At 41.5% G+C, this 72,089-nt stretch overlaps 2 protein-coding genes across 4 annotated transcripts; one reads left to right on the top strand and one right to left on the bottom strand.

The window, feature by feature from the left end:
- The first annotated feature begins 37,730 nt into the window (after positions 1–37,730).
- On the top strand, positions 37,731–44,513 carry COMTD1 (catechol-O-methyltransferase domain containing 1). The gene is made up of 7 exons (XM_030487916.1): positions 37,731–38,011; positions 39,267–39,397; positions 40,462–40,567; positions 41,361–41,479; positions 41,746–41,800; positions 43,247–43,380; positions 44,116–44,513. The coding sequence occupies exons 1-7, from the start codon at positions 37,930–37,932 to the stop codon at positions 44,266–44,268; spliced, it is 780 nt and encodes a 259-aa protein (XP_030343776.1). The 5' UTR covers positions 37,731–37,929; the 3' UTR covers positions 44,269–44,513.
- An 11,858-nt stretch (positions 44,514–56,371) lies between these two features.
- On the bottom strand, positions 56,372–71,378 carry VDAC2 (voltage dependent anion channel 2). 3 transcript variants are annotated; one of them, XM_030486622.1, is made up of 9 exons: positions 71,030–71,378; positions 67,066–67,137; positions 65,977–66,026; positions 63,582–63,734; positions 63,446–63,498; positions 62,763–62,990; positions 61,424–61,574; positions 60,410–60,467; positions 56,372–59,691 (listed from the first exon to the last, which is right to left on the bottom strand). In XM_030486622.1, the coding sequence occupies exons 2-9, from the start codon at positions 67,130–67,132 to the stop codon at positions 59,600–59,602; spliced, it is 852 nt and encodes a 283-aa protein (XP_030342482.1). In that variant the 5' UTR covers positions 67,133–67,137; positions 71,030–71,378; the 3' UTR covers positions 56,372–59,599. The 3 variants fall into 3 exon arrangements, with proteins under 3 accessions (XP_030342482.1, XP_030342483.1, XP_030342484.1); XM_030486623.1 differs by lacking the exon at positions 71,030–71,378 and adding an exon at positions 70,305–70,511; XM_030486624.1 differs by lacking the exon at positions 71,030–71,378 and adding an exon at positions 69,597–69,615.
- Between the last annotated feature and the right edge of the window lie 711 nt (positions 71,379–72,089).

Here is a 72,089-nt window from a genome sequence, read left to right as displayed (position 1 = left end):
AAGTAGCGCTGAAACCATACGTGGCCAGCTGAAATATCTGTAGCCTGTAGGTTTGCCTCAGGCTAACCCATGTCCTGTACTAGTAGTCAAAGCAAGTATCCTCTCATTTATTAAAGATGTGTTGCATTCACATGTCTCCAGCAGCTGCTGTGGCTAACTGCAGAAAAGATAAACTACAATCTACCAGTCTGAATGAGGTTCACATCAGGCTTTTAGCTCCCATCTCAAAAAAAAGGTCAGAGAGAAACCTAAGTTCAGAATTTTTTGATCTGACCATCTGGAATTATTTAGAAATATCAGCTAGAAATCTGGACCTTGAAAAAGCAGAGATTCAAAAATACAAAATAACCCAAAGTTCACACATCTTTGGGACAGACATCTCAGTCCAGTTCTGTATCTAAAAACCAGATGATAACCAGAACAAATACAGTAGGGTCATGATTAAGGCTTAGCCTTTAGGTGAGTATCTTTAATTTAGCTATTTGGATTTAAATATTACTGCAGATATAGCAAGGTCCGTTCCATGACTATAGGGGTAGCATGTAAGCAGACATTGTGTTGTATTTCAGCTGTCCAGGAATTGCTGTTCGGCACATCAGTATCCCTCAAAAATCCTGTTACAATATGGAAACAACATACCAGATTTGTAAGCAAATGACTGGAACATTAGCCTTATTCAGGAGAGGACAACACTGGCCATACAGAAATCCACAGGATGACACTGTAGTAAAGCAAGAAACATACACACAGGCTGAAAGTCAGGCAGACATAGGCCTGAACCTGAGAAGGTTCCACAAATCTCTTTCTGGAGGTGGTGTGCTAGAAGCTAGCATTGACTGAAGACTTTGCTAGGTTTTCCCCATTCGGTCCTTTTCAAATTCAGTGGTTTCTAGCTTACACAGAGCCAGTATTCTAAGATTCCCCCTGCTATGACTGGAAGGTAGAAATATATTTAACTTCCTCCTCAGAATTCATTCCTAAGGTCCCCACTTCTGCTATGGTGCCTCTCATGCTAATTCTTTAGGAACAGTTAAAGTTTTCTCCTTCTTGCCACAAGGCTACTTTCTCTAAGAATACATATTCTGACAATAAAGCCCTCAATTGCTTTTAGAACTGCCATGCAAACCCATCAACTTCATAACATATGCAAGGGCAGAAACCAATCAACCCTAAATCTCATAAGTTTGAAAAGACAATCACTACATTACTACATTAACAGTCTGCACAGGCTCAGGCAAAAGCATTAGGAATGACCTCAGGTTGCTCCCAGAGCAAAGCATTTATCCGTACATCCCTTCTTGACACAGCATCTTGGTTTTGTGCAAGAAATTTGTGGCAGAGTTTCTACAGCCTTCCTGGGTAATCCATTTCAGCATTCAGCTATCCTCAGCTGAGAAGTTCTCTTGGCATCTCAGCTAATTTTTAAAAGACCACCATTATTTGATTTACCCGATTGGGAAGCATGGTAACATGATGCTGGAAAAAGCCTCAAATTTAAAATTTCAGCTCAAAATTTCTAAAAGAAGTAGCTTTGTGAAGATGCTGAAGTACACATTTTACAAAACAGATGCCCAGAGATCCTATGGGAGCAAGACCTTCTTGCAGGAGCCAAGGATCTGGTTCCTTAGTTCTGGAGTGGGTAGTGAGGGGGGTGTGGGGGCGGGGATGTAACTTGATGTTAGTTCAAGTGTAGTTTGTCATGAATAAGATACAGAGGGACCAATGATATCCCTGCAAGACAAAACTAATGGCACAGATAAAGCTTAGGGGAAAAATCTGTTTAATTTCAAAACAAAAAAATATTTCTCTTCTGATAGCTCTGCAATAGTAACTTTTCCCTTCTTGTCCACGATGACTAATATACTACAGATACTATATTTTATCTGATAGATACAGATTCAGTATAGCGAAAGCTACTCATCATAGTATTATTCAAGAGGTGCATGCTGGTAAGCCTTGAGATGGTCTTGTTCTAAAGCCCGGGCAAATCAGAAATCAGCTTGATCATAAAGAAAGCAGCTCAAACAATTGCATACAGAAATCTTATGCATAAGCTGATTTGTGATAAGCTGAAATTTTACCAATATACTTGGTGACACAATCCAGTTTCATGTCATGCAAAGTCAGAGTCAGAATTAGAGCAATGACTCTGATATATCAAGAAACTATAGTTTCATTACATCATTTTCTTTAGCTGTGCCTGTAATCAAAATTTTTGATCTGAAGGACAGTATTCAGAAGTGGGTTTCTGCAGTTCTTGTATCTTCTTCAGCCTATGTAATTTTACTTCAAATGAGCATTTTGATGGCCAAGATCCTAGGCTAGAACGTAGGTTCATTTCTCAGCTCTGTATTAGAATTCCTGGGAAGCCTTTGCCAGTCATTTAACCTTTCTTAAGCCAGGGTCTCAATTACTTCTGTATCTACCAACTCAATTTCTCTATCTCTGAAGAGCAGTGATAGTAACTATCATATCTTTTTTTGCTTGCCCTCACCAGACAGCAAATTTTTTGAGCAAGAACTGATTTTCAACATGTCACACCGGCACGCTGAAAACCTGGGTAGGTGGCTAAAATCAACAAAACACACTAACCTCCTTCTCCCACAGCTAAAATCAACCCTCAAATGTTACTTGATTGTGTACTATGATTTTTTTCAGCCACATTTTTTTCCTCTAATATCTTCCAGGTTCATTTTCTGTGAAAGAAGGCAGTAAATCCTACAGCAAAAAAGTGGGAAGGCTTCATGCATCAACCACCAAACTCCAGTCCACCTTTCTGCAGGATCTGTGAGGCAGGTTGTGTGGATCCAGCGGAGGAAACCCTGCTCAGTGGAGCAAAGTCAACATCCATGTTCCAGAAGAATCTAGTGCAGAAATAGCTTTTGAACCAAAGCAAGCTCAGGACCATCAACTTTGACAGATTTTAAAAGACGACCCACCTGGCTCTTCAGCATGAAAGCAGAATATATTTTCTAACCATGAAACAGCAGATATGACAACTCAGAAGGTGATGAAGGTATGCCAGAGGTAGAAGATCCTCTACTTATTCATACCCTTCCCTCACTACTGGCCGCCATGGCAGAACTGTACATTACACATCAGTCGGCAAAAGTTACTCAGTTCTGTACCATAACAGCCTAGGATGCACAAGAGGTAAGACAAGATGACCTAAGTGTCCCTTTTGGTCTTCCTCCACAGCTCAGATCACAAGAAAATAGGCTAATATTATTTAGCCTAATATCAGAATCTGCCTGCTGAAAGGCAGAGGGCTTTCTATGGACACTGCTACTCTCCACGGCACAGCAGTGGCTGATGCCATAGCTCTGGCTTGTTGCAGACTGTTCCTGACAAAGCAGCTTGATTTGAGGGCTCAGGCATACCCGAGATATCTCACTAAGCACCTACTTAACCAACAGTTTCTGAAGACAGCTACGCATCTGCTCTACTCAAATCTTCCTAGAAGGGTCTACACTTTTCATCTCCAGTTGTTACTATTCCTTGGACCCACAGAGTCATTCAGGAAAACGAGCCCTTGCCTTTCAGCCCTATGATTATATCATCTGACTACAAAAAGGCTAAAACAAAAGTATATAACAGTGTGACCTCTTTTCAAAGTGAGACACTTTATTCCTGAAAACATCCCTAATTTTCATTCGAATGCTAGCTTTCAAACAAGTACTGCACTGTATCTGCACTAGAAATCAAAGTTAACATCCACTTCTAAAGGATATTCCCACTGTTAAGACATTAAATTCTTACTGAGCAAAAGTCTTGCTAGAAGCACAAATATTTTTCCCAAAGATTCCACCAAGACATGCCAGGAATCAGAGACAAAAGCCTTAGGCAGGCATACAAATCCTAAGAATAAGCTAAAATACCAAACCGCACAATCTAATATTGCAAGGATTCGTAAAGATGTTAGCAGTTACCATGCATTTCTGTGACGATCATAGTCTGTGAACTGCTGTTTCCTCATGCAAGAATGTCTGCAGCTATTTTTCTAATATTTCTTTATCAGAAATTAATATAGCTCATCAGAGCAGCTTTGGTGTGATGGTTCTGTGCTAAGATAATACCCCATGTATAATAATTTATATTAAATCTTTTTGCTAAACACATATTGTTCCCATCAGTGAACAAACAGCCTATCCAAACGTCCAGATAATTTGCTTTAACAACATGTTACTGTTCTTGGGTAATGCAACAAAGCAGGCAATCACAGATGAGTGAGCAATATGCCAATAAAATTGAAAGAAATAAATTAGTATCATGGTAACACATGTGTCTTCACAATTAATAAATTCCACTCCATCAGCCTGTGATTTAATTATGCATTATGTATAGGGCTACCATGAATCATTCATGTATTCTGTTAACTAAATGGCTGGATACGAAGCTTATGATGAGAATATTTACATGAAAACAAGTGTTCATAAGGAGTAGGACACAAAACGATCCTAAATTTTTTTAGTTCCAGCGAGGGGGAAGTTGGAGAGACGAGGGGTTTGGTTGATTGGTTTTCTAAAAAAGTGCTGGATTTGGGGGGTCGGTATGGGTGGGTTGGTTGGTTGTTTTTTTTTAATAAAAAGGATGAACATTTTGGCCAGATGAAGAAGCTTTCTGTAGACTTCAGCTGTAATGAAGAGAGTTTTTACTGCAACAGTCCACAGCGAAGGGCACTAAGGAATTCCTTAACATGCTCCTTTTCAGGAAATTCAGCTCTGTTCATTGTCTGCCAGCCAGCAGAGCCCAAAATGAGGTTGCTCAAAGTAAGACCTGTCCCTGTGGCCTCCTCATTCTCCTCACACTCTATTGCTCATTCTGTCAAGAACCATCACCATCAGGACTTCCCATCTCTTGACAGACTGACAAGGCTACAGATGAAGACATAATGGTTCCTACAGAGGAGAAAAACACATATAGCAGGAGCAGAACACCAGATAGTAAGTTAGGACTATACAACTTGTATCTATTGCAGTGTAAAAGAATAATACTTGATCATTCTCTGTTTAGAGGAATTATTCACTCCCTTACTCTCAGGCCTAATGAAAAGGAGATCTCCTTTCATGGTGTCCGCTTAAAAAAAAAAAAAAAAAAAAAAAAATATAGAAGAAGAAGAAAAATCACTGACACCAAGAGTATTTTGATTAACTTTGAGTTACAGATGAAACTCAGCAACAAACACTGAGACAGGGAGACATGACTAGGGTTTGCTACCTGCCACTAAAACAAAAGTTATCTGAAATCACAGCAAAATTCAACAGGATCGGGCATTATGAGAAGCAAGAAATCCTTACAAAGGCAAAATAGGAGCGGGGAGTCCCCTTCCATACATCCCTTATGGCAGATTTTGACCTAGTCGTATTAAGCTAAAACTTCAGAACAATTGTATGAAGACCTAAGGCAGTCTTGTTCCATAAGCTACCTAACACAATTCTAGTATTGCCCTTTAACAAATATTTTATTAATATGGCATGTACAACAGGTTCTGAGACTTCAGACATATGATAAAGAATTGGATATTTCTAGATGCTTTTTGAAAGTTTACCCAGATTCATTCTCTCACTTCTAGTGAGTTTTCCTGGATCTTACAAGAAAGTGCTCTACCTCCATCACTTCTTGGCTGAGGTTGATAGAATAAGAAGCTTTAGAGCACCTTATGTTAAACTCAGCACTATAATACCCAGAGCGACCATCACTTCTGTTTTTAAGAAGAGAATTTGGCTGCAGCTAAATTCGGATTTGTTGACCTCTATTTGTCCAGAAATACTAAAAACATATTACCAAATGCACCCTGCCCAGAGTTGGAAAGTGAAAATATATAGTCTGCTCTGACTCTCCACTCAAGCAGTTTTATCTGAAACATCTTGTTTTAAAAGAACACGCTGGATCTTTATACAGTACATTGCATCTGGCATAAGAAATCTGCTGCATGTCTTAATACAGAACTCTGCCATCTTCAACGCTGCAATCCTGCTTGCAAGGTAGACTCTTTCCCACAAGTGTCCAAGGATGTTGTAGTGGGTGAACCATTTCCCCTCCCACCACAAAAGCAGCTTTCCTTTCCTGATACTCCTGAAGCTCTCCACCTTCCCACACAGACCTTTGCAGCTGCAGGAGGCAGAGGAACTCAACATCACTTGCTCTTCCACTGCTGGCTTCCTCACTAAGCATACTGCCAGCAAGAGCTTGGTGGACTTGCCCCAGTTACAGACAGCCAACCAATAAAGGATAGCTCCTGAGCCTGCGGATGTTATTTTATTACACAAAATAAAGCAGAAGACCATTCACCAGTTACTGTTCCTGTGTTTTCTCTCCTGGAACTAGTTAAAATTGTGTGGGGATTCCTCCAGCTGAAGGGAGTTTTAGGCAACCATCCTCCATTGTCACCTACATCATGTTAACAGCAGACACTGCTGCGGCCACTTTGCAAAGCTTTCTGCATAACACAGTAAACTGAACATATCAAAAGGGCATACATGTTTCTATTTAGAGTATAGACTGGCTCATTGCTAGTTTAAAGGGGCAGGGGAGGAGTGATAACTGCATCTTTTTTCTTTTTAAAGTTGCAGAGCTAGTTTCAAATGATAGCAATAATGCCAACTGTGTAACTGTTGCAAAGAGCCTGGGTGATCAGGAGCAATTTTTATACTCCTAGAAAGAAGCAATTACTTTGGGAGAGAAAGTGAGTGAAGAATGTAGCTGTTATCAATAGGATACATATTTGGGGATTTTGGGATTATCTAGTGTGTGGTTCTAGGAAACTCCAAGGTTAAATCCAGTTTGAGCTCATCAGAGCTTGAGGAATGCAGGCAGCACCTTTCCTTCAACAGCCTGGTCATTGAAAGAACAAAGCCTGAGCTCACCACAAGAAGGTTCCTGCTGGTACATCTGGAAACATAAGAGCTATCAGACCTAATGTAGGATTGAGAGTCAAAAGAACTTTGGACTATTTGGACATTATTTAAAAATCAGACTATATGCTATTACCTAGAAGGGGGTAAGTGCTGGAGTGATAGCAAACGCAGGGCTCAGCTTGTGCCAACAGTTAGCAATGCTGAAGATGCTCGAGTTAAGATCTTGTTAAGCTGACAAGGAAATCCAAAGGTGAGGTCAGTTCATAGGCATATAAGGTTTTGTTATTTTCAGTCTAGTTCTGCTTGTAGTTTTTATCTGGGATAAATAAGTCCATGTGTTTTCCACAAACTATTCCTGCCATTGCCTTTTGGCAGCCTGGATCATGGAATCCTTTCCAGAACTATAGAAGGGGTCAAATCTATCTGGGCCTGCAGGAGGCAGCATCTCCCTACCAGAAATGCTGAGCACTCAAACGTTAAATCATAAAAACACAGTGAAAACTGCAGCCTAATAGCTGTAAGGGTATGTATGGAATTGTAAAAGACAAAGTTTTCTCCCAGAAGAAAGATAGCATCTAGACCACATGCACATCCAAACCAGTAAGACGGGCTGAAACTGGGGAGCATTCAACTCCTTTCAACCAGTTCCTGTTGTGCTGTTAAAAAGGCAAAGAACATAGCAACATTTTTTACAGAAAACCTTGTTTGGTTCTGCAGGCAATCAATGAAAAATCCTGATGAAGCAGAAGAAACAGAATGAACTGCCCCTTTCTAAGTCAACCACTTATCTTCACATCTTCAGCTCCATGTACCATACTGATTGCTGGATAAAGGCAGGGAATGAGCAGGGCGGGGGCAGCTTAAGAACATTTTATGCATATGTCTTCCTTGTTTTAATTTTGCTCTTTTTCTCCTTCACCACTCCTGTTTAACAAATCTTTTCAGGTTGTTTTAATAGTGTTGCAATCATCATTTATGACTACTCCTACCCACAGTGGAAAGCTGCAGTCAGAGTTTCTTGCTGGAGGGGATGTTGTAGTTTGTGCAGCGTAAGAAAAAATTGTAATACATGCTGACATGCAATACAAGTGTCAGGGGAGTGTATCAAAAATAAGGTATCTGGACTCTTCGGGGCAACAGAGTAAAGTACAGATGGACAGACCAACTGATTCAAGCTTTCCACTTCATCTGAACCCATGGAGCTCTGTCTGGGTTTTTTTGACCTTTGCCATTCTGTAACCCATACATGAGAGGATCAGATTTTCATCACTCATTTTAAGGTGTTGACATGTTTGGCTTTATTATGGTGAATAAAGACTGAAACAAAAACTTTTCAGATGAAGTATAATCTCAGCATTCCCTAGATTCAAGCATGAGAAAACCAGCAACAGCTGGATTACAGGGAAGCTGAAAAGCCAGTGAAGGTGTTAAAGAAAAAGTGCACACAAATCAAAACTCTTACCATGCACCTAAAAAATTTCTCCCTCATTACTGAGAAAGAATAAATGTAGTTTGTGCCCAGCAGCTACAGGAACTTAGGAAAATTTTCTTAAAAGGAAGATATAAACAGACATATTCCACAGAGAATGGTTTGTGTTACCTAGTGTGGGGGCTAAAAATTGCCTGCAGCGTGGTCATGCTCCATACAAGATCATTGTGCAATTTCAGTCTTATCCAAATATTTAAATTGAATGTTTTAATACATAGATATTTCTAAACAGCTTTGGACAATTTCCCTTCTGTGCACTGAAGCACAGGAAATTTTTTTCTAGACCAGTTGAAAGACTCAGCAGATAAATCCTAGGGAAAATGTCTGTACTTGTACCATTTCAGAAGCATGGGATCTCCAGCTTCCTGGGATGCCTTGAAGCATAAGAGCAATGTGTCTGAGCTTATTAAAGAAGTGAAAATTGAGTAAGAAGCTTGACAGTTTTCTGGCTGGACCTAGGCTATGTGTATTATGCCAAGTCTGTTCTAGAAAGTCACTTTAGTAAAAGGTTTCTTAATGTTTCTGAACTAGTTTGGTTTCATGAAATATTAAAAGACCAGCCGTCAAAAGGGAGCATGTCAGTATGAACATTCCTCTCCCATACAGAAACATCCCTCAGATAAGTGACATGGCATTCATGTCACATTCTCACGCTGTTCCTTTCCCATGACTGCCGGTTGCCTGGGCCTTTGGAGAAGTCACAGCCTGATTGAGGGTCCATTGTTTCCTGGACCATTGTGTAACACAGAAAAGAGGTGTGCGTGGAGTAGGCCAAGTTTTCTAGCAAGAGCAAATTGTTTCAGCTGATGAGAGCTATGAAATCCGAGACACTCTCATTGTCCTGAAACATGCTGTGGGACCAAGAAACACACTGGCAGATGAAATTTAACTTGCATGAATTTAAACTAACGTACACTGGCAAAACAGTCTTTATTTCTCATGTACACTGCTGAGTTGCAAATATGGAGGCATCTCAGAGGAATAAAAGCAGAAGAGTCTATCTGAAAATCACAGTAAAGTTGCCTGCTCTCTTCCCACCCGAAAGAGATACTAAAGAAGACAGCTTCACTCCTTCTTGTCTCTGTTTAGCAAAGCTGAGAAATTATCCACAAACAGATAGGAGACTTGTAATTCAAACTGTCATCTGAAATATCTAGCTGAATCTTCCCTCTGAGAACATAAGGAAGAAACCAAGACAACTGGAAGCAGATCTGTGAAGACGAGTGGAATCAAGAAGAGGTTGCACAGGAACTAGAAACAGTTTTGGTCTGTTATAGGGCAGAATGTGCTCTTTGCCACCATACAAGGGCACAAGCAATACCCTTTACTTCCAGTGCATTTTTTCATGTAACGATTCAAAAAGTCACCTCCTTGACACAGACCGTTAGCATAAGCACTGATCTCTTTTAGCACCACAGCCATTCTTGTTACTATAGGCAGGGCTAAAAAGCAATGAGAAGACTATCCTCCTGTCGTGCTTGCTGAAGTAGCAGGCAGCAAAATATTTCTTGAAGAATAGAGGAAGAAAAAAAAAAAAGCTCCACAAGCAACGAATATAGCTTACTGCTATAACACTTAGCTTAGTGTTTCCCAAACCAAAGCACGAGAAGATTGGAAAGAAATAAAGACGATGTACTAGAGGTACACCATACCGTGAAGCAGGGGAACAAGAGTTCCCAGCAGCAGATCCTATGTGGGAAAATCAGGAAGCAAAGATTATGCAGAGCACTGATCAAGGGACAGTCAGAAAGTATGTTTGCTACTCAGACATACGGTCCACGCAGCAGGACCTCGCTTTGCTTCTGCCTCCCCGCTTTCTATTTCTCTGTACACATTCTCTCCTCTCAAGTTAGAAACTGTTATTGTGTGTTTACATAGCATCTTGTACAAGAGAGCCTAATCATCCACAAACTTTGTCCAGCAATTGCTGAAGGGAAGTACATATCAAACATTTTACTCAGCCAACTATTTAACATTTCCACAGGTGTTTTATCCGTGACAGATGTTCAGTGAGAATAGGAGGAAGGCCCATTTCCCTTCATTGTAACGAGCTACAGCCTGGATAGTTTGAGTTACCCTCTGCAAAGCTCTATCTAAGCTGAGTAACTTACAGCAGAAAAAGTTCACTAATGAAGTTAATGACAGATAATGCAATAATAATTACACTGACACATTCTTTTGATGTTAAGCAAAATACAGGACTAGAAGCAAATTTCGGAGGTGTAAATCAACTTGGCATTACATCCAGTGTATTAAGAAACTAATATTTATTAAAAATTATTCAGATACGGTACATGGGGTATTTGTCATTTAAAAAGAACAGTTTCCATAAAGCAGCATTTGTACAAACCATGTTATCACACACACAAAGTGGAAGCCAGCATCTTCCTCTCATGATTAGAGGTCACCAGCACCCACTATGTCTTGAAGTGGCTGTCAGTTTTATAATTAATCTGTGCTGACGGATCCATTAATTGGAGCAGATCACAGTGTTCAAGCAATGTAGGTCATAATGCTTTAACGATATCAATACAAAGCAGTCAATGTTTCAAATGACCTCCTGCCACAGCCATTTCTTTTGGAAAGAAGGCCTTCATAAAGTGAAATCCTTGCATTTCTCTCCCTTTCCTTTCATTGCAGTCTCCTATCATAAGAAAAGATTAAGCTGAGGGCAGATGTGGGAAAAAGTCATTTGCTATGCTGGTAAATGTTAGAGGCAAATGCTGTACTGTCAGTTGCAATTTAATCTTACAAACTGTTTCAATGGAACTTTTATGTATAGGAATAAGATTCCCCACTGCACCAAAAATAAATCTGTCCATCCAATTACCAGCAAATTATCAACCGTTAACTTCATTAGTGAACAGTAATTTTTTCCTATCCCACAGAGAGAAAGGAAGCTAGAAAAATCTGACACCTGCCTGACTTCAGTGCAGTTACAGAGCAGTTGTTTTCATTTCATAACACTTACTGTGCCCAGGATGAGTTCCCTGGTCTCCATACTGGAGGGGCTTTGGAAGTAACACAAAGTCATGGAAACCTGTGATGGCAAAACAAGCTTTGCAAGGTGTACTTGAGTCACATATACATACAGTCTCTCTTCTGGCTGCACTGATGCAGATTCTTTACATTACCCTGCAGAGACATCGTTTCTGCATCAAACATAACTGGCCTGAGAACACAGCTCCCCTGCAATGCAAGGGGATGCTCCAACTCCCAATATACACTTGGGCTGCTCTCAACAGCTCAAAAAATGGACAGGTTAGCTGAAGCAAGCTTGTAGCTTTAATTCCAAGTGTATTCAAGGGCTTTATGAACAGCTAACCTCTATCTGTTCCTTGAGGAAAGCAGATATTATTAACTACAGACTAAGCAGAGAGACTGAAGCCAACCTTTGCACAAGTTTCTATTAATTCCAGGCACTCCAGTTTCACATGCCTGTTAAGAACTGATATTTTTGTCATACACATGAAGCGTTTTGGTCCTACAAAACGTAAAGGCACCAGCCTGTGTATTCTTGATTGCCACCTACTGGTATTCTACATATTAGAGCAAGGCTTACAAATCTGCACATAACAGAAACTAGACAGCTTCAGGTAATCAACGGTTAAGTGCCCAAGGTAGGTAATTTTCTAAGTTTAAGTTTCTCTTAAGTGCTGTGCAACAACAACAACAACAAAGAAAATAAAGCCAGCCTCACAAAGTTACTACTTGATGACTGATCTAGAAGATTACAAGATTAGAAACTTGGTTTTAAAAAGGATATTAAGATGCCTCTATAAGTTTTTTCTAGTAATGGTTACCTCATTGACAAAAAGTCTACAAATTCTCTTTGGCAAAAGCCCTGACTATGAGACAATAGTTTCCCGAACACTGCATCAAGACCAAAACCAGAAATACTACACCATTAGACACACCCCTTTACAAGCTACCTCATTCAAATGGACACACCAGCATTTCATTCTGCCAAAGTGAGAAACAAAATATTCTCTCTGTATTTTTCTCCAAACTTCTCCTTTCTACCTGAAGGATTTTTTATTTTTTTTTCCCCGAGGGTGAACAACAAGAAAGAACAAAATTTCTGCGGCAGCGCAGTGCTTTTGTTCATTAAGTTGTGATCAAACCATATCTAGAATGAGAGCAGCCTCCAACAGAAAGGCCCTTCAAAGCAAGAGGCCAAATTACAAAATTCTAGAAGCTACCCTGGCTATCTGATGCTTACTGATGACATTCACATTGCCTATAAGAGAGAACAGGGATGAGCACTTTTATCAAGTCACTGGGCTGAAAGCGAGATTATCATAGATAGGAGTCAGACAAACATCACATTCAGATCCAGACTTCCCAAAGTCAACAGCAATTTCATCCAGGCTTTGCAATCAATTCACGTCTACTTTTGAAAAAAATAAATCATTACTTATTTTCTCCACTTTTATTATTTTCCTGCCGACTTCTCTGTAATCTGATAAGACTCCTTACATTATGCAACTGTCCAAGCCATTCTTTCTCATCTTTCTTCCCCTAGCAAATCAGATAAACTGATGGATCAAACTTCAGAGGTCAAATTTATCTTTGGTACTCGACATTAGCCAACTTATTTTCAAAGACTGAAGGTTGCAGCATATGCTTACACACATTCTATATCAAAAAACTAGCAGTTAGGCTGTTCATATAGACGTCAGGAGGACAGGATCCATTGAATGCTCTCCTAAGTAAGACTAGGGATGTCAATGTTACACTCGCTCCTCACAACACTCCTTTAAATACAGTTAAATAACAATTCAGGGGGGTTAGCCTCTGTATTGAGCCATACACATTTAGGCTAAAATCAGGAGTTAGTCAAGCAAGAAAAACAATTCAACTTCTTATTCAACTATTCTGGAGAGAGAAGCACGGGAGCCTCCTGTGAGCCACAGGAGACAGTATTTACATGCAACTGTCTTAACTGCAACATTTTTGAAGTCTTGCTAACAGAAGAAATCATGAAGCCAGACACAGTCATGGATTCAAAGCTATGACTTGCTTTTACCTGATTAGCTTCCCAAAATAGAGTTTAAGACACAACAGAAAATAACCACTTTTATTACATATTATACAAGCAGATGAATGACACTGCAGTGCACAATTAACAATAGATTCTCCACCTACCTCCCTATTTCATGTTCAAATGGGGGTCCCCACTTTACAGAGACAGAATTGATAATGGCAAAAGACAGAACCAAACAGAGCATAAGGAATGTACTCCCAAGTGACAGTGGGGAAAATGAGCAGTAAAGAAATTAAATGGCCTCTATTTCTTCCTGCTGCTCAGGCACATACGTCACTCCAAACTGGAGGCATGCAGCTATCATCAAGACAAATGTCATAAAGCCAGACTTAGAAGTTAAAGGTGTTAGAATCAGACCATGTCATGGCCACACTGACTTTAGTGTGGTCACATCAAAGGTAGGTATGGCCCAGTTTAACACCTGGCTATTTCAGAATAAGGCTTCATGAAAACCAAGCAGTGAGATACAGCTCCACATGCACACGTGCTGGTTGTATTCCTCTAATACTAATCTGCAGCTACTCATAGGAGCCTCCTCCTCCACAAATACTTCCCTTGGTCTAGGCTACCACTCAGTTATTCCAGAAACACAGATCCTATCTAGTATCTGAGCAGAAAGTCATAATGAAGACACAGACAGCTGGAAAAGTGTTGTAAACAACTATATTTTACTGTGTATCCACAGCATCCACCAATCTAATGCCAGCCATCCTGTTACCTGACCACAGTGCAGGAAAAGCCAGAACTGTGCTGCTAGAGCAGCAACGAATTTCACAAAGGGCCCAAGCTCCATAAAGCTCCTCTGAGGTACCTATATAGACACCTATGTTACACAAACACTCTCACTCAGCCTGGCCTCCAGGCAGCTCTAAAAGTACCCAGACCCTAAATGTGTTCATTAGCCAATTGCAGGATGCTCTGTAAACTGGGAAGCGGAGAGGACAAGTTTCTAGAGTCTTGCTGTGTTATACAGGCCCTCAGATAAAGTCAAGAAAACATTCCTTGCCCCGAAGTCCTTAAATGTATCAAGGCAAGACAAATAAAAGGTTAGGGGGAAACCAGTAATACTATTCACATTCCCAACTACAGGAAGATGAGACATACAAAAAAAAAAGTCTACCTTCACACCAGAGTCCTTTGGCAGTCTGAGCAGATGATGTCAAGTCTCTCAAGCCCTAGAGCAGCACTTCTCTTCCAAGAGATAAAGTCAGCCAAGCAACTGAACCCTGCTAATCTCCAAACTACAGATCTAATATCATTATCAGAAAAACAACAAAATCTGAACTTGGAGACAAGCATTTTCCTCCCTCTGCGTTACTATTAAATGAAACAGGGAGGACTTTCATGGACATATATATCTGTCTGTGTTGCACACCCAAATGGGATGTGGATCCCTTTCCAATGATTGCATGTGGGTTTGGGTTTTTTTCTTCTGGAAGGAAGGGAATATTAAGAGTCAAACTTCCAGAAGGAAGATTCTCATGCTGTAGGATGCTAGTCTGGAGAAGCAGAAGAGCTTCTGACAGGCCAGCTTCTTAATATAAGTGATTCCAAATTGGCAACTGACAGTTCTTTCGATGAAGAAGCACCTGAGTACTTAATAACAGAATTAACAATCTGACAATAGGCGAGGTACTTGCTCAGGCATTAGTAAGGAAACAGAGTGACACCTTACATGAAAAGCTATTTGAATGCCATTTAAACTTGTCAAATTGTAGAAAATAGAGCTGCAAATTGATAAAATCAAGGTTATTCATTATATGAACTAATGTCTAATTTTCTTAAATTGCATCCATTTTACACAAGTTAAAACAAGAGAGATGGTCTGCCTCCTGTTTGCTGGGGCAAACTACCCAATACCACCAAGAACTGCTGTAATGCATTCAGAGATCTAGAAGACACCAAACCAATTGCCCTCTCTGACCTCCTATAAAACACAGATCATACCATTCACTAGATGAATTCCCTGCATCAACTGGAGCACACTGTCAAGAGAGGGTGAAATTACCAGTGAAGAAGCAGCCATGACAACCCTTGGTAAAACACTCCAGTAGTTAATTATCCTGATTCTTTTCAAACGCAGCTCTTTCTTCTAGCCTAAATTTGTTCAGCTGCAACTTCCAGCCAGCAGCAATCACAATACACTTGTCGGCTAGATGGAAGAACCTTTCTGGTCCTTATATAGATACTTACAGACTGGTCAAGCCACCTTTAAACCTCTGCTTAATAAGCTAAAACAGATTGTGCTCAGAGCATGTCACTGAAAGACATTTTTTTCAGACCCTTTAATCATTCTGACAGATTGCCTTTGATCCTCCTCCATTTATCAATTCCTTCTAGCACTGCTGAAACAAGACCTGGGCATACTATCACAAAAGCAATTGCACCAGTGACAAAGGCATTACCTCCTGACTCTCATTTAACAGTCCAAAGACCTCATTAATCCTTGTGGTAACTTGGGAATAGATTATTCAACAGGTGCCCCAAGTCCTTCTCAGAGCCTTCCCCTTCCCTAGAGGGTTTCCCACTCTGCAAGTGCAACCTCTTTAGCCCCTAGATGCCAAATTCAACTTTGGGCCCTAGTAGGAGGCTCTGCATTTTCTTGCTTATATTCTCCTATATGGTACTACTGTCTTGGAAAACTAGCATCACAGAACACCATCTCCCTTGTTGACAAAAGGCTGGGGGGAGTATGTACAGACTTTTATCACCAATGACCCAGGCTTTTCTTCCACACTCACCTATTAAAAAAAACCCACCAAACAAACAACTTTGAGCTAGAAACAAAATGCTGCAGGGCCTTAATAGAAACACACCTGCTCAGCAATGATTCCTTGTTAACCACATTTAAAGACCTGCCACTGCTGTAGCTGACCCGTTGGTAATGTTATAAGTGCATGTCATGCTAATTATTTATGTCCTGTGGTAACAAGTCAACTGCTTTAGAGTATTTCCTTTAACTTGACATCTCTTTTTGAAAAATTTAGTTGGTTAGTTTGACAGGATCTATTTTCCATATACCCATCTTAACTGACGTTAGTTATAGTACTCTCTAATTCTTTGCTACTCAAATCCCTTTATGAGCCATTTCATTATTTTGGTCAGGATAAATATCAAGTTGACAGGGCTATAACTATAGGTTTTGTCTTGTTTACCCTCTTTATACATTGGCACAACTTTAGGTTTCTTCCAGGCTTCTGGAATCTTCCCATAGATCCAGGAATGAACATTATTAGCATCCCAGAGAGATGGACATGCCATCATTTTAAAAACTGCTTGTGGATGCATGGGGCAAATTGGCTCCAGTACCTACTTACCTGGCACAGGATGTGCATCAAGCATCTGACTAAAGCACAACTAAGCTAGGAACAAAACTGAGAACGGACAAGTAAAACTGCTATGTGGTAGGTGCCTCAATCCAGCACACTTTCAGTGACTTAAGTTACCATAATAGCATTTCAAGACTCCTTTGAGAGGGAAGCTCTGTGCAGCTGCCCCCCGACCTGTCTGTCCAACAGAAGCAGAGATAGGATGCCTGAATGCTGCCCTGTTTTACATGGTTTGATCAGAGACTGCAAATGAAAGCAACTGTAAGAGCTGAGCCCAAGTGAGCACATTTGGTAGAGTGGTTACAACAACTCATCTCCATGAGAGGAGACACCTGTTTGCTCAAGCCTTCCAGGTATGGGCATTAATTGAAATCAATGGTGAGCTCTCAAAGTCAGGAGACAGGGAAGCTTAGAGATGTCAGCAAAATCTAACTCTGAATGAAAAAAGTGGAAAAGCAGGCTAAGAAGAGGCTAGAGGGCCTACGTGGAAGTGATAGTTGATGTAAGAGATGGGGACATACCAAAAAGTAACAGAGGCATTGCAGAAGGGCAATAAGGCAGCAGAGGAGAAATAAGTAGTTAACATGGAGAAGATGGTGGAGAAAGAAATTAAATTGATGGTACCACTGTGGTGCCAGATGTAATTGCATGAAATCACATTTCAGCAATCTCCTATCAGCCTGCTTCCACCAGCTTTCACAGTCTTTGCTCAGTGCTGTTAAGCTCCATACCACCGCACAGAGGGGAACAAACATTACATGCAGAGAGAAGATGAAACAGAGAGCTTTCAGGACTTAACCCTCGATCAGCTTCCTACTCACTGCAGTCATGCAATGGTGGCTGCTTTGCTCTCCAGGGCTGTAATACAACCTGCATTAACATTGGGCAGAGCCGGAACATTTGGTTCTGGCAAAAATGGTAGATAACAAGAGTCTTGTTGGCAGAGGTGCTGCAGTTTGTTACTTGCCTCCTGACACCAGCGGCATGGTATTGTGTTGTTCTGAAGAGGTGAGGTCACAGAAGAAAAAACCCAAGAAAATTTGTAATTTCAAAGAACTACTCGCATGCTTAAAAGCAACCTTGGGCTTTGAGGGTATAGAAGATACATTGGGGACTGTGTGTTTCCAATCTCACCTCACTACACTGCCTAAATTAATTTTGGTAGGAAGAGGAGAAAGGAATGAATGAGATTTCAGACTCAGGAAAGAAGAGCAGGATCCCAAGTAGCAAGGCAGTATGGAGAACAGAACAATGGTGTATTTTGAACGTACAAAGATAACTTCTTATATGCCAGTAACCTGACACAGCACAAGGACTTCAGTTTCAAGGGTGACAATACTGGCAAGGGAAAGCTGATCGTGCTTTGCTTGCATGGTAATAGACCCAGGAGAAGGTTAAAGAAACAAACAAACAAACAAAAATGGCAACACACACACACACACAAAAAAACCAAAATACCATCAGTTTACTAGGTTTAGTAAAAACTTTATTACACTATGTTCAAAGCATATTTGCCTGTATGTAAAACAATATCAAACCCATTTCAAAGCTGGCCAAATTGGCTGGCAGCTCAGAAGAGATGGCATAGCTGACAGTAACCAAGCTAAAATGTTGGGACAGATTCAAACTGACAATGTCCCTTGAAGGGAATGAACATAACCAAACAGGTCTATTTTTATACCACTTTTGCAGAAGGCTGCTGCCATTTCTGATGCTGTTACCAGCAGCCAAGACAGCATCTGCGGCAGTAATTTCATGGAAACAGTATAGCAGGAGAATGCTCCTTTACCTCCCTCCCCAGCCTTGTCTCAGGAAAAGAGCAGTGAAAAGATTTTAATGAATTTTGTTCCCAAAAACACTCAAAGCAAAGCAATCGGCATATGGTGCATTCATCAAGTGCAACAACAACAGCCATGGCTGTGCACAATCAGTGCTCTGATCTTTCAGGCCATGTTGCTATTGTTGTTAGTCTTGTGCCTCTAGAATATCAAAGAGGGTGAAATGCAGCAATTCATCAATATTTGTGCGAAATAGGTATGATAAAATCTACTGCCAGAGCCACAAGGTAGCAGACTTCTACTCCCAGTAGAGATCAATCTCCGAAGGACCTCTCCACCTCTTCTCCACCCAAAAAAAATTATTCTTTTTTCAGAAAATCTGTTGGGGGAACCTTTTGATTATCCTGTGAAGTAACAACACTGTTCCTTGCAAAGTGGTTTTAAAGGCATCACGATTTTTATATTTAACAATTTGCTTAGGACTCCTGTGGTCATTCATATACAGTATTAGGAAACAAGACCAAAGAGAAGATGCAGAACACCTAGGCAAAAGACTCATTTTAAAATACTTAAACCAATATTAGACTTAGAGGAAAAACACCTACATATCATGTAGTAGGAAGTATTTTTGATCTCCCACTCCTACCAATTCACTAAAGCCACATTGTGGTGAAGTGTCAATTGACCTAGTTGATTCATCCAGAAGTAAATTCCAAGAGATGCTTCATGCATCAGGAAGACTGTGGGTTTAGATTAGTAAATTCATGTTGACACAGCTCTTAAAACATGACTTGCGTGTTTGCAATCTATATTCTCACAAAACAGAGAAACAGCTGTTAATTAAAAGTCACGCTTCTGAGAGCAGAGTAGCTGCACCCAGTGTTGGCAACATTTTTGGTTTTCACGCTAGGGCATACAGCATTAACTGGGGTCAACTTATCTCTGCAATTCTCTAGACTTCCTTCCCATTGCAGACCACAATTTAATAGAGACATAACCTCCCCAACAACTTCCCCTTCTCCCATTAACAAACCTTTAACATCCCTGTGGCACTTTGAGCAATTGCTTACACCACAAATCATGAGCAGAGAGGCATTTGAACTGTTTCAGCTGTCTTTCATGCAGTTTTCAACTCCATGTGATCAGCAAACACTCTATAGACCGCAGCAATCCAAACTGTAACTTCATTATCTACAGAAAAACTGGAAGTTTACATGGATTGCAATAGTGTAGGAGACTTCATAAAGCATCCTCTTCTAACCTTAAAAAGCATCATTTCCAGAGCATAAAGTGCTCACTTCTTCATTAGCATCAAAATGTCACTAATGGTGCCACTAGATATCAAGCAGCATCCTTTTGAGAATCTGGCATATTCTTCACTCTCCCAGCTTTCAGATGAGTACAGCATTCAGCTGAATAGCTTTTTCGACAAATGACATGTCACAGCCTTGACACAAAAATACTTGCACCTTGTCAATCATTCACTCGCCATCAAGTTCAAATGCTCATCTTCAGAGATGAATTTGATCTGCACTGCAGTTAATGTTAAATATGGTCTCTCAGAGGAGAAGATGAGTGTAAGCACAAAGCAAATGCAGCAAATCAGAGAAAATACAATGTCATTTTTACACTAAATAGGCAACACTTCTGCAGTATGTGGAATTTCAGGAACACAGAACAACAAAGCTGAGTGGTAGATGACAAGGATGGAAATGTAGGCCAATATGGATGGTCTCCAGTTTTAAACTGGTGACCTAAATGTCTCAGCCCAAAGGTTAGCTACTGTTTTATCTATCAAGGATGTTATACGGCAACCATCACTATAATACAACACAGCCAGTCAGGTCCTTTATTGCCAGAGAGAAAACCATGTGTCATTTCCAACACCCCCGTTATTTGATAGATGTGTAAAACAAAGCACTATTGTGCACAGCAAGTTGCCAGTACTAGCCAAGGCATCATCTGTCACTCTGTTCAAACCAATTCAGTCTGAACTGAAACTATGGTAAAAATTAAACATAGTCACTTTGGAATTATTCAGGCAAAATAATAGTAATTACTAACTTTTGTACTTAACCTGTCTTGGTCCATGTCACAAGCATAATGAAAATCTTAAAGATGCCGTTAAGAGCAGAAGCCAACTAAAGGCCTAGTCTGGGATTTCTGAAAGGCCCAAAAGAATTAAATTCAAAAGGGCTGGATGCTTAATACCTGCAGTTCACTGCAGAAACAACAATCTAAGATGCCTGGAATGACAAAGAAAGTGGTCTCTACAGAATCCAGTTGCTAACAGAACTGATAACAATGCAAGATACAAGCTATAGGAAAGGTCTTGTTTAGTATTACTCTCTTACTGCTTTTCAGAGTCATTTTAGAGTGTCATTTCACCCTTATTCTTCCCTCTTCCCCTTTCCCTTCCTCCCCCAGAGGGCTTTCCACTGAATGGCATGGTATTTCACAATTACATTTTTAATTGAAAACTACATTTAATCAAGAAGCCCATTTTCTAGCATAGCACTGCTTTGACATGACGTTTTTAACCGGCCTGTTCCCAAACTTTTCCCAGTCCTTCCAAATCACCCAGAGGAGCCACTTTAACCATCTGTGCATGCTATTTCTATGGAGACCCTGCTGGGCCATCTCATATAGCTGGGACACAACTGAGTTTCTGCCAGGTATGTCTCACTTCACGGTTAAGTACTTGGATATATTATTCCTCTCATTTAACATTCAGTTTACTTCCTTTTATCTTGGTGCCAACCATCTTAGACAATGAGAGATTACACAAACCTGTCAGTCAGCATACATCATCTAAGCTGATTCACTACAGTTCTGAGGTTATTGATTCTTGTAGATTTTAATATCCCCTCGAACAGCCCAAACTGATTAACTCAATTTAATTCAACGCCACTCATTCACTACTTTGAGCTCTTAACTTCCACATGCTAGGTTAGCTGGGTTTCTGTCTCTTCAGTTTTCTTTTCAACCCTTTCTTATGGATCAGGTACCTCTATACTGCATTTGCAGTCAAAGGCCTCAGGGAATCAACTCAAGAGCATCAATCTTCAATAAAACTGAGATTCTCCATTAAAGCAGGCTCCACTTAACCACTCTTAGAATCAAGGTGCTGCAGTTTCAATGAGAACAGCTCCAATGCAAGGCATTCCCAAGGCTCTAGGCAGTGGATAACTGGCACAGCACGACACAAAAGCTTGCTTAAGTGACACATTGGGAGATTGTCTCTATGTTCAGTGACAGCAGATACAGATGATGCAGCCTGCTCTTGTTCTTCTCTCTTCTGGTGTTCTGATTCTTTTTCAAGCTACTTTCAGAAGCCTGGAGGCACTATGCATTCTCTTTCCACAGTGGTCTATCTGCACAGGGCTTCTTCCCACTTTACTGTGCCAATGCAAAACAACCATATTTTCTGTTCTAAGCCATTTTACCTAAGGAGGTGTCTTGGAAATGAACACTGGCACGGAGGGCAAGAAATGTAATAGAAAGTCATGAAGCTCTTAAAGCAATGTATTTTTCTCCTGGTCCTAAATGATTTTATTATATCTCAGATTTTCATCACATTACCTCTAACAGCAGGAACTGGCCCACCAGTCACTTTCATAGAATTACCATCACTGCAAAGCAGCATCTTTTTTAATGGTGCCAGGGTTAGTGGTTCCAGAGATCTAAAAGGGATTATGGGAGGGTGCCCATTTACCCACTGCTACCTCATTTCATCAGCCATTTATCAACACATTCTTCATTTGGAGAAATAAAATCAATGGTAGGTGGAGCTCTTTCAGTGCATTTGACTTCCCTGGCATGATACAGGTGGCAACACAGCTGAGATCAGACACTTTCATCTTTCCTCCAGAGCCAGCTTGGCTGCAGTCTAGCTGCTTCTCAATTAGAGATTGCAATATTTCTGGCAAGGGTTGACCATGCTTTCTACAGCTGGGATTTGCGTGGTTTTTGCTTTCTTACTTAAAGAAGATTCACTGTCTTCTAATAGCTCATTCACTTTTACGCAAGGTTCATAAGAGAAAGGCCTGGCTCAAGTTAGGTATGAGACAGACATAAATCTATGGAAAGCTTTAAGCAGATAAGGAGACCAGAACACTGATATTGCATTACAGTTTATAAACCCTGTCACACACTGCAATAAGCGTTTCTCTGGTAGTTTGCTATGAGAAAAGGGTCATAACTGCATTGTGAACAAATCCCAAGGAAGCTTCCTGGTAGCATTGTGAACAAATCCCAAGGAAACCTCCTGGCTTGTTGCTAAGTCATTTCTGCTCCCTGAATATCTTTATTCCAAGTTGGGGTAGCAACAGTTGCCCAATGACAATTGCCTTGTACAGAGAATTTTACCAAGTTTGATTTCTTGGTATACACATGAGGACAAGAAAAAAGGAGTACCATCATTCCAGTGCTTCACAGGGAGAAAGAGGTACTATGGTAAGTTCTTGCTCTTTCAGAAGTCTTTAGCCCTCTCTGGGATTTATATTTAAAATGTGAAGTAGATACAAACTAGCTATCCTACCTTCAGAATTATTAGAGATCCTGGAATCAAAAGGTGAGTAATGACTTATGTTCACATGGCACCAAAAATGCGATCTCTATTATGGCTTGCAAGACTCTCCAAGAATGGCTGATACAGAATCAAGACCTGAAGAAGAGTTACACCAGCACAAACCTTTTCATTTTGAAAAGACAGAGTATTTTAGAATGTAAACCAAGGACGCACAACCAGATGTTCCTTTTTTATAAATTCCCCATTATATCTTCAAGGACACTTATCACTACATGTGATTTAATATCTTAGTAGAATACTTCAGATCTTTAGCCGTCTCCACACCACACCTCTTCACATCCCCTGCAGGGTCCACAGGGCGACAGTATGCCACTCTTACTTTATTTAAGCTTCTATAAATTTCTGACAAACTGTTACTGTTTGCTTCAGTTGGTCAGCCTTTGCAATTTGTCCGCACTTCACAAGTAATGATTCAAAATAACTAGGATGCCTGATTTTCAAGTTGAAAACCAAATGACTTGTAGTCTCACTGCTCATACAAAGATCATTAACATTTGGATGACAGGTAACATACTGCTTTACATATATTTATATACATACATAAATGTATAAAACACTAAATACTGGAGGCTTGTTTTTTTAATCCCCGTATTCCGGCTAGCTTCTCATCCAGTAATGTATACATTGTGTTTTGCACTTCACGAATTCCTAGTATGCATGTAACTCAATAAATCAGCACTTACAAATCAGCCACAGCCTCTGTGTTGCATCCGTCTTCCCTTTCCCTGCCCTGAAATGCGCTGTCAGCAAAGGTCTGAGCTATTGGTTCTGCAGGTGCATGTAGATCAATATTAAACACAAGGTGGTTTAGTCTGCAGTGACTAATATAAGCTCTGCTTCACCAGTCATTTGGAGAGTGCATTTACTTAGGTTAAATTTCCAAAGCACTCAACACTGACCGAAGTCAGCAGTATAACTCTTGTTGAGACCCAGCATACATATCCCTCCTTAAGCACCGATTATACTGGCTATGGACCACAATGATCCTTAAAGCTTAGTAAGTAGAATACCATTAAAAGAGATATCAGATTGTTCAATACAAGCTGCCAGGTTACAGCTAACAGCTCTTTCACCCGCTGAAACCCACAACCTTTGGCTGTCCTGAGAACAGGCACATCTTGTCACATCCATACTGTGTAAAGTGAATGTCAAGATTAATTTCTAATCTTTGCCCAGGAAAAAAAAATATGGGTACCCAGGACTCTCGCTTCACTACCCTTCACTGATGGAGCATTCCCACCTTCCTTGGGCAACCTGTGCCAGTGCCTCACCACCCTCGCAGTAAAGAGCTTCTTCCTTATATCTAACCTAAACTTCCTTTGTTTGTTTTCCTCCTGATGGAGCTTAGTTTCCCCTCATGGATGATCCAAGATGGATAGAAAGGAAGAACTGAGGGAAGCTATAAGCCTTATGACTACTCCATGAGCACAAACTATGTGTTTCTATATTCCAAGATGCTGCTGAAGCCACATAACTTCACAGCCCTCCCTGCTTTGAAGAATGCATTTGCCCTGCCCTTCAAGCATATTTGTATTTTCACTACTGTGGTTACCAATGGCTTCAATCAGAGGATGACTCCATGATGCCAAATGCAGTACATGTGCATAATAAAAAAAAACAGTTCCTGCCCCCAAATGTGGTCCTAATTTAAAGCAAGGTGCAATGAGGGGGATGAACCAAATACAGAGGGCCAAGTAGGAGGATGGAAAAGCTGTTACATGAACAGGTATTTTCATTGACTGCCTCTACCCCTCTCCTGTTTTTCACAGACTTTAGCTGAGTACAACCAGCACACCATAAAGACTGAAACCACGAGTTGGGGCTTGAAGATTTTTTTTGTCCAGAAAATGGCAGAAACATAGCATAAAGCCATCCTAATTCGCGGAAGTTAAGCTGTTCCAATGCACTTTCAAGCAAGCAATTACAAGTGATGGGGTTATTCTCTAGAGGAGTGTTAGGGGAGGTGGGGATTTAAATGCTGCTCTGAATTTTACAACAGTTGAAGGTACTTATTCACCCTGACCTGGCCCTGCTTTTTATAAGTGCCTTATTTCATTCTCAGGTGCCTAAAAAGGACTAGAAAGCGTGGGAGTAGCCCTCTTCTTACCTCTGCAAAGGCAATATTTAATTTGTAGCATGCCCACTACACACACTGCTCCACAGCTTGTATCACTCAGAATCCATCCACACCAGAAGGACATGACATTTCCTCCAGATTGCAACATGCCCATTCATTTTCAGACACCAGTGCTGCTGCTCGAGATGACTACTGCACACCAGGAAAAAAAATAAAAACCACCACCAAAAAAAAAAAACCAACAACCACCCCCCAAAAAAAAACCCCACCAAAAAAAAAAAAAAAAAAAAAAACCCATGTGCCAAGAGAAAAGGAGACACGCATGCCAAGCTCTTTTCCAAGAAGATTATGCTAGAAAACTGGGCAGTGATCTGAAAGGATAACTTCAGATGAATAGGCTCATATGCAGCCCATGCACTTAACCTGTATGCCAACAAGCAATATAGCACAGCTCTGCTACTCATCCCATCTGATTGTAGAAGGGTGGGAACTGGAAGCTTTGTGCTGCCAAAATGCCAGCCACTAGCTAAAAGGTACATTTGGTTGCTTGTCAGTGCAGCAGATGTGAAATGGGCATTCTTTCTCTTCACTGACCTTCTCAAGGACAGCAAAAGCTGTCAGAGAAGGAAACCACAGAGGTCAGCAGAAGTAACAGATTTTCTGGAAGTTCTGCTTTTTGGCACTACTCCCACATTATGCTTTGCCACCAGAAATTTGCCAAGAAAAACATAATGCCCTTAATATCTCTCTCTTCCATAAGAAAATCCAGGAAGCTGAGGACATTCAGATTTAAAAAAAAGTTATCAAGCAAGGAGGGTTTGTGCCGACAGGGTTAAAAGGGCTGACCAGCTTGTGGGAACACCAAACACACAGGACTGAGACACCACAGAACCATGAGCCCATATGAAACCTCTCAAATTCCCTTTACAAATACCCTGCTTACTCACTCACTGTTGAAGCACTAAAACATGTAATGGAGTATCCTAAACCTGGAAGCAGGTTCTTTAAATTCAATGGTCTTTTAAACACCAGGGAGAGAAGTTGCTCCACCTGGCCACGTAGCATGGAGAAGTACTGTGACCACAAATACTGAAGGAGACATCAGGAAGGAAGGAGTTTCACTTCATGCCTCTACTTGAACCAGTGCTGATGAGAAAGAGGATGCAGACAGTAGAGAAATCTGTATGCAACAATCCCACCCTTAAATGAGATTTCTCTCAATAAAGCATCAACAAAAAATTGATCTTGCTGCTTAACATAACAGTAAAATATCTGCCCAATCCTACCATACTATGAAATGGCAAAATGAGGGAGTTGCTTGTAGCAGCTATTAAAGAGATTCCATGCAAAACAGAGACAGCAGAGATGTGAGCAGATGTACAAAGGAGAGGCTTCACAGAGTTACTATCCTGAAAAAGGAAAGGACACTTGCATCTTGGTATGCTCACCACCTTCAAGAAACTCCATCAAAAACTGGCAAGCCAAGGATATTCAGTTTGGGCCTTAACAAATTGTACAATTTTAACATCTGCCTGCATAGGAAGAGCTCCTGCATTACATAGAATATTAAGCAAACTGAGTGGATAAATCCACCAGTGATAACATTTTTAAAAATTATTTAATCAGTTGTTGCAATTTCAAATCAGGAACTGCATTTAAAACCACCGGGACACTGAAGTTATTAAAAGCAGGGTTTATTTATAGATCTGTCCTTAACAGCATAATTATTTAATAAAATATATGTAAATTGTATGTGCTATTAATAAGCTCATTAGGACAGTTAAGCCAAGCAGACTCTTAATACAGTAATCCATAGCCTTCTTAGAGAACGCCTCTCTGTTGCTCACAGAAATTTACAGGGACCAGCCTCCTATTCTCAAAGTCAGGCTGTAAGAGGGGTATTCAAAAAGGTTAAAGGAATGACCAATGTTTTAACCTGCTCTAACTAATCAGAATAATAAAAAGTTTAACAACATGCTCCACTTATTCACAACAAAACAAACAAAACCAGGACCAAGTTGTTCTGTTATCCTGGTACATCCAGCTGACCAACACTCAATGGTACTTGCAGAGAATGTCATAATTTCACCTTGGCAAGGCTGCAATTACAGTAATAAGTGTGAGATGGAAACATATACGTACACAGAACACACTTCCATCTAAAAAAACCCACTACCAACACATCCAGGCTAGAAATGGATTCCTAGTATATAGATAACTAGGAACCAGTTATCTCAATGAAGAACTAGTTTTCTTAATGACTATGTTATTGTGTTCACTCATTTACTTTTATATAAATATCTGTGAGACATCCCAAGCATTCATGAAGTGAATTAGCAATAGTTTACTATATTCCATTTCCCTTTCCAGCCTAGGGAAGATTCAAGGTGATGTGTGTTAGACACACACACACACCCCCCACACACATTCAAAGCAAGCAAGAGCTAAAAGATGACTGACTGTAGGGAAAGCTGTGTCATTCTCCCATAACAGCTGAAGATTCATAGCCTTCCACCTCTTCTGCCAGTAGTTCCTCTACCTGCAATCTCTAGAGTAGGACAACTCAAAAAACATCCCAGTTCCTGAGACTCAGCGTCTTATAATAGCACTTCAGTAACTAATGCCTATCCTTCCTCTGAGCTTCCAAAATTCATGAATGCTCCAGTCATTCACTCCATGCAATAAGAGACATTTACAACCCTGGCACCTACATCTGACCTAGTAATACAGAGTCAGAGAGAAACAGGCATTTACAGAACATCGTTCACTCATCTTTGGAGATTTTTTTGACATTTACCTACCCTGATATAAGCTGTGCCCCTAGAAATACCCATTTCTCTCCACTGATCGCAAACAAGATTCTAGACAACCTGCTCAGATGCAGGTGCCTAAAGATATTAAGTTGAACGCCTTAAATTCAGGTTTACAGAGCGCTTCTTCAGAGGCAAACAGTTGTTGGAGCAAAGATATAAAATTTCTAATTTCTCAGCTGGTACTAGAAGTACATCTGCAAATAACATTAGTCTCACACTAATTTCCCAACTCAATTTACTTATCACAGTTGCACAGTCTTTGAGCTCAGCTCTGAGACAGACAAAGGTATCCCTTTGCTGTCCTGCACACACAAATTTTCTCATATTTCCTGTGAACAGTCAGATCTCCAGTCATCTTCAGGCCCTCTTCTGATTGAGATTGATCTGAGGATAGTGCAGGCTTGAAAAACCAATAGCTCTTTCTTTGCCCAAGAGTGTATCCCACAAACAATTTATTCCTGGTCATTCTGTATCAGGTCCAGGATTTTTTACCCTTCACCACCCACTGTGTTATATTAGAATAGACAAAAATGGAAGCAAGCTCCATAGTCTAAATGGCCTTCACAGTCTCAGAAGGAAGGGGGGTAATTGAGACATCAGGCAGGGAGAAGCAACCCCTACAACCAACAGATCACGTGATGACAATCATAAGACAAACTAATGATGAAAGTTAACATTTTGCTTCTACAAACCTCTAGGAGGAACTGAACAATGCTTATGCTGTGCACTGACGTAAGAGACACATTCTTTTATCATGGTAGAAAGTAAGAGGAAGCAGGATTTTTCTCTACAGTCTTCCTATCACCACCATTTGTATTGCTCAGGTTCTGGTTTGTGCTGAGGATACTTACAATATTTCATTCATAGAAACTACTGTCCCTTAAAAAGGATTCTCAAAGAATCATTTTGCTACCTCATAGATTCAAGGCTCTAAAAATGTGTTACCCCGAGGAAAACAGAAGTGAAGGATGACTTGCTGTAGTACTACCAAACACCGGAACGCAATGTCTTTGCTCGAGTTTGCTGTACTTTAGAGAACAAAAGAGAACAATATGTGGCATCATCCTGCAACAACACCAGCAAGCAGGAATCTTTGCCAGGGACTCACGAACATCCTACATGTGTTTAGTCAAATGTTTTATGTGCATTAATGCCTAACAGAAGCTCTTGGCATCTTCTGATTAGAGCTCCAGAGGATACCAAAATACTCCCAGATTCCTACACTCCGTCAGAGACTGTCCATTAAGAACAGACCAGCTATCACCTTTGTGCTTTAAGGCAGGAAATAGGTCTGATGCTAGAGACTAGAGCCAGGCTTTCAAGCATGGTGAATATTTGGATCTGGAAATTTATTTTAGCACCAGAAGACCTACTACCACTTCTAAGGACATGCCAATACAAAAAAAACATGGAAAATGTACAGAACTGGGAAGAAACAGTCAGCCTCGTGTTTACTAGGATTGTTATGGGACACACCACATCCATCCCTAATGCTGTTGGCCTTTTTTAAGTCCAAGCTAATGGTACAATAAACACCAAGTCCACATTTCCTGCCTTATTTTAGGTACACAAAAACTCTGTAGGTGCATAAACATCAAGCAGCTAAGCAATCCATGAAAGACACTGCAGCTAGACTGGAAGAGTTACTAAACCCCATTTGGTCAGAGAAATGGTCTCTGCCTTGGAATCAGACAAACAGCTTTGATTTTCCAAAAGGCATTTCATCAAGAAGGTGTATGGCACACAGTAATTACCTATGTTCTCAAAAGCGGTAAGACAGACGACCAGCTGCATACCTATCCTCCTCCTGGCCCAGCTCCCAAGCACTCTGGCATTTTCCACTGTTGCCTACATGAATTAGAAGACAAAGGCAAACTGCATTAAGGTTTCTGCCAGTTGGGTAGCACTTCAGGTTTTAAGGACCACAGCCTAAAATTCAGTTACTGTTTACAACATGCTACAAACACCCTGTTAGGAAACATAACAGCTCCCTAACTGCAGAGCTGCTCTGTACTGTGAAATATGTCAACAAGGTTTTGCCAGGCTACAACGATGTTAAGTGTTCTGCATGTCCTTGAAATCCAAAATGTTCATGCCACCAAGTCTGAATAGCCTCTCGCATACATTTCCTGGATGAGAAGGTCTAGATGACTCAATTTCTACTTTCTGGTTTTTTGTTTTGTTGTTTCCCCCTGCACTCCCCACCCCACCTTTTTGTTGTTGTTGTTGTTGGGTTTTGTTTTGTTTTTTGAGGGTTTTTTGCTTTGGGGTTTTTGTTTTGTTTTAATTTTAAATCAAAATAGTGTGTTTTCTGTTCTGTATCATTACCTTCTGTCCTTATAATACAGGACATGTGAAAAAACAAACACAAATAAGGGCAGCTTCTCTTCCATGATGTGATGGGACCAGAACTTCGATTTACCTTCTCCAAGTTACCTGTTACCTCTGAAGCCTCATTCGGAAAAACACTTGTTTTTCCTTGAGGGAAGAACAATTACAATAACAAGCAGCTGCTGACTCAATTGCCCCATTACAGCTACTCCCATTTTCACAAGAGACTATGCTGTTTCAAGTACTCCTTTGCCTAGCAGTGTCTTTACTGGCATCACGCAGGTACAGCGTAATTTATTTCAGATACAGGAGATCAAGAGAGAACAAAAGTAATGCTCCCAGGGAAGGGCACAGCATGATTGCGTTTCCCCTCTGTGGCAAAATGTAGCAACTTCAAGAACAAAATAGCACCAGAAACTATCTTTAACACAAGGGTATAGCAGGAGGGAGAGGAAAAAACCAAGGGTGGTGAGGGGAAAGGGATAGACTAAAAGACTAGCAATTCTACAGCTGTACTTGTTACCCAAACAGATACAAAGAACAAGATGCTACCTGCAAAAGAAGAAAAGGGCAACAGGGAACGAAAGGTGCAAAGGACCACAGGAAACACAAGGTGCAAAGGAAAGACTGCAAAGTAAATTCCTCCCAGACGTTTCTTCAAAGAGCACAGCAAATTCAGGAATGGATTCCATAGCAATTGTGCAATGTAACAAGAAAGAGCCAACTGTTGTCCAGGGATATTTATGATGCTTTACACAGGGAAGCTATTATCCCGTGGAATGGACTACAGAAGAATCATTTTGCTACTCCACAGGTCCAAGGTTCTAAAAATCTGTGTTACACTTAGGAGAGTAAAAGTGAAGTATGCAGAAGTGATCAAAAGAGAACGGGCTGGTTTTATAGCCTGCAGGGGAAACAACTGATCATATATTCTTCCTATGACAAACAACTGAGAAAGTAATTGAGAGCCTAGCAGAAACCAATGTTGTTACCTCAGCATTATTGATTTTAGGCAGACATCTTAATCTAACACATGACAAAACTCTCGTCATTGCAATAAGATATAGCTTTCAAGGAAAAATGATATTTATAAAGGTAGTTTATGGTTCAGTTAGAGTTTCTTATGAAGTTATGCCCAGGCTATAAAGAAATGGAAAGAAAGAGAGTTCACAAAAACAAAATAAATAGAAAGTTCAATTAAAAAGTGAAAACATGATTCAGGAATACTAAAGCAGAAGGATCTTCTGATCTTCAAAACGCTAAAAGGAAGCAGTAAATGCATAACTTTAAGAATAAAGCTTTCTTAATACTTTATCAAATGGATGACTGGCACTTAAAAATTCACAACTGACCGTTAAGGGTTCATTAAAAAAAATCTTAAGAAATTTAACAGAAATGTTCCAATTGCTTATATTAAAAGGGCTGGGGTTATTTAAACTATGTAACGAAAAGAAGCCAGAACAGGATAAAAAGATAAAAGCCTATGTAGCCCTTTTTTAACACTCAAACTCAAAGAAATATTATAGTAAAGAAATAACAACTATTAGTACTAAAGAGCAAAGTTACATAAAATTGCAACAGTCATCTGAAGAATATATATATGGAGAAAAAAAGTTGAGCTCAACTACCAAGAGTGCGTTTTCAATTAAAAAAAAAAAAAAAAAAGAGGAAATAAAGTAAGCATTGCACAGAATTGAAAAATTCTTTCCTACCTTCCCTCTGTTTCTTCTTACAAGCAATCTGCCCTTTACAATGTCAGACACTGCACCCCACACCTCTCACTCTCCTGTTTCCTGGGGATATCTGAACCATGCCACTCCCATGCCTTTGCAGCCTCAAGGGTAATGCACCACACATGGAGCTTCAGGTGATGATGCTAATTAGGTTCTCTCCAGCAGAGGTAATTTACCTGGTAAATCCAATACAGTATCTTCACATCTGCATCATATTAGCAAACCACAGTTGACTAATACAGATAGTCAGTTCCCTGCCCTTCGTGAATAGCCTGGCATGGTTTTCACATGCTTGTGACAAATTTTCATTTGTGAAATCACAATCTGACCTAGAGGTCCCTAGGAACCAGGTCTAGTGAGATGATCATTCACCATTCTTTAATATGCTTGGGGCAGACTATCTAAGAACATCCCAGTCCTACACCTCCCCTGCTGACATGCTGTTGCTTTTGTTTTGCTTTTTGCACTGGAAACTCTAGGACAGATGCCCTTAAGGAAAGGGGAAAACCACTGGGTTTCCAAAACTAGCCTTCATTTTTGGCATCCTTTCACACACCTGGTATGAAACAAACCCAGTCTGTTGGCTTTTGGCACTGACTTCTTCAGATGTAAAAAAAAAAAAAAAAAAAGGAGAGGCAAAAGATAATGGTGTGGGAGAGCCTGGTTAACAAGGTGTCACAGCTATGGTTGATTTGTTCACCACTTCTTTCATTTTATTTTGCATATCAGAGTGATAAGGAGCAAAAGTTCTCACCTTTTGTTTATGCATTATGCAGCTTTAAGGCTCAAATGCAGCAATATCTTGAAAAGTACAGTAGGCTTTGTAAGTAAAGCAGAATGCTCCATTCAAGTTGTACCCATTTCCATCACATGGGGACCATTTGCATGAGCAAAATAGCACAAAGCTTTATTCCTCAGTAGCAAGCACCCATTGCATTACTGTGCGTGCAATTGTTCCAAATATGAGTTTGAGCCACAGCCTGGAATGAGATCATTCAGAACAGTCTGTCGCCTGTTTTGGGAAATTCAATGTGTTTCCAAACCACATCCTTTAGTGGCAAACTCTGTCAGAACTGCTTCTATCATTGGATCTGCCAAGCTGAGCCACTGAACAAGCTATTTCACTGGGTCTCCCCCAGTTAAGCTCAATTTGAGTTTTACAGTCCTTGATACTTGTGGGATATTTTCATAGAAGCCATTAACTTAGTTTGCTCTAGGAATTATGCTGCTTGGCAGAGGCTATCTGTCCTCACGATACCTGCATGTCCAAAGCTGAACCTAGTCTTGTAATGAGATGGCAAAAAGTAGTCATATATATTCAAAATGTTGGCCTGTAAGCCAGTAAGGCCTGAAAATATTTACCAATATGTCAAAATGCTTCTAGCTGAAAACCGTTTCTAAACCATTCACTGTTTGCAAGTTTAATGGCTTAAGGCTTATGGGCTCATGAATCACCAGCTTTCTTAGCAGCAGCATTTGAAATGTTGATACCTTAGCCTTGAAATAGATGTGAAGGTACCACAGCCTTTACAAGCTGTTACCGAAAGACATACTTTAAAAGCTCCCGCAGAAGACTGAATGTGATAGAAGTAGCCGAGCAGGATGAAAGTAACCAAACCAACTTAGCTAAAGTCATTGTTCATGTCTGTGTTCCATTTTAGTGATTACCCTCCAGCTGGACAATGAATCATATTAAAGGAAGCTCTGATACTAACAATTTGTCTGATAAAAAATCCAGATGACTTCAGAACCAATGATGAGTATTTGGGAAACTATTTGTCTTATTTCAAATTACTGAGATCAAATATCAGAAGAAAATTTTGGAGAGCAAATTCATTTATCACAGATTAAAAAAAAGATTATACCATTATTACAATCCCAAGATTTTCAGTTGAGAAGACATATGAACATTCATGGTAAAAAAATTGAGACAACAGATACATGTGGAATGAGTATCTCTAAGGTCAAGGAGGTTATGCCAGTAAATAGCAAACACTGCATTATAGAACTATTAAATGAAATGTTAAGTGTACACTATACTAGAGAGATAACAGGAATGGAACAGACAAATACAATAGCAAAACCACCTGGAAGAAGAAAGAAATCTCAGTTGTGAATAAAAAATAATAACTCCATATAGAGTTTAAAATACTTTAAAATACTCCAACATCAATTGATTTCTCCAGGTTTTGCAAGAGGATATACACTGTGGAGTGTAAAATTATTAAATATATACACTTCATCTATAATGCCCAAGATAGATGAATGAACGTGTAAATATGGTGAATAAATTCTGTTTCAGTTTTAACCAAAGAGATTACAAAACCCCATTAAAATTAAAAATATAAATAAAGACAATAGAATACTTATGGGTTTGTTTATCTGTGAATAGCTTAAAAGATACAGGAATTCATGGCTTCCTGTTTTTTCTAACTGGCCCCATCTATATACATCATCCACCATGTCAATGTGGATAACTTGCTGATCTGCCTTTTCCCTCCTACCTCCTTGTAGCAAGATTAAAATCCCAATTGTTTCAAACACTTCTCTGAAGACAGATAAGATCAGGTCGGCCTCAGCCCTCCTACCTTTCTCCTCCATTAGTATAGATAAAAATTACCCTTTAGCCTACAATCACAGCGTGGATAACCCCTGGCTATCCGCACTTGACAGTGGCTGAGCCACCCACAGATTTGACTTCTTTATAGTGCAGCAGTAGGACAATCAAGGTGGTTATACATTGCTTTTTACCACCACCTTGAATCAGACCACCACCAATGTCCTGGAACACACAGCCTGCCAGAATATACAGCTAAGCTCAGTTCACTGACACATGGAAGAGTGAAGGTGGGAAGAAAAACAAAAATAACAAAGAAAAAAAAATATGAGGATAGTGGAAGTGGAAGGAAGCTTATTAAAATTCAGTCAAGTCATTTAGCATTTTACACTGCTGCCTCAGTTACTAGGCACTACTGGTCTATCATGGAATATCCCTTTGGCTACTTCAGGTCAGCTGCCCTGGCTGTCCTTCCTCCCAGCTTCTTGTGTATCTCCTCACTGGCAGAGCATGGGAAACCAAAAAGTCCTTGATTTAGAGTAAGCACTACTTAGCAACAACTAAAACATCAGTGTGTTATCAGCATTATTCTCATACTAAATCCAAAACACAGCACTGTACCAGCTACTAACAAGAAAATTAACTTTATCCTAGCCAAAACCAGGACACCCAGTGACTGTGAAGCCGTGGATAGATTACCAATATGAATAAAGTGAGGACTTGCATAACTGAGATTATGCAACTGAGATTCAGCCAATCTGAATCCTATCTGTCCTACTCTTTATGTTTCACAAAAGCAATCATGTTCTGGCTCCGGTCTGAAGATGCTGCCAAAACCCTCCTACCCTTTCAAGAATGCAATTCCAGGGAGAAAGCACTTTCAGGCGCAGCAAATATACCTACTGATATATTGGGAACAATCCTCATCTCCTGTGAAGTCTATGCAGCTGGATCGACCTTACAGATACAGGGAGCAGTGGGGTTTGTACCTATGCCTACTTCACACATGGTTTTTTATCTCTAGGTAGCCTTCACCTTACTCAGCACAAATAGTAGGCAGAAATCTACCAAAACATTTAAATGCTCAAGTAACCACAGCACTGCAAGCATGTGTCTAATTAATCTGATTCATCAAAGTTTCCTATTCAGTAATATTATCAGAGCTATGTAAAATGAAAACTGCAACAAAGCAGCTGGCTCCTTTCAATTCAGTTGGAAGACTTTACCCCTTTTTTGACTCTAAGAAAGTGTTTTATCTTGACTTAGATACCAGTTATCTAAAGGAAACAATACATTGTCCAATACACTCAGAGAGTGGAACACCTTCTGACATTGCCACCACAGCTAAGCTATTACTGCATAAGAACTTGTGGGGCAGGGGGTTCAGAGACTGTTAAGTATGTTAGCAATTCTGTTCACCAGTTCTCTTGGAGATTTCAGAAACTTGAAGCTTCCAGAGAGCTTCACGTGGTGCAGCACGTCAAGGTGGGAGTCGAGAGGAAATCACGGCAGTGGAAGCTTACAAATTTAGTGTTGAATGAAAAAGCGTGTCCCACAGTTACTCTCTCCCTCGTGATGCAGTTGTAGAGAATAATCACTAGATGGAGTTGCACAGTCACAAATCTGATTTATGGCCGCTAGAAGAGTTTGCTGTCTCCCACAGTTCTATTTGGCCTAAAACTGACACATCGCAGCCCTTCCTGATAACTCATCTTCTGAAAGATGGGATGAAATGTTTTCATATAAAAAAGCAAAATGTACACAAAAAAAGTGATGAGATACTGAACAAGAAAAAAAGAAACGAACAATACTCACAGCTTTCAAAATCAAATAAATTTTAAAAGTGAACTGAAAGATATTTTATCTGCCAAGACAGATCAGATAACTTGCTTTGTTCTGCAAGTCAGAAAGCACAGCAAACTCCTTGGCACTTGACATGATTAGCTGCTGCAAAAGAAATACAAAAGCTCTGAGCTCAAGCCTGTGTAAATAAGGTCTAGCACACACTAAAAATACAGTAATAGGCAAACCCATTTCTCATAAATGCCATGGTGGTTTTCTGCTAACTGCATTGACACTAGATAGTTTTGCTAGCATAGGAACATAGTTGAAAAGTTATCATCCTAACCCACTGGCACACAATTCACCTGGCTTTCTAGAGATTAACTATGTGCCAAAAGGGAAACTACCTGCTTTCATCTTATATCTGTTGAAGTCAAGTTGCAACCCACTCCATGCCTTCATATTCCTGGTCTTTGTGCAACACTGCTCATTTCATCTCCTGTAGAGTGACAAAATGATAGATCTTCACATCTTGCTTGGGTTTTGCAAAATCCAGATATTGCCAGCACTTCACAAAATGAAAAACAAAGCCCTGGCCCACCTCCAAAAGGCACTGCAGGGGCCTTTCAGCATGTATCTATGTAATGAAACAAAAGAAACAGAAAAGTTCTTTTAGCCTCCTTTCTAAGAAAAGAAAATGGCACAGTCACTGTTGGCTAATATATCAATTCCCTCAACGACAGATCAGACCAGGGAGGAGATTCCCAAACAACCAGGCTGTCAAACAGTGGCAAGGGCACTGCTGCAGGTCACCTGGAAGGTGTTGCAGAAGGGGGCTGAAACACCAGCAGAGGAAACCGAGCCCCATTCCCTCTCTTGTGGACGATCTTCCTTAATCCCTTTCACTGGGAAACACAGTTTCTTTTGCTCACAGGACTGAAGTCCCACAGTCTTACATGCTTTTGGTTAAGGAATCTGCTCGCACCTCAGCTGCAAAAAACAGCTGTGCTAGGGAAAGAGAGAGCACATTTTCTAGGCTAGTTGGAGGACCAAGGCTCTCACAAGGCCATTTCTGTGATAAGTCCCTCCTTCAGACCCCATTGCTAGCTCTCACAAAACCTGGGAGTGTTTTGAAACGAAGTCTGCAGCTAAGGCATACCAGAACCAGCCTCCAAGGGAGTGATGGCACAAGCCCCAGGTGCCGCTTCTGTCACCTCACATGCCGCTACAGAACATGCCAGTGGGAGGAAGAGGAAAGCGCGCACCTCCCGCGGGATGCCGGCCCTCCTGCCAGCGCGGCCCCGCATCGGGCACCCCGGGGCGCGGGTAGCTCCAAGCACAGTCCGCACCGCGAACACCGCCCTGCCAGGAGGCGGCAGCAGCAGCAGCAACCCGGAGCCACTCCGAAGCGCACCGCGCCGCCGCCACATGCCGGCCAGCCCCGGCCCCTCCCGCCGCCTCGTCCCGTCCCGCCCCCGCGTGTAACCGGGCCGCTCCGCTCGCAGCCGCCGCGCCGCTCCTGTCCCGTCTCGTCTCGGCCCCGAAATGCCCCTTTTCAGCGTGCCCAAAGAAGTGGCCATCGGGACGGCGATGCTGGGGGTCGCCTTTGCCACTGGGATGCTCGCAGGTAAGCGGCACCTACCCACACCCCCCACGCACAGAGGGGCTGCGCCCTCCTCGTGTCCCCACCGGGGAGCGGACGGGACCGCGGCGTCCGGGCAGCATCCCTCCCCGTTGACGCTGCCCTGAGGGCCGGCACTCCGCCGAGCTACGGCGGTAGGTACGGTGGTGCGCTCAGAGCCAGAGCCTCCCCTGTAACCCGGCTACTGCAGCGTGGGGGCCGAGGCCACGGGCGCAGCAAAAGCGAGAGCATGCTCCCAGCACGGCCCCGGCCTGCATTTATTTGGCCAAAGCCCCAAAACGCCGTGATGGTGTCCTGGTCACAGTTTTCTGGTAACAGTTTCACTTACGTTCCCCGGGGTCAAGGCCAGAGTGAGCTCACAATCAGGCAGGGGGGAGGAGGCTGGTATTGCAACGCAGCCGCTTGGGTACTTACCCTTTGACTCCAGGCAAATTGCTGAAATAATCTACACCTCGGGGTGATCGTCTGTAAAATACAGCCATTAACAAAAAATAAAATAAAAACCTCGAAATAAAGGTGTTCTTCAATAGCAAGCAACTATCAGGAGATGTGGAACAGGGATTTTTTGTTGGGGTTTGGGTTGGGTTTTTTTGTTATTTCTTTAAAATATTTGCCCCATTTGGTAAAAGAAGCATGGGGCATCAAAGCTGTGATCAGTTCTGTACTTAAGTAGACAAGCAATAGTCCTTAAACTTCAGCTTTCAGCACCTACTTCCTTTGCATGCTGGTTTCATGCTAAACAAGCCATTGAGCAATGCCAGATTTCCCCTGGCAGAAGGGCAGGGCAGAGTGCAGGAGAGCACAGGGCTTGAGAAGATGCATCAGCTGACAGCCCTAACGACCAGCAGCCTCTATCCATCAGCAAAACAAGGTCCCCGGAGTAAGAAAATAGTGTGCCTCATTCATGCTTCTCCCCTTACACTTACCCTTTGAGTTTTGATGTGGTTACCTGTACTGTAAGAATATGACAGGCCATAACCTTCACATCAGCCAGTGATTCAGAGTACCACAGTACCCAACTCTTTCTCTTTCAGCCTTTGCAGACTTGGGCTGGACATCTTAGATGTTAAAAACAATAAAAAAATATATAGTCCACTGAGCTGTCTAGCTATGTTGCATTTTCTTTTTCACTGGACTTTTCAGAGCAAAGAACTCTTTAGCAATACTTATGTGCTTGCTTTACTAAAGCAGGCAATAACTGAAAAAGGTAAAAGTAAGTTTGTTTGTTTGTTTCTTGTAGGTAAAAGATACCCTTTAATTTTTGGGACATCCAAATCACCCAGGAGTATTACTGGGAAAAACAGTCCTGTCTGGCAATACATGCTGGATCACTCTTTGCGGGAACATCCAATTCTAAAGAAACTGCGACTGGTCAGTATTTTATGCGTCAACACAGCTTTCTGTTCAGCGCTGTTACTGTTCCAAGAGGACTTCTTGGTATTGCCCAAACTTCATCCTGAACTGCTGGACTCTGTGTGATATTCCCTCCTCTATCTTATTTGCATACATATTAGATTTTGTTTTGAACTCATAATAGCCAGATACTTCAATGTTCAGGCCTACCTAAAGGAGTATCTAATAGTATTGCCATACATTTTAGACATGTATTTTTTTTAACCATGTGTTTGGGACTGCGCTTGATTTTGACCTGAACAGATGACTTCTGTTCGTTTTTGTTGGCACATAAGAAAACTGTAGCTCAGAGAGGTGACACTGGAGCAGGCTCCAGTGTCAGAGCTCAGAACAGACCTCCTGACTCAGGACTGAGTCATTTCAAGTGAGATAAACTACTCCTCTATAAAACCAATTAAATACCAAGTGCTGGAGCTGGTTGAGAAGAATGAACCCTAGAGGAAGAAAGGAAGTGGGTGGACTGTTCAACTGTCATGGCACAGCCCTGCTTCCCCCTCCTCGATGTCCAGGGCCCTCGCACACTGGCATGGGTACAGCTTCTCCAGCTCTGTGCTGTATAGCCAGAACCACGTGATCTGAACTTTGGCAACAGGCTTTAACCTAGCAGTTCCTAAAACCATCCTACATGTCTCGGAGGAATAAGGACGCAAAGTACAAAGCTTATAATTAAAAAAAAGTGCATCTGTTTATGTAAATTCACAGAAATAAAGGACTTTGACAGTCAAGGTTCCTCTATGGTTCTTCATTAGCTGTAACTATTGCGGTTTGCCACAGCCACAGTAACTCTGGGGTATGTTATGCTTTGAGTCATTAGCCACTGCTTATGGCACACACCCCGCCCTCCTTAGTTACTGTTAAATTAAAACCAATTTCTGGCTCACAGACAGAGCACAAAGCCATCTAAAATGAGAAAGGCAGGAGTATCTGTTTTTCCTGTTTTTTCTCTGTGTTTTTTCCCTCTGATATTGTTTTGGAAGTTATGGGGTTTTTTGCTGACATGTTATTTTTTCCCCCCTTTCTAGCTCACCGCTGAGCATCCCTGGGGTAGAATAATGGTGTCCTGTGACCAGGCTCAGCTTATGGCAAATTTGGTCAAACTCATTAAAGCCAAGAAAGTTATTGAAATAGGTAAGGGTGTTACTTTGTTCTCTTCATAGTAGAATAAAGCTCCTGGCTGTGCTTCTCCAAATACAGCCATGTTTACATAAGTATCTAGATAAAGTAAGGCACTGCATACCCATCTCAGCAAGCAGGTGGTCAAACTTCAGTGTGAAAAGTAGCATCAGATTTGCACTTGCTTGCCACTTTGTGCATTCAGCAAATCCAGCATCAACATGGATGTCTTGTCAACTCTGAGGTAATCTGAAAACATAAGATCAAGAAATCACTTGGGTGTCCAGCAGCTGCAGCACAGGGTATATTCTTTCCTTCCTGTGTCAATTTCTTGCCAGAAGGAAAAGTTTTGCTGCACAGGCCCCGCATCCAATACACTTTCCTTGATGCACCTATGTTAGCAGGATGTCACAAAGCCAGACTGATGCTGAGGAGCCAAGCATGGGTTCTCACCATCTTCATTCTTGGCTTGGCTGCTACGATGCCCTGGTTATTTTGCTGCTAGTCCAGTCCCTTGGCTCAGGATTTAGCTCCACTTTCTAATAAGGGTGCTCCTTAGAGATGCAGGACAAGACTTTGCCCTGTGTGTCCAGGAGATTTTCGGGCGAAGCCAACATTAAGGTTTGCTAAAATGTTGATTTAAAAAAAACCAACAAAGCTGAAGTAAAAATTCCTCCCAACCCACCGTTACATTAAAAATTAATAGGAAAGCCTTTTGTGTCCATTAACAAATTGCCATCCTTGACTCCTTTGGGGGTTTTACTCCATTATTTATGCTAAATGTTGATGACTCTTGTGATTTTCCTAGGTGTTTTCACAGGTTATAATACCTTGAATATGGCACTTGTCCTGCCAGATAATGGCAGAGTTGTTGCCTGTGATATAAATGAGGATGATGTCAACATTGGAAAACCACTGTGGAAGGAGGTAAGCAGCATCTCTTCTGTTACACATTTGAGACGGCTGCATTTGCATACCAAGGGATTTTGGTGTCTTAGACTTTCATATCCATTAGATGCATTCCTATCATTAAAGAAGGCTGAGGCATTTCAATTTGGCAAGATAAATGAGTGCTGTCTGGAACCTAGAAATAATAGAAAAAATATCTGAACACCAGTCACTCTCTGAGTGCAACCTAGTAACATGCCTTTTCTTGATCACTTTCATTAACTCTTGGTGTTTTTCCATTCTAGGCAGGAGTAGAGCATAAAATTGACCTACGGATAAAGCCAGCAGTTCAAACACTTGGCAAGTAACCTAAAATCCTTCTGATTTTTCCTTTCCCTAGAAATAGAAGATGAATATAATACTGATGATAACCAAATATGCTTGTGGATGTGATCCTTTTGCTAGCAGTAAGATGGCTTCTCTTATATTTAAAAAAAAAATAAATCAGAAAACTTCAGAAATTCAGAGTTTTCCTACATGCTAGCAGAGAGGAGGAAAATGCTTGTCCTTTGTAGTGGGCTATAGTGGTCAGTCACCTGCCCTGTCCATTACCTTGTTTAATCTATGAAGTACTGTTGTCAGCTGCTTCTGGGAAAGCTGATTAACACAGATTAATTATACAAAGCCCAGTTTCTCTTATGCATTGTCCATTCTAAGCAAGTAGTTCTTTGTTATAGACAGGAAGAGTTTTCTGAAAGGGCTGGAGGTGCAGAAAAAACACAAGCCATTGTAAAACTTAGCATATAACAGTTGAGTTGTGTTCAGAGGAGTTCAAATTTACATCTGACAGTAGCATGCAAGGCCATTAGAAAGGCAATAACTTTTCTCATCCAAGAAAGCAAGATGCAGGGCAGTGGGAATATTAATAAATATTCTGAAAATGCAAGAGATTTGCTAGGAATGGAGGAGGCAGATTTTCCAGGAAAGGTGCTTGATGGATCCACAGATCCATCAATAACCTTGTATTACTTCCAAATTCATCCATCCTTTCCAAAGAGGCAAATAAGCAGTCTGCTAGAATGCACTGCTGTCCTTTAAGTCCGATGGAGAGCTTTGTCTAAGCAATGCTTCAGCCAAAAATATCCTCTGTTGACAGAGGATAAGGCAGGGGCTAGTGAGAGGGAATGCCAAGAACTTTAGGAAAGCAGCAGCCAGCTGCTCCACAAGTGGTGATTTGGAGTTCTCAGTCAACAAGTCCATTTCTGAGAACTTAAAACCAAATTCCACTTGCCTTGGCCAACAGAAGGACTACTTACAGCAATCTTTTGCTGTGGTAAAGATCTATGACAGGGTTTGTTCATGACCCATATCATGGTACTTGATCAGCAATGAGAGATTAGCATTTAGGACCTGTTTATAAATGTGCAAAAAATCCTAATCCATTTAGGAAAACACCTCTCCTCAATCAGCTCAAAAAAATAGCTGAAAGTGTAGAGTGTGTCCAGTTTCAAACTGCTTGACTTGTTTTTACTGCACCTTTCAGCAGCCCCAGCTATATCCTGCAGGTTTAGAACTGCTCCATGAACTTCTAAATAGGCAGAACTCAGTAACTGAGTGTTTTATGGCATACATCATGTCTAGATTGGTTTCTGTGGGATAAGCTTTTCTGGTAATTAGCTGTAAAGGAATAAACTGCCTGGTCAAGGCACCAAAAACATTATTAAATGAGAACTTTGACACAAATGGATGACTTCCTCCTACACAGCATTAACCAGGGTGTAATGACTCACTTTGTTGCTCATCTAGATGAACTGCTGGCCAGTGGAGAAGCGGAAACCTTTGACTTTGTTTTCATTGATGCGGATAAAGAAAGCTACAATGAGTACTATGAAAAAAGTTTGCGCCTCGTAAAAAAAGGGGGAATAATAGCTATTGATAATGTAAGTACTGGGGTTGTAGTGATAGTAGCAGAGGGCATTACTGCTTTTGCCCCTGGGAAAGAAAAAAAGTCACAGTGGGATTTTAGTAATGTCATTTCTGACCCGCAACTTGGTTGCTAATTGCAATGTTTGTTCCATGTTATACACAAAAGGCTCTAAAATTCAACATAAATTCCTAAAGTAAGCTATATGGAACACTAACATAAGCAAGGAATAAAACCATTTAGAAGAAAGGAGTAATGTGCTAAATACATGTTAGTACATAAACAGCCTCTGATAGCAGAAACTTCTCAAATTTTTTGTAATATATGTTCTATATTTGTCTGATTTGTCCTATTTGTCTTATTTTCTACCATATATAGAACTTACACAAGATCAAAGGTAGCACTTGTAATCAGTAACTACTACTAAGTTACCAATTAATAATTTTTACTAGAAAGAAAGAATGATGTTAAACTTGAAGCACCTTCAGGGTTATGGTGGCAGCTGAATAGGGGCTTTTAAAAATAACTATTGTTTAAACACATCATTTTTATATAGGTTTCTAATTTGTAGCAGAAGTACAATTAACCAAATGTGTGGACTCCCAATCCCACTTGCTTATGAGAACTGCATGTCAGACTAGAAATCTGAAACACAATAAATAATATTGATTTCTGGAAAATAAGCAGGACCTTTGTGGTCTGCAGAACATATTGGGACAAATTAGGTATGTGACATCTCTTTTTTCAATAGGTCCTACGGGGTGGAAGGGTGCTAAACCCAAGAAAGGATGACTTGGCAACTCAGAGCATCCACCACCTGAATGAAAAGCTGCTCAGAGATACACGGGTCAATATCAGCATGATCCCAATGGGGGATGGAGTCACATTAGCATTCAAGTTGTAACTGAAGGAATCCCAGCAGATGGGAGACACAAGCAGCATCAAATAATAAGGAAAAATGCAGGCAGTATCAAAAATATTCAGTTAACCTGTATCTCCACTGGATAGCATAGTCTGGGAAAGTAGACTTTAGGAGCAGCAAGATCCTAAAGGCAGCTCAGTTGAGAAGAGACTCATTTTGAGATTCACTACGGTTTCTTATTCTAATTGTAATAAAGCAAATAAAGTTATGTGAAGTTGTCTTTGTAAGACAGTGGTTGAAAAAAATCTCACTCCGTAGAATGAGAGAGTTCCAAGTGAGTCAATACAGCAAAGTAATTTTCTGTCCTAAAAGAGGCTATTGAGTAGCTGAATAATCAGTCCTACCATCAAAAGGAAGTGGAGTTTACTAGTATTAATAGCCGTAATAAAAAAAGGGATTTTAATGAAATACACATGACATAAGGGAAATTGTGAGCCTTCTCTAACAATAGTGAAAGTCACTGGTAATCTTTGATGGGTACTCGGAGCAAGCCTCAAATACACGCTTGTCAAAGGATAAGTGGGATTTCCAACACAGAGCACTACCTAAGACCTTTGTGTGCAAGGACTGGGTTTCTTTAACCTAAGTAACAACGCAGGTAGATTTTTCTGAAGTCAGAATGAGGAAGAACAAATGGGCAAGAAGGAAACCAGAAGAATTCTTCCTCTTTCCTCTCTCCCTCCCACCTGCCCCCAAAGAAACATCTTGCTAGTACTTGTTTCTTAGAAAGCTGCAAACACAGAGCACTGGAGGCAAGTCTACAGAAGGAAAATGATGATTGCATGACAATGCAATACAGCTGTTAACTGGCTATTTAAATCATTGCTGCAAGCAGAGATTCCCTTCCCTAAGCAGCATGTAACAAAATTATGCTTTTTCCATGCCCTAGCACAGTATTTTTCCTACAGTATTCTTAAGTCCTAATTAACTTCATTTGCTGTTGTCATTCATTACTCTCTTGTTTCACCCTGATGCATTCTATAACATTTTTGTCCAAGAAACTAGTTGAAAAATCTTACCTTACGTGGGAACAACAAAAGAGACTTAAGTTTCAACATTGTTACAACTGGCTACTTGGCTCATACTTTTGAAATTTCAACTGGGTTGCTTGGGTTCTCATAAGGGACAGACATTCGGGGCACAGGTTTTACCTGTCTCAGACACTCATGGCAGTATGCTGCAGTGGGAAAGTAATGAAGAAAGGAAGCATTGCGTAATGGTTTCAGAGTGGGGCAGTGAGCAAGGAGATCCTGATTCTATTTCCGTCACTTCTACTTAAAACTCTGATTCAGCAGAGCATGGCAGGATGTGCTTAAGTACTTTGCTGAATTAAGGGCTGGCTGCTGTAAAGTAAAATCCATGCCTGGGAGAAGGACAGGACAAGGAGTGTATGGCCCTTAAAAGATATTTTTAAATAGGGCATAAAGCTTTCCCAATTTCTTTTTTCAAAATTCTGTGTCCCTCAATTTTCTTATCTGCATAAAAGAAATAACTCCTTACTAAAGTCTTAATGACTGCAATAGCTCTCAGATAGACTGACTAAAGAAATACACAAGATCATTTAAGTATTTGCACGCAAAGCTTCTTGCCATGTTCTACATTGAAATTTTACTTTTTAAGTAGGTAACAAATTGTAAGTGCTACAAACACAAAATGGGCACTTTAGCAGCTGGGACATCCTCTCAAATATTCCTGCTTTCAGAGGCTGTAGACTGACAATCACGAACAAGCCAGAAGTTATTATGAATACATACCCTGGCCTAAAAGTACCACGATGGCCTTTTCCAAACACACAGAAGTCACTGGAAGATTAATTGTAGACTCTATTTTGCTACTAGTTTCCAAGTTGCAAGAATCCTGTTAGCAAAACCAAGCCAAAAATCGGCAACAGCATGAGCGTTTTGTGAGAAACTGCCAAATAACAGTTCAGCACCATTCAAAACCAGATCCAAACAATCATAGTTCATGAATTCAAAAACTCCTGCTCCTTGAGTGGTGGGAACTGGCAAAGTCCCCATCACCTGTGCTAGAGGAAGACCTGTCACATGCCTGAGGCTGCAGCCAGCTAGTATTTTGTCTCTGCTTTGGACTCTGCTCCATTTTAAATATGCAGAGCATAAAGTGAGCATTTCATCAAACCTGTCTCCATCCTGATCACCTAATTACCATTAGAAAGAATAGCAATGTGTCCCTAAACTATAGATTGATGAGCCATCTGTAAGCTGAAACAAAGAGCAGAAGGAAGCTTAATTGAATCAAATATTTAGAATACATTACACTATCTTGTAGTTACTCAGAAGCTGGCCTTCTCTTCAGGCTTCTGTCCTGTGCATCTGGAATTCATCACCACTAACTGCATTTAATCCTTCAACCTTACTATAAAGTGACTGCTGATAATACATAATTATGGTTTAATTCAAGTGATGAATCAGCTTTTGGGAATTTGTGGGGACAATGGGAATTTCGGCTTTCATTAGGTGGCAAGAACAGACCACAAGATAATGCAGCACAAGTCTTTGTCTCTCTCTAATGGCGAGATCATGTATGGAAACTTGTGTGTCTGCTCACCCCTCCCAGGTAACACACCTGCCTGAGCTCCTGCTCACACTGTAGAAGCTCAGGATTTTCCACCCCTAAAGAGGAGCTGACCTGGGGGCCCAGCTGTTCATGAAACACTGTCATCTCTTCTAGTCATAAGAGTTGACCCCAGAGAGGCCAACACAGGTGTCAAATGTACAGCTGGGACTTGGTTAGAAGCAAATGGAGCTGAAGGATAGTGCATTAAAATAAATAAAAATCCTCCTAGCGCAGTAACTCCCAGAAAGCATGTAGTCCTAGCTCCTGGTCAGGTACCCCCGTCCCTGCTCCAAAGATGTCACATTCACAATGGTGGTGTGTCATATTTGGATAGGTGATGGGAAAAGGAACAGAAGACTGTTTCAGAGCAGCCCTTGCATCTCTGCTAAGCTGATTAAATGAGCAGAGGACACTTGCTCAGCAGTGCTGCCATGCTCCTCCTTTGTGCTGGCCCTCTCAGATATACCCGGAGGAAAGATAGCAAGAGCTTAGAGACATCTGCAGGTGGAAAACAGTCAGGACCCATGGAATCATAGAATAGTTAGGATTGGAAAGGACCTTAACATCATCTAGTTCCAAACCCCCTGCCATGGGCAGGGTCACCACACAGTAAACCATGTCACCCAAGGCCCTGTTTAGCTTGACCTTGAACGCTGCCAGGGATGGAGCATTTATCACTTTTTTGGGCAACCTGTTCCAGTGCCTCACCACCCTCACAGTAAAAAACTTCCCCTGTTTAAGTTTAAACCCGTTACCCCTTGTCCTATCACTACAGTCCCTAATGAAGAGTCCCTCCCCAGCATCCTTGTAGGCCCCCTTCAGATACTGGAAGGCCGCTATGAGGTCTCCACGCAGCCTTCTCTTCTCCAGGCTGAACAGCCCAAATTTTCTCAGCCTGTCTTCATACAGGAGGTGCTCCAGCCCCCTGATCATCCTCATGGTCCTCCTCCGGACTTGCTGGTGCTGTCCCTCCAGTTGAGATGCATACAGCTTGGTTTTATCTAACCCATCTACTTGAAACTGCACAGGCCTCCTCCATCCCTGCACCACCCTTGCACTACCATGAGGAACATGACCACACTGAGCAGCTCTGTCCGCTCCTCCAAAGAGTGGGTACACCAACACATCTGGATAACCTACGACCTCCACATGCACAAGAGATCTGGATCCGTCTCTGAGTGGGTTGCGGCAAGTTTGATTTTACCGCTCATTTAATTTTCACAGGAGCAGCAGCATTATCACATCCTCCCCAGACAAACAAAATGAGAAGGGTCATTTGGGGAGGGATGTCTGAGGAGATCACAAACAAGAAGTAGTGAGCAGGGAATGACAAAGCCAATTCTTCCCTCTTTACATACCTAAAATGTGCAAACCAGCATTTCCTGACAGAGTGATTGCTGAAGTTTCTTTGGAAAAACTTGAAGGTAATAATTTCTCTTTTTTCTTTGTCTCCTCACCCATCTCTGGCTCTGCTCTCTGGCCTGCCAAACCTTGCCCCAGGGCAGTGGCTTTTCTCTGCTGTTGCCTGTTGCGCCAGTGATTTGCACTGAAATGAAAGGCGTTGCACCGCGAGTATAAAGCATTACCTCTGCATAATTCTAATCACACACAAATTGGTCTTATGCATTTGCAACTACTCGTGGTTTCTAAGTCACCTCTTTTATAATAATAATTTTAAAAGCAATGTTTTGAAAAAGGAAATGAACAAACATAAAACCTGTAAAAGAGGAAAATTAATGTGGGATTTCAGACAAGTTATTTATCTTCTTTTTTGGCTCAGTGTAATACTGTAGGGATAAGCACATAACTAGCTGCTTTAATATTTACTCCTATTATAGGAAAAGTAAACATTGCTGATAAGTCACTGCTTTCCAGGATTAGATTTCATATTTTAGGGACTGCTTTAAATTAATGCAGAAGCAAACATTATCTTTTCTTCTTATTCATATATTTCCCTAATGAGTTCCAAGCAAATTGTACCTACTTATATTTTATGATTTTAAATAATTAAAACATTTTATGGAGGCAACTAAAATTCTCCCCAGAGTTAGCAGAAAGATTATTGATTGAACAGATCTGAAGCTACAAGGGAAAAATTATTATTTAGTTTAAAGGCTCATAATTTTATTCCTATTCACCTACTGAAAAACCAAGAGGCTCTGTGCATTTTTACAGCAACCTTTTGAGTGATGTTGGTGAGCCGAAAGTAGTAACTTCTTGACATCATGAAATTAGATTTGCAGAAAACAGTTAATGAAAAGTGTTATTGCTGCTGTCACAAGTAAATGCAATCCCTAACTACTGCATACACACACGACAACACAGTGCTCAGTACCCAGGATAAAGCTTGGCTGTACATCACCAAAAATTTGAAGCAGATCTACAAATGCAAAACATCAACAGAAGAAGTCTGCTCAACAGAAGAAGTCTGCTGTCAGGGGAGGACTGGTGCACAGGACACCCAGTTTCTATGTGTCCTGTCACGTGGCACAGCCACAGGAGTCCAAAGGTTTATGGCCCAAATGTCACTGACCGGTAGCACAAGCCCCAGCAACAGAAACAGAGTTTCTACCAGCATGAGAAGAAAACCAAACAAACCATAACAACAAAAAAGAAGCAAAATCAAAGCTGACAAATGCATTTTAAAACAGGTAATAAAAGATACATGTAGAAGGAAAATGGATGTTTGAAAACCTAAATGAAAATAAAAACTAGTAACAGCTGGAGGTAAAATTTAGGCTTATATGTAAGGAACTACATGCTTGTCCATGATGTCACTTTTATCTTTTAATGTGTGATTTTTTAGGAAGCAAATATTACGAGTTTACATTTGAAGGTAAGCAAAACCTGTAGCTCCTTGGACTTGCTTAAAGAAAAGAAAAAAAAAACCAAGAAATTACAAAACCTATGCGAATATATATATGTAAATATAAAGGTCCAAATTGCTGACTTATAAGCACTATTGTTTACCCTGTAGGTCCTACACTTTTCCCTACAACAGCTAAACTCACACAGGCTGTGGCTCATTACACTCAATGCTTACTTCATTTCTTTATAAGGTAGATATTTTTGCATTTGCCTACTACAGGTCAACATTGCTGATGTCTGCTACAGGTCAAAACCTGGAAGGCAAGAACAGTAATATCTGCAACCAGCAGAAGTGGAAAGTTTCGTCAGGTGGCGATGCACACCTTCGAATCCCGGCAGAGCTGTGAGGGTTATGTGGGGACAGGGACGAGGTAGTGAGACCACCACACTGCTCTATCTCATGTCAGCCTCCACCTCTGGCAAGGTCCAGCTCCACTGCCAGAGGTAAGAAAGCATCTGTCCCTCAGGTGCTTTCACCCACAGCTTCCACCCAGCAATGTCTCCTCAGCCTCCAGGGCACATCGACAGGGTATTGGTATGTCATTTCTGCAGTGTCACCTTCAATGTCCTCTATCCTCTAAATGCCAGCTGCTGTAAAATGCTCTCCCAAGACACTTAATCCATCTTTCCAATGTAGAGTAATTACTGGGGTCGTTCTAAAGCAGAAAGCCACAGTTAATTGTGCCACTACTATGCCATCATATATTATATCAAAGAGATTAATACAACCTAAAACAAATTGCAGGGCCCTCCTTGGTTTCCTTTGAACAGCAGAGCTAGATCATATTCCAGTGAGCCTCAAAGACATCCCCATTGCAGAGGGGCCTTAATTCACTAACCAAGTGCAATTACAAAACAACACTCACTAGGTCAAACACCTAACAAAACGGTTCCTGTACAAAAAGCTAAAGTTTATCCACAGATGTGTAGAGCCAGCTTCTATATCACCTCCGGGTCTTCCCACAGCTGTTGCAGATTTTAGGCACAGTTATTTCCCGGGAAGAATTCCCATCAACAGGCAGCAGTCCCTCTCCTTAGGTCAGGAGGCTCACCAAGATGGAGCCAGTAAGGTGTCCTGCTGAGAGCTTGGGCCACAGCACCAAGGCTGAGCAACCTTGCCTCCCATCAAGGACTGCTGTGTGGAGTCTGACCTATCCTCACAATCCGAGGCTGATCCAAGTTATCAATGAAGACTAACTTGAAAGAGACAAAAGCACAGGCACATTTAATCAACACCCAGAGAGCTGGGGCCCCAAAATTCCTTCTGGTGTCACAGAAAGGGTCCCAGGAACCACAAACCCCATTTACACTCCCCTCTATCATGCATCTTTGGTTACTTTGATAGGCGCTACCAAATTTTTCTTTCTTGATTTTCAACATAACAACTCACATACCAAGTATGTGAGTGATGCCTTTTAGCTCAAGCTTAATTGTAAGTGTATATTTAAACTACCAGACATGGACCATGGTAAATTCCTAACAAAAATTTCAGACTTGCAGCTAGGGTCTGCCTGTTGAACTTGGGAACCATTTATGGTCACCTCCACAAACTGCATTAAAGGCAAATGATTAAAGCTGCAAAGCTAAGCACTCAGATGGTCACAAAAGACTAATTTAATTTGCACAAGCAGTCTTAATTTTGACCATCCTTATTACATATAGGGATTATGATATAGATTTTAATTTTATGATTTCTGCATTCTACGTGTGCTCCTTCCTGACCTTATTAAGTCTCATTTTACTTCTTTTGCCTTCAGGCTAATAAACTGAGAACCTATAAACAGGAAAATAGCTGGCTTTAAACAGCCTGTGCCAGCAGAGGATTTCTAGATCTCAGAAGGGCCGAGCAGCCTCATGTCATGGTCATGTTCCTCTGGAAGAATAGGTGGATGAAATTAGGAAATCACCAGCTGAAGCTATAAGTATTTTTTCTATGTTTAATTATCTTTTCTTTCCACTTTGTGTTTATCTACTTCATCTACATAAAATTGAACTGTAATAGCTACAGTAACACCAAGTCATTTTAGCTAACTCCTTGTACTTTTCCTCCAAGGGGTCAAAGGCTATTAAGTAGAAGGGAAGAAAAACAGAGGAGGTAGGAGTGGGTATTCCTAGACAACAGGACAGTTATTCCAGTGGAGGAAAGTGTTAAAATTAAAGCCTTTCTTTTCCTGGAAAGTTTACATTCTGAATGCTTCTCTTTCCTTCTCTCCCTTGCTGCTAACCAGGATGAGGTTTTTGTGCCCGAAACCCTGCGTGCTGGGTATGCATTTGCTGCTGTGCAGGCAGCTCAGCTCATGCAGCCAAGGCAGGCACATACCCACTTGCAACAAACACCACCACAACCGCTGTCTGCAGTACGGCCAGCGTGCAGCGGCCAGCTCTGCCCCCACCACACCAAACTAAGCACGAGTCTTACAGTGACACACCGTATTTTTAATTCAAGAAATCCCAGACAGATCAACCTCATTTCGGGAAGCAACTGGATAAGCCTAACACAAAAGCCTTCCAAGGCAGTGGGGTCATGCTTTCTGCAGAGCACCTCACTGTTCTCAGTAGTGAGTGATGCTTTGCCAAACACCGGGGGAACCAAGAGCAAATGCCTAACTCCCTGGCACTCCTCTCGGGATGGGGGTGTGCTGTGGGTTAGGAGGAACTGTGCCTCTGGAAGAGGCTGCTGATGGATGACTGGGTGGGACTGTGTGGTACACCCCTCTGCTGCAGCTTCCCACCCAAGGGTAGGAAATGGGACTTTGAGCCAACTGTTTAGACAGCCTATGAGGGAGAGAAATTTTGAAGCAGAAAGTGCGTTAGTTGGGTTGCACTGGCTTGGCAGGGAGGCCTACCAGGACTGCTTATGGACTTACCTTGTGATGGGCATGATAAAGTTAAACCAAGTGAGCTTCAGGCTGTATGAGTAGGCTGAAAACAATTTCAATGGCATGCTGATGTACCATAAATGCAGAGAGGTCCATTGCTACAAAGTGTTAGGTCTCACCTGAAAGCCCACCAGTCTTGCACCAGGACGGAATGCTGCACCAGACTTCCCAAGGAACTTCAAAAAAGTGACATTAAATGAAGTATTTCCTCAAACATGGTGGAAGATCAGCCTTCTGTTAGAGAGGCAGCAATACAAGCCTACACCCACACTAATCACAGTACCCTGAGGTGGTATTTGTGAATTGCTGTTTACTTAAAAATATTTAATAAAACATTGATTCCTGAAGCACTGGAGATGCCCATTCACACTCACCTGGTGCCATTTCTGCCAACAAAGACTCTGCAGCCAGCAGAATGGAAGGCCACCACCTCGCTTGCCACATCATGGGGATGTCTGTCAGAGCTGGTCCCATTCAGCCCAACTGATGAACCTCCCAGATCAACAGCGAGCAGCCCACATGCTTCTACAGCAAATGCCACTACACACTCCTCCACTATAAGCAGGCTTTTCTCCAGGCTGAACACCACACACCAAGCATAGCCAATAACAAGGGAAAACAGAAACACTCCCTACTCTGCTCCCCAAAGCACACAGTGCTAATTAGAGAAGTGAAAATGATACCAGGTGACTCCCATGATCAGTTGTAACCCATCCAATCCACTCAAGGTAGCAAGGAAAAAAACTCCCTACAACTGTATATCTAGCCTGGGCCCAGCCCCTTGCCGGGGCACTTGTCAGAGCACTCAATCCCCTCACCCCCAGCACCTGAGGGGCTCAATGCACCTGGCAAAAAGGTGTTTGCCTGTTTGCTTGGGCAGAGACATGAAGCCCCAAAAGACCAACAATAATCATAGAATGGTTTGGGTTGGAAAGGACCTTAAGATCACCTAGTTCCAACCCCCCTGCCATGGGCAGGGACACCTCACAGTAGACCAAGGCCCTGTTTAGCCTGGCCTTGAACACTGCCAGGGATGGAGCATTTACCACTTCTTTGGGCAACCTGTTCCAGTGCCTCACCACCCTCACAGTAAAGAACTTCTTCCTTATATCTAACCTGAACTTCCCCTGTTTAAGTTTAAACCCATTACCCCTTGTCCTATCGCTACAGTCCCTAGTGAAGAGCCCCTCTACAGCATCCTTATAGGCCCCCTTCAGATACTGGAAGGCCACTATGAGGTCTCCACGCAGCCTTCTCTTCTCCAGGCTGAACAGCCCCAACATTCTCAGCCTGTCTTTGTATGGGAGGTGCTCCAGCCCTCTTATCATCCTCATCAACCCTTCTTACTGCCCTGAGGATCTCAAACTTCCCCAAGAGAGGAGCAGGACACGGTGAGGCACACTCCAGGATCAGGCAGTGGGGAGCCCAGGGCAGCAGTGCCAGCCACACGGTTCACTGCCTGGCACCATGAAGACACTAGTCTTCTGGTTTTGTCCAGGAAAGACATATTTTGTATGTCTGTAAACAAAACTTATCACCGCTCCCCCCCCCCCCACCTGAAACATCCTGCACAACCGATTTTAACAGCCCCTCTGTGTGCAGGGGAGGGTGGTACAGCTGCTCCTCACAGCAGTGCTGGCCGCCCTGCCGCTGCTTCTGGGGGGAGGCTGCTGCCCCACAACACCAGCAGCTCAAGCAAGCAAAAGGGTACACGTGCTTCACCACATTATCCCCATGGGACAGGCCCTGAGCATACTTGCTGGGCTCTCTTCCCTGTCCCCATGCTCCACCTGCTTGATTTGGACTTAAATTAGTTGCAAAGATGAGGGAAGAGTTTGTGAACTACCTAGACCATGGCAGTGCAAGACGCCTGGGCTACAGCCATATGCCACATGGCCACCACACAGTCGGTCCAGCCCCACCACAGTGCCTGATGCTACCAGACATGGAAGGACCACAAGTCAAGCAACATTTTGCATCTTTCCCCTTTGCCTTCTCTTTTTTGGCAGCTGGTGCGCCCTGTTCTCCTGTCAGCAAGTGCTTCGCAAAGCTGCGGGTGGCCAGAACATCTCTTTGAGAATCCAGGGATCCTGAACCATTTGGAGATTTCTAGAAGGGTATTGCCAAGCCAGGAGCACATCAGCAGTCGGGAAGATAACCTGCTTTGTTAATTAATTTTGTTTAGAGTCTCTATTGGCAGCCAAATGTAGAGAACAGGACCAACTGCTCCTTCAGAGGTCAACAAGCGTCGCCCAGCTCTCTCAGACACGGGGCAGGAGGACATCCAAATTCCAGCATACGCATGGGTTTTCCTCCTCGAATTCTATTCTGTAGCCAGAATCAGCCTTAGCCTTGCCGCGGTTGTTATTTCCCCGCTGATTTCTTTCTGTCGGTGAGCTAAAGAGAGGTACCCGAGAAACACCCGCGGTCGTTACGTGTGGCTCCCCGGAGACGGGTGACAGGACGCCAGCGGCCACCAGGTGGCGCCGTTGTTCCGCGGGCGGGCGGGCGGGTGGGTGGGTGGTGCTGGGCTGCCGCTCCGTGCCCCGCCCCCCGACCTGCCGGCAGAGACGGTGCGACACAGCCCGGCATTCCAGCCGCTGCCGTGGCAGTTACCGGACCCGGGCACTAGGAGCAGCACGTTACAGGAATGCTCTGTGAGCAGCTGCAGGGGAAAACAGCGCGGCCACATCTAGGCAGAAACCACCACCCCTCCCCACGTGACAGCCAATCCCTAGACACAGCTCAGCAAAACTCACGATTTCTTACATTAGTAAGTTATGATCGCCAAGCGAAGGTTCAGTTAAGGAGTGTTTTTAATAATGCCACCCACCATGGGTCAATAAAACATCCAAGGACAAAGCTCACTGGTTCTTTGCAAGCTGCTTCCTCAGCCGCCCCACCTGTGCCAGGCGCAGCTGCGGGCTGGGCACTTGCAGCTGACTCACACCAGCACACCCAAACCGACTCTATAAAGCACACCACCCAAGATTAGCTAGATCTGTGTAATAGCCAGTTAGCATTTAACAGAATGATAGCATGGCCTGGCTTGGAAGGGACCTGCAAGATCATCTAGTTCCAACCCCACTGCCAGGGGCAGGGACACCTCATGCTACACCAGCCTGGCCTTAAGTGCTCATAGGAGCACAGACAAACAAAGATACTGAGTTAACAATGCAAAATCATTAAACAAAATCAGTTAGCATTAGGATCTTCCCCCATGGACAAAGAACATCCCATGAAAACACCCACAAAGCCTCGAAACATTTCTGACGTGTGTGCTACTGCTAACCAACATACAGTGTACTGCAGGTATTGCCATGGTGTTGGTTTCAGCAGAAAATTCTCATTCAAAAACATGTGCTGCAATAAAGGTCAAATACTTGGAGCTGAAGCAGTGGGACTGCTTACTATCTTTAAAGGTCTGTCAGCACTCTTCCCAACACCAGTAGATAAATATGAGTGTGGACATGAACCAAAACACCCCACATCTAACAGCATTTTTGAGTTTCAATTGCATATTATTTTTCAGAAATGGCCGTGCAAAAAGATTGCCTCTTTTTACATCAGTATCAAACACACAGCTAGAGTAGAAGATGCTGTATGTTATGCTCACAAACATTAACCCAGTGGTTTATTGATTTCCATTTGACCCAGCAGCACATGGAAAGATGAACACAATGGACAACTAAAAAGCAGACCCAGGAACAATCACAAGAAGGAAGACATAACTAAAATACAATGAATACACACTACAGTAATTGATATAATCAGTGTTTTTATTTCTGTTCCAGATCAGGAAGAGAAATATTCCACTGCAAAGGGAGGCTGACAAACACAAAACCGCTTGCAACAAATGGGGCCCCACATAATAACCATACAAGCTTTTTCTTTGGGATTTCACAGGAAGCATTAGTACCTGCCGTTAAGACACTAATGCCACAGGTGTGACCCAGCATTTGTCATCATTAGTGGCTTACCTTACATAGAATTACTTTCATCTTTGCTGACTGGTACGGTAAGGAAACAAGGACCTTTGACGTAAGCCGGGCTGAATCACCCATGCATGGGCTGCCTTCTGTTTGCTAGGTTCTACTTCCTACACAAGCACAGTCACTGTAGATTTAAACGCATCTTTGTGCCCAGGAAACGGACTATTGCAGTAACAAGCCACACACCAGAACACGACATTAGAGGGCAGTAAGCACACTCTATTACTACCTAGCTTTATCCCAGCGATAAAAAAACCTGTGCCCCAGTGCTGTGGGGTGGTTTCCATGCCCATTCCAAAATAGTTGCAAATTTCCTGGGTTTGAAAAACCACAGTGTGCAAGAGGCAGATTTCAGAACATACCACACCAAGCTGAACCACATGAAGAGTGCAAGGTTAATTGAAACAACCTGGAGAATTTCTACAGCACAATGAGAACATAAATGTTCAAGTCACTCAGTAACTTGCAAAGTCCAGGGCACCATGATCTCACGTGAAAGGATTTTTATTTATGAAAGCGTGATTAATTCTCCTTGTGATATGCATACAGACAGCCCCTACTTCAACTGCACGAGGCAGGAATGCAACGCTACAGTTCACACAAACAAGATGCACAGCCATGCTCAGGTCATTGGTTAACCCAAGTGTTTTTATTTTATTCAGAATGACACCTGAGGAAAGGCTGGCTAGCACTTCAAGCTATTATTAAGGCTTTTTACATGTTCTAACAAAATGGACCTATTTAAGCTACTGGCACTCCTTGCCACAAAACTCCAATTACACTGTAGCTTCTCTAACACACTTGAAAGTTTGAAAGCCATTTTTATAAGCCTCACTTGAGAGATGTCAAGAGATAGTCACTGAACTTCCTTTTCATGCTCAAAGTAGTGATTTATGACAGAGTATTTTAGGAAAACTCACATTTCCACAGTTGTCTTAACTACTGCAGATCCCTTTTATTTCTCTAGTTGCCTATCAGTATTATAGCAAATTAATTAAGGTTTAAAGGATGAGGACTAGTAAAGCGATGCACATGAGAACAGAGTAAAATGAACAGGTTAAAGCTTTCTATTACTAATATGCATGAAGAGTTGAAGAGAAGAAGCCTGGACACGCTTTACGAAGCAGCAAAAACAGTTATACTAAAAAGAGAACCCACGCTAAAAGTCAAATGTTTGGCTGCACAGTCATTGGCTTTAAGAGGTCTAGCACATGAAAACACTTCAAACTAAAAATACAGTTCACAGATGTTACCATGCAGTAAGAGAGCAATGAATTGCACCTCACATTCCTCTCCCATCACCAAGTGGTGGAAGCGCTCCTCAGATAAAGGCATTGAGTGACAGTAGTAAAGGTAGTCCCAAGCACAAATGCTGCCAAACCTTCTGTCACGTTACAAAACTAGTCAGACTAGAAAGCCTGCTCAAGAGCCTGAGCTGGAAGCTTAAGCTCCATGCTATCTTCTGCAAAGGTGGCTCAGCTTTTCCACAGCTAAAGCCTAAACAGAGACAGTTTGTAACAGAGTACTTAATTCAAGAATTTGAATTTGAGGACAACAATGCAATATGACTCAAGACCTTAAGCAAATCACTAGGACTTCTACAGGGTGAAGTTTAATCCAGCATGAACCAAACACAGCTTGCAAACCAGAGATAAAGCTTCCTGATCATAAACCTGCCCTATAAAGGAAGCTGCTGTGAACTGCAGACTGCAAGACTAAGTATCTTCCCAGTTATGAGAAACTGTAAGAATTAGGCTCCAGGCACTCCCCTGAACTCAATAAATCCCCATTCTTAAATGTATATTCCATATTAAAAGTATTCACAGCTAGTTACATTCAACCTTAAGGGATGTTATGTTCACAGACCAACTATCCCTTATACTTCTGTTGTCTCTTAATCCTTCCTGGAAAAACATGAGTTTTACCATTATTCTGCATGTTTCTCAACTTAAAATGGGTATCTGCCAAGATGTAGTCATCAAAGGGAAAGCAAAATTGGATGCATTTTCTGCCATCTTCATTTAAAATGAAGCCTTTATTTCAGTCATTTTAAGCAGAAACCTCTCACAGCAGTTGGGATAAGCAGGCCGTAATACCATTACACTGTTACATTCAGTTGCAGAGATACGTCTCACTTCATACAAATATAAGCAAAAGGTGTGTTTGTGGTGAGGTTTTTCACCCCTTGGGCAACAGCATCAGGGAGCAGTTCTTAAATATCTCAGTGTGCCACGTATATCACTTTGCACTCTTTGCATCAGGAGGCCAACTAGTACTGCAGTACATCTTGCCCGTGGAACACGGGGAATTAAACCGTTGTGTCATGACAAATCTTACCTACAGAAAAGCACATTCAACTTGCTTGAGGAATCCAACTGTTCGATGAAAACCATCTATATTCAGTGTTGTCATGGGTGGGGGTCCTTAATTGCACAAAGGTATAGAGCACTACTTCTTGGATTATTTTAAATTAAAAGTTAAAACTTAACTCAGCACTACCCTTATATCTTAACTCTTAAAATATCTGAGGCACAAGTATGTGTGTGTACTCGTTTTATTCATAATTGTCTTGGGATACCAAATGTATTTCTTCTTCAGGTGATTTAACCTCATTTCAAAACATCCACTGATCCATTTTTCATTCAATGGCAATATCAAATGTTAAAAGGAACATAAAAACAAACATGCAGACAATTGTACAGTTTTCATAAATGTCAATATCATTATTTGTGGGTAGCGCATTAAACAGTTAAATACATTTAAATAATGTTTAAGTGACTGCACTAATGCAGAATTTTAACTAGATGGGTAACCAATTTAACTAGAAACCAGCTAACAAGTAACTGTCTAAATACTTCAAATACAGCTCTTGTTCTAGGTCTTCCTTCTTGGGAGAAAAAAAAAAAAAAAAAAAAAAAGCCTGCTGGTCACATTGGAAATACATTTTAAGGCCAAATTCTTCTGATATCCCTTCTCTGCAGCAGTTTCTTCACCTTTTTAAGCTTCCAATTCCAGGCCAAGACCAAGTTTATGGCCACCAGCATTGATGCTCTTTCCATCTATCAGGGCAGAGAGTGTAAGCTTCACACCTGTAAGATTTTTAAACAGCACGTTTACAACATATAATCAGAGCAGCTTTCATGCAACTCAACCTCTGTCACTGCAAGTCCCAGTTGTAGCTGTTTTCCCATTTCACTGCTTTTCTCAAAAGATTTCAACAGAAACTTACCCATGAAATCTATTTAAAGCTAGTCATGTGAATCAAGCTGGATGCTTTTTGCACATGTTAGAAAGCGGATATACAAAGTGTCTACTTGGTAAGTACAAAACCTCTGCTCTACATCCAGGTGTGCGAAGGAGAAAAATTATGCACAGAAACACACATGTACCAAGGAAGGGATGGAATGAAACTGACTTTTTTATTGGTTTTCAAATAAGGACTTAACCAATAGTAATATAGCATTAGCACGTGTTTTCATATTTAATTAGAACAAGTTAAGTTCTGGAGGGTTTACTAAACACAAAAAGCAGGAAGTGTCACCTTTTGACAATTAATGACTATTTCAAGACCTGCTATCATTCAATACAATATGATGCAGAAACATCACCAGATACACCAGAATGTCTTGTTTAGATAAAGGTTTGATGTGCAACTAATGATTTGATAAGCTACTATAATACATTTACTTTGTCTTCAAGACAAAATAATTCTGAAGACTGAAATAGTTGCAGATGAATGCGTAGATCCCAAAGATTTTCTTTGTGATGCATATAAGTATGTGACATAATTCATGTGATAATCCTTACCTGGCCTCAGGGTCTGGGTGTAACCCACTCCAACTAGACTAGAATTGTTCACTTTTGCCTGAAAAAAAAAACCAAACCAAACACAACAAAGCAATTGAAATGCTGTAACTGATTAGTTTTTTGTTATCATTCAGAAGCTAGACTAACTATGGCAACAATGTCATCATCAACTTAATCAAATTTTACTTGCTCTCTCAATATCTCTATGCTTACTGGATTCTCTCCTCCCAGCTATGCCCTTGCCCACAACTTACAGATGAAGTAACATATTTAAGAGCAAACGGGACATAAGGGTCGGGAGAACTGTAACTGGAATGTAGTTTGGCACTCCCCCCTTTTCAGAAGGCCATAGCAATTTACCACCACAGTGTCCCAAAACAAGCCACTTTCAGAAGAATCCTCCATGTTTGTATTATTACAGAAGATTTAGTATCTTGCAGGTCCAATCAGTCAAGCAGCAAACATTTCATAGTAATGTCATAAACAGTATGCGCAAAATTATTTATCTCACTTTGCATCACTTCCTCTACAGGATGATTCCAACAATCCAGGTTCAATTCTAGCTTTATAATACATAGAATACTTCTCTGTATATCACTTTTCTAACAAGTATCACCAGAGTTCTTAGATAGAACATGACAGAGCTGCCCCAAAACTGGTTTTAAAAAAAATTATGTAAAGTTACAGAACTAGACATGAAGGTTTTTTTTTCAATTTTTTAAAAATATATTAAGTTCTCTAGAGTAGCACATCTGAGAGATTCTAAAAGAGACTTTGCCATATGCAACAATACAGACTTTAAATACATTAAACCTTTATTTAAGTAAAACAAATTTAAATTGTATTTAAATTTATTGTATTGCATTACATTTAATTATAACTGTCTGGATTGTAAGAGTAATTCCAAGAAGGCTTCCTGACCTATTACCTACCTTCTTTTATACTAACACACAGATCTGCAGAAACTGAAAGTGCAGTGTTTAATGTTACCCTTTTGGTTAGATCAGTACTTACAGAGATAGAAGCAGTGGAATCCAACTTGTATTTAGCTGCAATGCCAAAGCGAGTGCTGTTGCTACCTGCTGTCCAAGCCAGATTTACAGCAGTTTCAAGACTGTCACTCACTTTCTGGTAAATTGACCCACCAAATTCTGAACCATCATTGCTGCACAAAGTAAGCAAAAAGTTAGTTTCCTGTATTTACATTAACTCCAACTTTAACTACTTGAAATTTTTATTTACATGTGAATTCTGAAAGTCTCAGTTGTTTCACATTTTTCAACAAGCGAGGAGGAGACAAACAAAGGCTTAAGTGCAAAATTAAACCGCAATAATTCATGGAAGAAAAAGATATTTCAGAGTGCTACAGCTAATTCTCGCTGTAATGCTGAACTAAGTACTTGAATGTAATTCCAGATCACCTTCTTACAAAACTAACAGATAAATGTTAATAGTTAGGAAATGGGCATTCTGAACTCCATCGCTACTGAATACTTGTAAAATTCCTAAAGAATTAGATGACCTTTTTAAAAAGGTCTGTCATGATGTTTGACATTAGTAAACTGAAACCGAATTCTTAGTCCGTACTATAAAGTGTTTTGGAACTTCCTCCCATATGCCTCAACTTCCAAAAAACCAGACAGACACAATCCCCATTCTCCCACTCCAAAAGGACAAACTTCTACCTCAAAAATCAAGTTATTTTCTAACTAAACACACTAGAAAAATGTCAATTTTCACTGGCTTAGATTAGAAACAACACGTTCTTCAGTGGGTTTTGATCACCTTGCTCTGAAGAACATTTAAGATCTAAAGGCAGCAAGTCTGAAGAAAGTTTATAAACAAGATGTCTTATACTTGTTTAGTTACACTGTTTAATGCACTTTTCATTCCAGACACGCAAGAAGATGAACCTACTCATAAAGTCCAAAAACCAAGTTCTAGTCCTGCTCCAGGAACTAGTGGCCTACTTACACAGTGCAATGCTAATTACTACCTCTAACAAACATACTGCCCTTAGTCAGATATAATTCAATGTAATGGGAAAGCTGGAAAAAGCATTATGATCAGCTCTGTATAACTGAACTACTGCACTTCCAATTTGGATGTACTTCAGTATTTGGTAAGCTGTACATCATACTGTAAGTGCTAACAAGCCACAGGTACTTACTGTTTTGAAAGAGAGAGATACAAAGTAACCAGTTTACCATTTATTTAGTTTCCTATTGAAAAATGCACTCCAGTTAATGGCCTTGCAAGCACCTCTTCCTATTTCAAACCTTTGTATTTTAACTACAAGGAAAGGTAGAGAAAGCCTCCTTCTGTAAACCTGAACACAATTTTCAGTACTTACACATTAGTGTGCAGTTGGAAGTCTCCAGTCTTGTAACCCACAGAGAAGTTATTTCTTGTCAATTTTGATTTGGCACTATCGAAAGTCATCTGATAACCAGCAAGCCAGCCTTCATAACCGAAGACAGCTGAACCATGGATTGCAGGTCCAGCAAAATCAAAGTCAACATCACAACCTAGGTTTAGGCATTCACGTTTAAAAGCTGACTTAATTTTACCACTTTTCTTTCTGAAACAGAGAAACAATTACCTTAAGACAAAGCATGATCTTCCTTGACAAACTGTAAATTTGAGCCATATGACTCTACACAATCTATACACATGCCATCCACACGCATCTTTCTAGACTGAGTCAAAGCACAGCTAGCCCATCAAGAAAGCACAGGTCTACTGCGAACAAGCATTTTGTGTGGATGCAGAGGTGTTTTCATGCCTCCTGCAATCTTCCAAATATTTATATCACAGAAAACAAACAAAGTGGACTGTTGTGAGATGTCCAGTACTAACCCCATAGAGTAAGATGTGATACTCAAGAGCAGAAGCCTTTAGCATTGGGATTTGCTAATTTGGATCAATAGTAAACCATACAAATGTTTCTGTCATTACAATAGACCAGATGAACACTGACAGACTATGGGTGTTGTTACTGCCCTAAATAAGGTTAAAAGGTTAAACAATTCTTACCCTGTATTTGGTGAAAAAGTTGTATCAAATGTCAACTTCAAGCCTTTGGCAATCTAATCAAAGGGGGAGAAGATAAAGCTATAAATTTAGTTCTGCTAGTTACAAAAAATGAATAAATACTCTCCTAATCTATTACCTGATCTTCAATTGCAATTTCTGTTCCCAGAGTGTTATCTGTGTTCCATTTTTCTGTGAAAGTCAACCCATACTCAGCCCACTTGTATTTGGTCTCCAAGCTCCCATTCACTTTTCCAGTGTCTGTGTTTGATGAACCAGATGTTGTGAATTCCTAAAAAGGACAGTGCCCATGTTATAAAGAAGATTCATGTGATCCTGAAAGCATTGTACAGTGCCAAAAAAGACTATTCTTCAGAAATACCAAGATCATCTTATTCTATGCAACAAGTGTAACAACATTAGGCAACTTGAAGAGGGAGAAGGGGAACAATATGAACAAGGACTAGACAACTCATGCCACATGGAGTCCTGCCCCCACTTCCCATCACACTGCAGAGTTTCTGCCACTATTACAAAATGTACAGAGTTGCAACATAACTCGGAAGCAAGACAGTAGTTACCGTAAGTATTCTCCTTGAAAGCAGAAAGAGGTTCTTGAAATACAAGGTTAAGTCTGATACTCCTAAGGAGCAACTTAAACATCAAACCAAGAGCCAGAAACACTAGAAGGCACATAATGCAACTCCAGTAAAATTCTTTTAAGGTCACATATGTATTTCCATTATTCCAGTCAACCATCTCTAAAGATAAATTATGTACAACCATACAATGTCATAGAATGACATCATTTTTCAAATTGGGGGTGGAGGTTTGGTTGTTTGGGGATTTTTGTTGCTTTATAAGACTTCTCAGTCTAACTGATGCACCAGTCATTTCACACAAGCCATAGGCACATGTGTTTTTACTGGCAACTATCAAATTCCTATTCCCCTGACACTTGGGTTTAATGATACAGAGGAAGAACATTCATATTTGAATTGTGAGCTAAGTGTACAGTCTTACTTGGAATTCCTTAAAGTAGATAAAAGTTAGCAGTATCATTCACATCTCCCTGTTAAACTAAGTAGTTTGTGATGTCTCCAATTCTCACAAAGAACAGAACAAGTAATTCTGTGTACTTCTATTCAGAAACTAAAGGCAATAACTAGCAGAAGTGCAATCTGTTTTGCAAATGCACATTAAAGAGCAATTTCCACTGAAATATTATTGCCCTTATGATTTAAGAATTTTAAATTTTCAACTTCTTAAAACACATAAATCAAAATTTTGATCCCTGACTTCCTCCATGCACAGTACTATTTTCAACTCCTCACACTCACCTCTCCCAGAAGGAAATAGGGGTTTGAAGTTACAAGTCCTTAAGCATTCATATTCTCACAGTCCAAGACATACTGCACATAGCAAGCATGGATGAGACTGTTCTTTAATGGTGGCTGATCAAATTTAACCATGGCCAAGACACTTCTATTAAGCTAGTGAACCTCTAAACCACCCACACAGTTGCTTAACTCTGGTAATGTCTATTTCTTGGCAAGTGACAGGGACAACACAACTTCAAATCCTAATACCTTCAGCTTTAACTTCTTGCTTTGTGCTATTTCTACTGCACAGCTACATGTGACTGCAACCTTTGTGGTAATAGCTTCAGGAGCAGCTAATTATTACATTATCTCTTATCTCTGCTTTAAAACATTCGCAGTACATACATGCCAGCACTTACTCCTATGGCTTATAACTGATATGGGATTCACACAAAGGCTTGGATTTTTCAGAGGCTTATCAGTATTACCAGTAGTCCTCAAAAGAAACAGGGTAAAACAAGAACAACTACATCTATAATAGATGTCTTGCAAACTGCTTCAGAAGTCTGGGATATAGACTTCTAGAAAAAAAAAAAAAACAAACCACAGCACATAACCCACGCACCTTGTTTCTAATAGCCAGTTACACTGTTAAAACTTCCAGACATATAAAACCCCCTAAAAATCTACCTTTATATCTTGCAAGTTCTGCTCTACAAAAAGTTACAGGAAGCACTGCTTGGATGACCAAGACACCTTGCATGAACGTTACTACAAAACTAATATCTTTAAAGAGGAACAAAAGAGTCAACATGCTAATTCACTGCCAACTACTTCACACATGCATCAAGATACCAGAAAATTCCAAATATAAATAGTATTGCAAGATACTTTAGAAATAAAATCTGTGTACTATCATCGCTATATTAACATACTTCATATATTTGTCAGTTATTTGTTAACCTTCAGACATAAGACCAGTGACAAATAATATACCTTTTTATTTATGAAGATTACTAAACAGTGTGACACCCCAGTTACATTCAGAATAAAGTCAGATCTTTAGAGGCTTCTGAAATTATTTTACACCAAGATTTTACAATTTACATAACCTATAAACTACTAACAGCATCTGGAAGGTATCCTTTCTAATTGAATACCAGAACATACTAAAAAAATAAAATAGAATTAATAAGAGGTATTTAAACTCACCACTCCGCTTGCAGATTTTGTTTTCACATCCAGTTTCACCAACCCAAAACCTTAATAAACAGAAGTCAAAGTTACACCAACAGGATTTAAGACCACGCACATTTTCCAAGAAGATGGTTTTCCAAGCAGTCTTAGCAGTGTGACACACACATACATATATAAAACCAACCACAGACTGACTTCAGTAACAGCCTAAGTTTTAGATGCCACAGTGGGTAGAAAAGGCTACTCCAGAACAAGCCAGGAGTTGTGTTCTGTCATCACCACATAAAGCAGATAGTCGCCTCTCAGTTGTACACTGCACATTTAAGTACCAATAACTTCCAAAAGTAAATTTAGTGACAGACAAAATGCATTCTTTGCTGCTTCTGGGATGGCATCAGCTTTGTAGTCAATGCCATCTGAAGAGCTACTCCAATACATAAAATTCATCTCTCAGCACCAAGAATAAATATCTCAAAGTAAAAAACTGTAAAAGTGAAGTCACTGGGAAATACACAGCCATTGGAACTGTAATATAAGTAGGCTTTATGGGAATATCAATTCACATTGTTACCCTTACAGCCGAGTGACAGTCTTGGTGAAAAAGCCCCCACATGCATTCCCAAAGACCAGAAAGAAATAGCACTGTAACAAAGCAGAATTTATCTATGCAACCGCCTGGTATTAAAACATTTGAAGATGTTGAAGAATTCTTTATTCCAATAGCCATTCCGCTTTCTATTCCAAAAAAGGCTAGTGTTGCAATGGTGTATATCCCTTTCTGTATCAACAAATGTAGCTCAGACAGATTGGTAAACAAAATGTACTCCTAAGTTAAATTACACTTGGCACTTACGTTCTTGGAGGCCTGTACACCTCTGACATTTATGTAGCTAATGCAGTAATATTTAACAGACTTGACATCAGAACAGCTCACAAAAAAACACCAAATGATCTGTTAGTTGACCATAATGATACTAAGAACACCACGGCTTCCCCCTCCCCAGAAACTCAGGCATTCAAGCATTCAATTTCACAAACAGGCTTAAAAAGGCAATTCATTGCTGCACCATAAACATCGTGTTTTATAAAAGGTACTATTCTTACCATATCCTTTATTGAAGATATCTCTGGCAGACTTGCCAAGGTCTACATATGAGGGAGGAATCGCCATTGGAGCTGAAAGGTAACGGGCTAATTAGTAGTGAACGTTTTACCACTGCACACGCACCAAAAATTAAACCACAACTCTTTAAAGATACTCTTTCAGGCAGATTCATACATGAAGGCAGTTAACAGATGGATGGCTCAAACAATCACAGGATTCTCTGAAACACATACAGATTTTCACTGATGGTCACTATGAACAGTGTTTTTCTTGGCTTAAGTAATTTTCTTGTAGAGAAGAGGCATTACAAGATTACCCAATTCTTAAGTTTTCAAGTCGATTTCTCCACACATCTTTAATTAAGAGAAATCAAACAATAGCTCACATTTCCAGAGTTTGAAGTTATCACCAAAAACCAGGAAACTTGGAAATTGTCCTTGTGCCACACAGTCAAATTTGACAGATGCTCATGAAAATCAGCCGTAAGCACCTGCAAGGGCTGTGTATCTGTTCTGCAACACCATTTGCCCTGTATTTTAAATGGCAGACATACAAATTAAAAGGGAACATCTAATGCCATTACCTAGCAATCAGTCTGATGAAGTTTCCTCCCTCCCTAGAATATACAAGAATTTAAATGTGGGGGGTTGTCTTGTTAGCTTAAAACAAACAAGTAGTAGGAGAGCTGGGTCAGTGAGAAAAGCACTCTTTAGAAGTCCCTTTCTAAGATGGGAAGCCTCTGGTAACCTTGCTGTTAAAGAACCTGTCATTCAAGACCAGCTATGAGCCAGCCTCCCTGGCCCAATGGACAGATAGCAGCCTCAGGTCTCACACAGGCCTGTATGGTTCTCCTCCCTATGAAGATACACTCTATCTGTACCTTCCTTCGGTAACTGTTACCCCAAGATTTCAATAGCACAAGGCCACTGTTACGGTGCAAAAACACAAAAAACTGCACATTTTAAAGAATTAATAACTTCCCCCATGCTGTGTAAAGAGGGAGTGGGGGGGACACATGGACAAGGAAACTAACTAGATAAGTGCCATAAAAAGGCTAAATACACACAAACAAAAATCTTCTCTTAACTTTTTAAACTGACTGGTCACATTTGTTTTGTGGAGAAAGCCAGATTAACATAATTGACTGTTTATCATTTTTGTCGGGTTTTTTGTTTAAGTAAATGGAAAAATATCTTTAGAACCTCAAAAATAACAGAAGCAGTACTCTCAAGCTTCTTCTCAAGAAGAGTTTCTTCCCATCTTTTAATGGGAAAAACTTTACTGGAACATCCGATTCAGAAAAATCTCCTTTAGGGCATCATTCCACTAGAGACTTGTTTCAGATTAGCATCCACATTAAAGAAAAACAACACACACAACAAAAACACACAAAAAACCAAACAAAAATAATTACACCTGCCATACGCAGCCTAATCGTATTAGCTGCTACTATTCAAAAAAACACCCAAACTTTTTTAGCAAGCAATGGCAAGGCACAACACTTTCTCATCTTTCTACAATTTGTAATGCAGTTTTCCAGAGTACCTTACTCCACTTCCCTAAGCCATAAGAGAGTAACTTCAACCTCCTTCGGGCAAAACCATTTACATTCACAGCTTAACTAAAAATATTTTTTAAAAACCCTTCTTTAGTAAGGAATTCTAAACCCTACAATTGTGTCACTATAGCAAGACGTCCATCACTTACTCAAGAACATAAAGTAAGTCTGGTTTTCCACAGTTAAACTGTCTCTTAAGACAAAAAAAAGACATGAAAATGACTTAAAGAATTTGAAAGCCTTAAAAAGGCTTAGTCCAAAATCAAGTCTATAATTAAGTAACATCAGTCTTGAGAAAAACAAAATATCTACTGCAGAACAGATACTAATCCTGGTGACAAGACATTAAACAGTTCCTATTACTTATTCAACAAAAAGAAGCAGGTGGTAGACCAAATTACAGGAAAGTGGGAACACTTCTCCTTCCCCTCTAAACTTCTGCTATACAGCAATTGTACAATTCATTAGCACTTTAATTTAGAGAAAGTTCAGCTATGCATTTTTCCTTTAATGAATAGGTCTCGCTTCTAACATCTTCAGAAGAATAATTATTTCTAATTTTGAAGTTTTATACTGGCCTTTAGCACAGACATGCTTCTAGAGTATAAATAAACAAGCTTTCCACTTTTGTTTTCAATGTCTCAAATCTGACTAGACAACCATTACAGAGAAGACATTTATGCTAAGCAATAATGTCCTGAGAGAAGTTAACAAACCGGTATCTATGTCTAAATGCAAACGATTACTACAGTAATAAGGATGCTGCCATTTTATCTGGCCTAGTTAAGAATCCTTCCCACCACAAGGAAACCGACCAGTATTTGTCAGATATTTCAGCCTACATATCCAAGCTTTATACTAAGAAGTTTAAAACAGAGTACAACTGTCACACTGCTGTTCTAATCCTATACCAACAGTGATGGACAAGGACAAAAGGGGAAACGAAGAGTTAATTTGGGGTATACTAATTACCTGATGAGCACTGCCATCATCAGAATGTCCATTAAATGAAAACAGGGCCAAAAAAAAAAAAAAAATCATTCCCGTGTTCTCTAACGTTGGCAAGTTAACTAGGTTTGCAAATTCTTACAACCAGAAGTAATTTTCCTCAGCTCTTATTTTGAAGTGTCTTTCACTCAAAAACTACTCATTGAAAGTAACTCAAATATAAGGACCATTTAACGATAATAACTTTGGTGCGAAAATAACTATCAGATAATCCTATTCCTCATTTTAAAAAACAGAAAGTCTACTTGAATCAGGTGGGAGCTCCACCCTGATCTTTGTTTCATGCCACCCTAAAAAAAAAGTTCAACTGATCTGTTACTTGAGAGCCTTTCTTCTTCTGTAAAAAGATAGAGAATCCCCAAACATCTGAAGAACAGAAAAAGGTATTAACGCTATCAGAATTATTACAGCACAGTTTGAGGTAGTATTTCAAAACTCCCTCATGCCCTATAATTAAATGAATGCCAAGAACTTCTATAAAGATTTCTAGCAATTTTGAAGATCAAGATACAGCCAGCTCAGGCTATAATTAAAAAAACCGTAGAGTACTCATGCAATTAAGGAAAAATAGCAATAACTACACTTAAATTGTATTCAGTAGTGTAAACCGCACCAGATAAATCGGTATTATTGAAAAATCACTTTGCTAAAATACACTGGACACACGCTGACCTTTAGACTTACCCTGCTACTAGAGCTTAAACAAACAAAAATACCACCTCATTGCCCTTGCTTCAACTCCTTGTACCTCGGAGGCGGACACAGTGGCCTAGCAGCCACAGCTAGGCCAATTTACAGCCTCCATGGAGAAGCGAAAGGAAATTAAACATGTGAAAAAGAACTACGTGTTCAGAAACCGAAAGCGGGGCGGAGCAGAGCCTCCCAGCAGAGAAGGGCACCGAAAAGGGGATGCGCAAAGCCAGGGCGGGACGCATGGGGCGGCGGCACACCCTCCCGGGGCAGGGCCCGGGCGGCGGCGCCCAGCGCCAGCTCCTTCCCCCGCGCCCGGGCCCGCCGCCGCGGCTGCCAGGCCCGCCGCCAGGCCGAGCGGCGCCCGCTGCCGCCGCAAGGTGAACTCCTCCACGCGGCCATCTTGGGCATCCCGGCCTGACCCCCGCCCGCTGCGCCCTCCCCGCCGCCCCTTATGTAACGCGGCCCGGACCGCACGCTGGGGAGGGTGCGGCGCCCATGGACAACGCGTGCGGAGAGACACACGCACACCCCGCGCCGCCGGCCCCGCCGCCAGCCTGGCCGCTGGGGAAGGCGCCCCCGGCTCCGCCACCCCCGACCCCACGCGTTCCCCAGCCCCGCTCACCACCTCCCCGCCCGCTCGCACACGGTCGAGCCCCGCCCGCCTCCCCTGCTCTTGCGGGGCCGGTCGCGGCCGGAGCCTGCACCTGGCTAGCGCGGGAGGGCGGCGGAGCGGGGCCGGGGCCGCGGGCGGGTCTCGCCGTGAGGAGGCCGCGCTGCTGCAGCCGCTGGCAGTGGAGGGCGAAGTGAAGGAGACACCGATCCGCCCGCCCCGCCGCCGCCGCCGCGCAGGACCCCAGCCAGCCGGGGCCGCCCCGCCCGCCGCCTCCCCCGCCCGCCGCACCGCGCCGCCGCCCGGCCTGCGAGAGGCGCCGCCGCCCGGGGCGCAGAGCCGGGGGCGGCGGAAGACGCCGCATCCCCGAGCGGGGAGCCGGGCGGGGCCGCCGCGGCCCCGCAGGCGGTGAGAGGGACAGCCCCGATGGCGGAGAGGGGTCCTGCGGGCGGGCGGGACATACGTTGGCGGGCGGGGCCGTCTGGCGGCGGTGGTGGCCGCGCCAGGCGCCTGCGGGGCGGGCGGTAAAAGCCTCCTGAGGCGCAGCGGAAGAAGTGGCTGCTCGGGCTGCGGAGGCCTCCGGGTGCGGTGCTGCAGGGGGAGCGGAGCTGGGGAGGGACAGAAAGCGCCGGGGGAGCCCAGCGCCGCGGCAAAGGGCGCCGCAGGTACCGGCTCCGCAGCCGGGCTGTAGCGGCCGCACACAAAGAGCATCTCCTCAGGAGGGTTTAAATGGGCGTTCTCCCCCACGTGGGGATGGGGGCTGAAGTGCGGCTGTCAGCAGTACGTACGGGAGGATTCGTGCCAGGGCCACTGCCTTTCCCGAGGAACTGCTAGTGTTCTTTGCGGGGCCCGCCGGCCTCCAGTCTCGGCACATGGATTGCTGAAGCCCTTCACCGAGGGCAGCCACGGAGACCAGCTCTGCAGCCCGCCAGGGTGGCACCGGTGGCGTTTGCCCAGAGAGTGCTTGTTGGAGCAAGCCCTTGCTCCTCACAGCCCTCAAGACCCCTTGCCCCATAATAATGGCCAGCCCTTGCAGAGCACAGGGGTGATGGCACGCTGGCTAGCATCTGTCCACACGGATGCTTGCCTGTTCTTTTCCCACAACTCTTTGAAACTCCAAATACATTACACCTAAGATGCTGTGCTGTGTGCTA

This window comes from Strigops habroptila, chromosome 5 (genome assembly GCF_004027225.2).
Source record: "Strigops habroptila isolate Jane chromosome 5, bStrHab1.2.pri, whole genome shotgun sequence".
NCBI classification, from domain to species: Eukaryota; Metazoa; Chordata; class Aves; order Psittaciformes; family Psittacidae; genus Strigops; species Strigops habroptila.
Note: the sequence above shows the minus strand (reverse complement) of the source record. Positions and strands in the feature narration are given on the sequence as shown.

Excerpts from the sequence above, each read along its gene's own strand:
- COMTD1 (XM_030487916.1), top strand. The coding sequence starts at position 37,930 with ATGCCCCTTTTCAGCGTGCCCAAAGAAGTGGCCATCGGGACGGCGATG. Across the intron at positions 38,012-39,266 it reads TGCCACTGGGATGCTCGCAG|GTAAAAGATACCCTTTAATT; the intron begins GTAAGCGGCACC and ends TGTTTCTTGTAG. Across the intron at positions 39,398-40,461 it reads TTCTAAAGAAACTGCGACTG|CTCACCGCTGAGCATCCCTG; the intron begins GTCAGTATTTTA and ends CCCCCTTTCTAG.
- VDAC2 (XM_030486622.1), bottom strand. The coding sequence starts at position 67,132 with ATGGCGATTCCTCCCTCATATGTAGACCTTGGCAAGTCTGCCAGAGAT. Across the intron at positions 66,027-67,065 it reads TATCTTCAATAAAGGATATG|GTTTTGGGTTGGTGAAACTG; the intron begins GTAAGAATAGTA and ends CTGTTTATTAAG. Across the intron at positions 60,468-61,423 it reads ATTCCACTGCTTCTATCTCT|GCAAAAGTGAACAATTCTAG; the intron begins GTAAGTACTGAT and ends TTTTTTTTTCAG.